This window comes from Embiotoca jacksoni, unplaced genomic scaffold, assembly GCF_022577435.1.
Source record: "Embiotoca jacksoni isolate LCO1_2020_lvr unplaced genomic scaffold, fEmbJac1.0.p SCAF_1, whole genome shotgun sequence".
Lineage (NCBI taxonomy): Eukaryota > Metazoa > Chordata > Actinopteri > Embiotocidae > Embiotoca > Embiotoca jacksoni.
The window spans coordinates 25,853,266-25,923,463 of record NW_027185229.1 but is presented as its reverse complement, the minus strand read 5'-3'; the positions used below and the strand labels follow the sequence as shown (position 1 = coordinate 25,923,463).

The 70,198-nt window shown below is 41.2% G+C and overlaps 4 protein-coding genes across 6 annotated transcripts in view; 2 read left to right on the top strand and 2 right to left on the bottom strand.

The window, feature by feature from the left end:
* Positions 1-13,825, top strand: part of fer1l4 (fer-1 like family member 4) — a 24,090-nt gene extending 10,265 nt beyond the window's left edge. The window contains exons 19-49 of the mRNA XM_069150154.1: positions 1-13; positions 434-683; positions 963-1,095; positions 1,181-1,281; positions 1,413-1,500; positions 1,594-1,710; positions 1,799-1,951; positions 3,065-3,263; positions 3,417-3,541; positions 4,001-4,135; positions 4,804-4,977; positions 5,623-5,733; positions 5,850-6,011; positions 6,146-6,320; positions 6,412-6,524; positions 6,661-6,777; positions 7,414-7,453; positions 8,196-8,296; positions 8,544-8,678; positions 8,751-8,870; positions 9,003-9,130; positions 9,228-9,398; positions 9,670-9,824; positions 10,105-10,286; positions 10,368-10,453; positions 10,539-10,637; positions 10,769-10,886; positions 11,187-11,310; positions 11,958-12,262; positions 12,732-12,832; positions 13,313-13,825. The exon at positions 1-13 is cut by the window's left edge and continues 96 nt beyond it. Coding sequence (XP_069006255.1) covers positions 1-13; positions 434-683; positions 963-1,095; positions 1,181-1,281; positions 1,413-1,500; positions 1,594-1,710; positions 1,799-1,951; positions 3,065-3,263; positions 3,417-3,541; positions 4,001-4,135; positions 4,804-4,977; positions 5,623-5,733; positions 5,850-6,011; positions 6,146-6,320; positions 6,412-6,524; positions 6,661-6,777; positions 7,414-7,453; positions 8,196-8,296; positions 8,544-8,678; positions 8,751-8,870; positions 9,003-9,130; positions 9,228-9,398; positions 9,670-9,824; positions 10,105-10,286; positions 10,368-10,453; positions 10,539-10,637; positions 10,769-10,886; positions 11,187-11,310; positions 11,958-12,262; positions 12,732-12,832; positions 13,313-13,493 — 4,212 coding nt within the window. The 3' untranslated portion in view covers positions 13,494-13,825. The remainder of the gene's footprint in view (positions 14-433; positions 684-962; positions 1,096-1,180; positions 1,282-1,412; positions 1,501-1,593; positions 1,711-1,798; positions 1,952-3,064; positions 3,264-3,416; positions 3,542-4,000; positions 4,136-4,803; positions 4,978-5,622; positions 5,734-5,849; positions 6,012-6,145; positions 6,321-6,411; positions 6,525-6,660; positions 6,778-7,413; positions 7,454-8,195; positions 8,297-8,543; positions 8,679-8,750; positions 8,871-9,002; positions 9,131-9,227; positions 9,399-9,669; positions 9,825-10,104; positions 10,287-10,367; positions 10,454-10,538; positions 10,638-10,768; positions 10,887-11,186; positions 11,311-11,957; positions 12,263-12,731; positions 12,833-13,312) is intronic.
* A 2,068-nt stretch (positions 13,826-15,893) lies between these two features.
* Positions 15,894-34,001, top strand: unm_sa1614 (un-named sa1614). Its single transcript, XM_069150072.1, has 28 exons — positions 15,894-16,740; positions 20,804-20,876; positions 21,015-21,160; positions 22,007-22,081; positions 22,315-22,364; positions 22,558-22,687; positions 22,804-22,889; positions 22,990-23,065; positions 23,891-23,971; positions 24,094-24,191; positions 24,411-24,480; positions 24,967-25,054; positions 25,334-25,382; positions 25,865-26,037; positions 26,212-26,345; positions 27,094-27,185; positions 27,297-27,483; positions 28,232-28,317; positions 28,431-28,546; positions 28,900-28,967; positions 29,361-29,468; positions 29,851-30,133; positions 30,437-30,607; positions 30,690-30,753; positions 31,307-31,350; positions 31,800-31,954; positions 32,043-32,168; positions 32,424-34,001. The coding sequence occupies exons 1-28, from the start codon at positions 16,615-16,617 to the stop codon at positions 32,496-32,498; spliced, it is 3,030 nt and encodes a 1,009-aa protein (XP_069006173.1). The 5' UTR covers positions 15,894-16,614; the 3' UTR covers positions 32,499-34,001.
* Positions 34,002-35,542: 1,541 nt separating this feature from the next.
* On the bottom strand, positions 35,543-54,905 carry st3gal8 (ST3 beta-galactoside alpha-2,3-sialyltransferase 8). 2 transcript variants are annotated; one of them, XM_069150084.1, is made up of 9 exons: positions 54,794-54,905; positions 43,133-43,468; positions 42,404-42,569; positions 42,180-42,318; positions 40,654-40,847; positions 40,362-40,541; positions 39,809-39,854; positions 39,388-39,507; positions 35,543-39,003 (listed from the first exon to the last, which is right to left on the bottom strand). In XM_069150084.1, the coding sequence occupies exons 2-9, from the start codon at positions 43,281-43,283 to the stop codon at positions 38,836-38,838; spliced, it is 1,164 nt and encodes a 387-aa protein (XP_069006185.1). In that variant the 5' UTR covers positions 43,284-43,468; positions 54,794-54,905; the 3' UTR covers positions 35,543-38,835. The 2 variants fall into 2 exon arrangements, with proteins under 2 accessions (XP_069006185.1, XP_069006193.1); XM_069150092.1 differs by lacking the exon at positions 54,794-54,905 and adding an exon at positions 48,117-48,198.
* A 3,027-nt stretch (positions 54,906-57,932) lies between these two features.
* Positions 57,933-69,586, bottom strand: LOC138200039 (protein SSUH2 homolog). Of its 2 annotated transcripts, XR_011178382.1 has the most exons (13): positions 69,528-69,586; positions 66,917-66,997; positions 66,759-66,834; positions 66,501-66,630; positions 65,817-65,877; positions 65,251-65,372; positions 63,929-63,991; positions 63,666-63,745; positions 62,941-63,033; positions 61,841-61,946; positions 61,379-61,486; positions 60,209-60,803; positions 57,933-59,069 (listed from the first exon to the last, which is right to left on the bottom strand). XR_011178382.1 is itself a non-coding variant. In XM_069152421.1 (12 exons), the coding sequence occupies exons 1-12, from the start codon at positions 69,538-69,540 to the stop codon at positions 60,666-60,668; spliced, it is 1,071 nt and encodes a 356-aa protein (XP_069008522.1). In that variant the 5' UTR covers positions 69,541-69,586; the 3' UTR covers positions 57,933-60,665. The 2 variants fall into 2 exon arrangements, 1 of the variants encoding a protein (XP_069008522.1); XM_069152421.1 differs by having other exon boundaries at positions 57,933-60,803.
* Between the last annotated feature and the right edge of the window lie 612 nt (positions 69,587-70,198).

Below are 70,198 nucleotides of genomic sequence, written 5' to 3'. Positions count from 1 at the left end.
GAACTCTCAATAGGTAAACAGTGAATTCTGGATATCAGAACTGTTTGCTCATAGACTGCAGGGCTGCTCTGCTCAATTTGTTCATATGAGAGATTAAACCAAGTCTTCTACATTGATAGCAACATAAACCTACTAATGTTGTGAGTAAGAATTCGAAGGTTGCCAGTATAACAAGGTATTACTTTTCTGACACCGGAGAACCAAATATAGGTGCCAAATGGGTTTTGGCTCAGGTTTGGAGGCATTTACTCGGTCTAATTTTGATTTAATATGAGTTCTAAATGATGGCATTTGGGCTTTGTACCCAGAGTCAGCATCCGACTTAGACCGTTCCTGAGCCCAACCTTTTTGATTTCCAGGGGCTCAGATGTAAATTTTATTTTATTTCCAACATAAAACCCCTGAGCTCCGTCAACTACTCTGTTTCTGGCAGGGAATCATGGGAAGGTGGTGAGTTGCGGGAGGTCCAAGAAGAGCCAGAGCAGGGAGGACCTGAGAAGGAGCCGGGAGGAGCTGAGAAGGAGCCGGGAGGAGCTGAGAAGGAGCCGGGAGCATCTGAACGAGGAGACGAAGGTTCTGCTGGAGTCCGAGGACGAGCTGGACAGAGAGGAGGTCCAGAATCCCGAACCTGAGAACAGATCTGTGTCCGCCGCCATGAGACCCCAGCCCACTGAGTACGACAGGTAAATAACCACCACATCCACACAGGACCCAGGAGGTGCTCCGGAGCGGTCTCTAAAGGCAACCCAGTGCTTGTGTAGTGGTCACAAAAACGTGTGTAACTCGGGTGTTGATCAAGTGACGAAACCATAGACTGAATATCGACTAAAAAATGAGGCTGATGCAGAAGTGCCTTAAGCTGCAATACTATATGAGAAGGTCTCGATTCTTGAAGGTGTAACCCGTTAGTTAAACAATCTACCGACTTCCTGCCTCTCTGTGTCTCTTTACCTGTTTTTAAGGTCTTTCCAGTGTCTTCAACTCCAGCCCCCCTCAGTGAAACTAAAGCCGTGTCTGTTTATCTGGAGTCAGTTTGAAAATCACAGCTTTCGTCTCTATCAGGCCAACTGTCTCAACAAGATGGCCGACAGGCTGGTGAGAGCCAATGGACTGTAAATATCAAAAATTAGATTATAGGTTTTGAGAAATCCCGACAACTTCATCTACGCTGCTCTTTCAGGAGATCGGTCTCAACGAAGTGGAAACTCTCTTGAGGAGGCCGAGGAGCAATGCGAAGGAGCGTTTGGTGGAGGTGCTGCTGGAGCTGGTGGCCTCCTGCAAGTGAGTGTCCTCCTTCTGAAAACTTGACTAGAATAGATTCAGTCTGACTTGATTCATCATCTTGTCTGTCTCTTTTTCTGGTGTCCTCTCTGTCTGTCCTTCTGTCTGTACTCCTTTCTCTCCCTCTGCAGACATTTCAGTCTTTTCTCAGACAGAAAGTCTCAGTCTCGTCCCAACAACCTGGACAAATGCAGGAAGGAGTTTATCAAGAAGAATTTGGTGAGTTTGTTCGAAGCTGTCTCTTTTTCTACCTGCCTGCCTCTCTGTCTTTCTGCCTTTTCTCTGACTGACTAAATGTCTGTCTGTCTCCAGGTCCTGCTGGCCAGACAGGCGGTGAAGGCGAGGCGGAGGATCACAAGACGGACCGCCAAACAGCGGTTGATGGACGGCAGGAAAATCCTTAACACGCTCCGCCTGCTCGCTGCAGAGGTCAGAGTTTATTTAAACGTCTCCACAAAGACGTCAGAAATCCTCGTACGTCCAGTTCGTCTGAGGTCTGACATTTTACTCTCTCCAGCCCCAGAATACCATCCCCGATGTTTTTATCTGGTTACTGAGTGGAAGCAAGCGATTGGCTTACGTTAGGATCCCCACGTACTCCATCTTTTTCTCATTGGTGGAGGAGCAGAGGGGGCGGGACTGTGGCAAAGTGACCACCCTCTACATGAAGGTAATCATCAGGGGGCATTTTGGGGAAAGTCTGAGGACATCTGGTGGGTTGATGAGGTGTAACAGAAGGCAGGAGTGAAAACATAGACTGTATGGAAAGATGGACGAAGCATTGGCGATCCCATTTGGGTTGTACTGCAGTTGAATTGAAGAAAGAAAATAAGTAAAATAAACATTTACAAGACATTAAAGTCCGTTGAAGGTGTGTTTGTTCAGTTTACCAAAGAGAAGTTATAATTATTAAGAGTCAAAGACTGATTAAAACATTATAATGAAGAGCAAAACTGTCTTTGGAAAAATCTTTTTACATCAACAAATGTTTATAATAGTTTATAAAAAAAAATATAAACTCAAATAATAGAGTTCACCAGTGAATCACCATCCTGGCATATCAATCAAACCAGGCACATACCACTCTTTGAGGCCTAACATCTAGTTAATTATGGGATTATTTTCAGTGACCACCAAGACACTGATCAGGAGTGAATTAAGCGAATGACATCATAAATTATTTATGATGTGCACCTCTCACTGCTCTGTGTCTAAAATCATTGAAAATGCTCCCTGCTCTGTTTTTGAAATCATCTGTGTGGCTGCATGTTTTAGCTCCTCGGTCCATAAAGACACGCTGCATTTATCTGCAGATTACCGATCTGTAGTTAATACAATAATTAATAACATTTTCCATTTTGCCTCTAAAATCAACCGTGATCCGTGTTTACATTCATCGACTGCCATCGCTGTTCTTTTTAAAGAATCCTTTTATGACATATTTTCATCCATTTTTCTCTAAAATCATTAGTGGTCAGTCTCTACATTCATTGACTATGATTACTGTTATTTTTATTAAATCATTGACCTTTTTGATAAAAACATCTTTTTTCTTCTGTCTATAAAATAATAATGCTCTCTGATAAAAATCCCTGACGATGCTCAGTGCGGATGACATTCTGTCTCTAAAACCACCGACGACACTCGATGCTTCGTCTCTCCAATCATCAATAATCTCTGACTCCTAAATCCTCAGTGACGCTCACCTCTCACTGTCCACTCCCTAAAATCATTGATACTGCTTGGCGTCGGGTCACCACATCATGTTTATCTTTCCTTCTAGTCTCCAGGAGGTGCAGCAAGTGAGATCTTTGCGAAGCTGGAGGTCTATTTGTGGCTCGGTCCTCTCAAGTACAGTAAAGAGGTCATCAACTGCCTGCCAGAGGAGTTTAAGCCGGTCTATGAGGAAGAGGATGACGAGAAGAAGAGGCTGGTTCCTGTCGGGGGGAGGAGGAAGCTTCCTGTCAGTTTGTCCTGCCAGGGTGAGTCAGCTGACCTCCTCCACTGGATAATTGCTCAGGACTCCAGGAGTTTGTACTTCAAAATAAAAGCCTAATAATTTCTTGTATTTTGACTTGTCAATCATGGATCTTCAGCTGTCCTGTTTAGACCTCTCTTTCTGTTGCTCTGTGCAGACAGCAGTTACTTCCAGCTGCGATGTCACTTGTACCAGGGCCGCGGCCTGATGGCTGCCGATGACAACGGCCTGTCGGACCCATTCGCAAGGGTGGTTTTCTCTACACAATGCCAGGTCACTAGGGTAGGTACCAACGTCCCAGTGGTTTGGCAAGTTATAATTGTTCATTTAAGGACTCAACACATTGATTTCTACTGTATCTAAAAAAAATTTTTTTTAAATCAACAAAACAGACAGCTCTTTCAAAATAAGAGTGATTAATGTTGAGGCTGAAATAATGAGGTAAATACTGTTAAGGATGGCATTAAACACACAAGATATTCATGATTTAGATCTCAATTTATATTTACATTTCACTAAAGTCTCTAGTGTTTGGTATTGCATCCAATTATATCACAATCATTGTTTTTACAATAGCTAGCTTTTTAATAAGCAGGCAGCCAATTAGAAAAAAAATAAATGATGTTCTGTAACCATGATATGAGTTTAATTTTATCCTACATTTCCCATCACAGCATAACATCTCTTATTAGACCGTCCCTGCCTGGTAAACACTCTGAACTGAACTGTGTTTGTGTTCAGGTGCTGTCAGAGACTCTCTCTCCCGCCTGGTGTGAATGTTTGCTGTTCGACAGAGTTCTTCTGGAGGGAGCGAGAGATCAGCTCCAACAGGATCCACCGCTCATCATCATCTACATCTACGACCACGACGCCGTGGTAAAGTCCAATTCTCTTTCCCACAGAAATAATATTATGTGACTCGCAAGCAACTTTTACACATCCATGGTAAATGTTTCACCATTATTCAACCTCGACTTTCTGTATGTAAGATAGAAAACATGGAACAGTTGGGCTTTGTTTTTCTAACGTCGAGCAGACGTAATGACGGCTCTATTTTACACAGCTGGTATGTTATGGGACCAGAAGGTTGCACTGATGTGTCATGTCATGACTCATATTTGTGGACTGTGAACAAAAATGGACTTTGTTTCTGGGCGTGAAAATAAAGCCAATGCGGAAGTGCGTTAAAGTGTAATACCGATAAGGGCCACTAGGGGCTGGCTAAAAAAAAACCCCAAAAAAACAACCTGTATAAAACGGGCAACTGATGGAGCTCTTCAGAGTCAAACATCAGTCCAAATGATTCTGTGATAAAAAAGTTGAAGATACATACAAAGAGGAAAAGTTCCAAATCCCAAAGTGCATTTTGTCAAGAATCACAGATGCTAACGGTGAGCTGCATCTAAAAACTGAAAACAGTGCAGTGCATTCAGGAGGTGATGTCACAACATTCGATGCTTGTGTTTGTGCTTGTGTGTGTGTGTGTGTGTGTGTGTGTGTGTGTGCGTGTGTGTGTGTGTGTGTGTGTTTGTGTGTGTGCACAGGGCAGTCCGAAGCTTCTGGGACGAGCTTTTGCCGAGCCTGAGTTTAAGCCTGTGGAGCTGTTCTACCAAAAGCCCCGCCTCCGTTTCTATGACGTCATCATGGGGAGGTTCCCCGCCGGAGAGCTGCTGGCCGCTTTTGAGCTCATCGAATTGGACTACTCTGGGTTTGGAGAGGTGACATCTGTCAATCAATCAATTATCCAAACAATCAGTGTCTGCTTTTTATTTTGGGAGTTGTCAGTCAGTGCGGACCAGTTTGTAGTCTGATTCTGGTTAAAGGATGGAGGTTAAAGGAAACTGGATGATGAGATGACAGGTTGAATGCAAAAAATCTGACATGGATTTATGTTACTTGGAAACAAACACAGAAATTCCAATGGAATTAAAGTATTTAGCTGCAAAGTCATGCAGGTTTACTGACTGGACCTTTAGTTGTTTTTTGGGATTCATGCACTTGTTTATCAATTTTTATTAAAAATGAATACAGTTGAAAGGATTTACTGTAAGTAAGTTATGTACTTCCTGCTTTAACTTTGAAAAACTGCACTTACGGGAATTGTTTAAATGCTGTTTTCTCAGCTGAGAAAGGTGCGTTTACTTCATGTTTGAAATAAAATAGTTTAAATGATCTGAATTCACTGTTGGTTCATTTCTAGCCTGTCAGATCATCTAGTTTCTTTAACTAGGTTGTTAAAAGTTGTTAAAAGAGATGGACCGAACTACAAAAATATAATCAGAGTTGTGATCTGTCAGATTTATCGAAAACAAACAGCGTGGATGAATTAATTGTGGTTAGTTAAAATCCTCTCCGTGCTGCAGCCCTGTCTGCCCAGCAGCGTGGATCCTCAGGAACTGACCTACTTGGACGAACAGAGATTTTACATCATCCCAGAAGGAGTCCGGCCGGCTCTGAAGACCTTCAGGATCGAGGTCACACGCACGCACACACGTACACACACGGTCTGCTGACATTTTGCAGATGTGTTTTGGGGGACTGCTGGCTCACGGGATGTTACCTGTCCGTGTGCGTCTGGGTGTGTGTTCAGGTGCTGTTCTGGGGTCTGCGGGATCTGAGGCGGGTGCAGCTGTTCGAGGTGGAGCGACCTCTGGTGAGGGTGGAGTGCGCAGGACGACAGCTGGAGTCTGAGGAGATCCAAAACTACAAGACTCACCCGAACTTTAAAGAGCTGGTCCGCTACATCGACGTGGTCAGTTTCAGAACAGCAGATCGGGCTCAAAGAGGCGCGGCTTCGTTTCACCTCCATCGCGTGAACACAGAACAGGACGGACACGACGAACATCCTCTCACCTGTTCTTCCTGTTTCCTGTCCGTCGTTTTCAGGAGCTGCCGGAGCAGTCGTACCTCCACCCTCCTCTGACCGTGTTCGTGGTGGAGCATCGGGCATTCGGGCAGCTCGCTCTGGTCGGTTCATACGTGGTCCAGAACCTCATGAACTACGCCCCGCGTGAGCTGGAGGAGGAGCCAGAGGAGGAAGAGGAGGAGCCAAAACCAAAAGGTAAGATCTTTAAAGAAATTTTGTGGGACTCAAAAGTTAACTTCTCCCCTCAAGTGTTTTACGAACAGAGTTTTGATGTGCGTCTCTCCAGCGAGTAAAAATACTGCGAAGTTCAACCCTCTGATAACAGTGAAGAACATCGGACTCAGCAGCCTGACAGTCACACAGACGAAGATTCCCATCAACCCCATCAAGCTGGTTAATGTACGCATGTTAATCTCCCCTTTAGAAAGTCAATACCAAAATTGTTTTAAAAATTTCAAAAAAGATTTCAACCATTTGTTAAAATATTTGTAGATTTGTTGAGACTTTGCTAATTGATGTGAATAAACCCCTTCAGGCACCCCTGAAGAAGTTGATAACGAAAGGGGAGGAGCTTGAGGAGGAGGTGCTTGAGAAAGAGGAGTTGGACTGGTGGTCAAAATACTACGCTTCACTGGAGGAGCTGGAGAAACAGGTGAGAAACCGGTTTACCTGTCCACCTGTCAGTTCACCTGTCTGATAAATTTAAAACAAATGCACCAATACATGACAAGGATAAACTAAAATGTTGATTAAAAGGTCAATTGGCAGATTTAACACACAAAGAACATGTTTGTTAGTACGCGATTAGAAAGAACAAATTACATAAAACAAAGAAATCAATTAATATTAGAAGGAAATAAATAAAAAGGATTCTTTATTCATATATTCTGTGTTTCTATTAAAAATAAAATCTCCACTGTAGAGGTGCATTGTGTTTACAAAAGAAAGGAAATTACAGGCATTTACATGGAGTTACAATATTTTGTTGAATTGATAATTAACAATTATGAGTAAGTATTATAAGTATTTAAGTAAACCATAATGTGGAAATATTTCTATTTTTTGCTTTCATGAATCCAGCATTAACCATCAACAAAATACAACTTAATTTAGAAAGTCTCTCAGACCCTATACTTGATATATATATATAAAGTTTTATTTCAAACATAAATGCACAAATGTACAAATATCAGTATTAAAGGCGCAGAAGAGAACTACTGCATTAATTAGGTAATACATATAATGATAAAGTCTTCCCTCAACATGTGTGATGTGTTGCTGTCTGCAGGCAGCTGAGAGGGAGGAGATGGAGGAACAAGCAGAGACAGGTACAGTTTAACTCCAACTATGACATTTCAATTATAATAATATATATATTCCCTTAATGCTTTATTGTTTACATTATTTCAAAACAATAACACATACAGCTGATTATTACAATAAGCTGCTGAGTTTTGAGGTTTATAGTTGAAGCGTGTGCCGCTGTAGTTCCTCTGATGTCCACTAGATGCTGCTGTATTAAATTGAATTGGAAAACTCCCAAATTATCTGTAACAATATACATTCAATCCAGTTTTTGCACAAGTTTAGCTTCCAGTAGATCATTTACCTTCATATCACGGCAGATTTTCAAAATAAATGTTCCACTAACACAATGAACCACGTGGCCATAAGTATGCAGACGTTGAAAAACATCGCAGCCACATGTGATAGTTGATGTGGGAGGAGCCTGAGGGGAGACTCTTACAAACCATTTTTTTACGGACCTTGTTTTGTGCATAAGAGTCACACATATCCAGGCATAGTTGGAAGCAAAATATTGTCCAAAAACATGATTGTACACGGTAGCATTTCTTATTCCAAAACAGGAAAATCCCACCCAGGTCAGACAAGACAGATAAAGTACATGTTATGTGCAAATATGGGAAATTACAACAATTAAAAAGAAAACATCACAAACATGAGGCACAATAAGTTAAACATACTCTAAAAACAATTAAAAATAGATTAAATGATATGTTAACAGAGTGGTGTTTTATTTTTGACAATAAAGTTATCTTCTTTGTACAGATGGAGCAAATCTGACCATGGCAAACATCGAAGAGGAGGAGGAGGAAGTGATGGTGGTGGAGATCGAGCCTCCCAAACGCAATAAGATTGCCACTCTGAAGGTGTGAGGTCACAGAAACACAACGCCCAACCTGAAGTAGACAGTCCACCATTTTCGACCGCATTGCATGCTGGAAATCTTAGATGGGCTTTAAGGTCGTGTCAGGAAAAAAAAAAAATCACAAATGGATTTGGTGAGAGTTGAAGCGGAACATGCGGGCCGTCCAAACCCAACATACAGAAATGAAAACAGTCGGTAAAATAACAGTCGATTTAACCTTCGTGTGTGTTTTTTTTTTGGGTGTTCAGCTGTATGAAGGCGATCTGGAGTCAGAGTTCAGTCAGTTTCAGGACTGGCTGAAGACCTTCCCGCTATACAAAGGCAGAGCGAACAGTGAGGATGACGAAGAGGATGAGGAAGAGAGGCTGATGGGAAAATACAAGGTAATGTCGACGTAGAGCTGTCGTTCTGTCCGTCTGATATTCATGATATGATTCCCTGCTCTCCGTCCTCAGGGCTCCTTCCTGCTTTATCCGATTGATCCGGAGGACAAAGAAGACACCATCTGCCAGATCACCAATGGGATCCCCAAAAACTCACCAATCAAAGTCTTAGTCCGCGTCTACATCGTCAAGGTACCTGTGTGTCCCTGTCTCTTACTTGGTTGAACTGTCCTCGATTTGAATTTGATTGAACCCAGTTGGTACAGTGTTTGTATTCTACCGTGAGTTCTAGTGTGTTCTGTTGTTTCTGTCTGTGTCCCGCAGGCCACCAGTCTGGCGCCCACAGACCCGAATGGTAAAGCTGACCCGTACCTCCAGGTCCAGGTGGGAGAGAAGAGTCTGGACAGCAAAGATCGATACATCCCCAAACAGCTCAACCCGATATTCGGAGAGTCCGTACCTGTCTGTCCAGTTGTCTGTCCACCCGCCCTCTTTGACTAGCTGTCTGCACAGTTTGTTTGACTGTCTGTCAATCTGTCTTTATTTCAGGGTGTTTGAGCTCACAGTGTCTTTCCCACTGGAGACAGAGCTTGTTGTCACAGTCATGGACCACGATCTTGTTGGGGCCGATGACGTAATTGGCGAGACACGGGTTGACCTGGAGAACCGGTTCTACAGCCGCCACAGAGCCTCCTGTGGTCTGGCTCTTTGCTACGACACGTCAGTACCTTGATATTACACCAGTCTCAGAACTATGACCCATTGGAACCAGTACTAGAACATGTTAGTACCAGAACTATGACATGTTAGAACCAGTACTACAACATGTTAGTACCAGAACTATGACCCATTAGAACCAGTACTAGAACATGTTAGTACCAGAAGAATTTCTATGTTTTCGGACCACATTGGTTCTAGAGGTACACACCGGTAAAGTCGGTTCTACTGTATGTCCCTGGATCTTCAAATGTTTCCGTGTCTCTGTCTCCAGTGACGGTTACAACATGTGGCGTGATGCAAAGAAGCCGTCGACCGTCTTGGCCGAGCTCTGCAGGAAAAACGGCATCCAGTCTCCAGAGTACCGACCGTCTGAGATCAAAGTCCTCAACAAGATCTTCAAAATCCCACTGGACGCAGTACCTGAAGGTAGGTCAGGTAGACGGGTCGACAGACCAGCAGGTGGACGGACAGGTCCACTCGGTTAGTCACGAAGGAAAAGGATTGTGTATCATCTACAAGCGATTTCATGTGCTCCTACTGCTCGTTTCACTACTGTAACCCTTCAATAACACTGAAACAGTGGTTTTACTGCCGCTCCCTTCTTCCAGCTCCACCAGATCTAATGAAACGAAGCAGTAACCGTTGATAGCAGCTCTAACTGCCGTGTTCTTGTTGTTGTTGTTGCTGCTGTTGTTGTTGTTGTCAGGTCTGCTGAAGAAGAACCAACGGTCTCAGGAGGAGGAGGCGGAGATGGAGGAGCATGCGGCCCTGAGCGTGCTGCAGCGCTGGAGGGAGATGAACGAGTTCCTCCCCGGAGCCGTTCCTCTGGTACCGGAGCACGTGGAGATCCGGTCTCTGCTGAACCGGGACAATCCCGGACTGCCGCAGGTACCCACGGCACACAGTTGAGGGCACCACGCTGCTGCTGGTCTACAGATAAATGTCCTCAACCGTGTGCGTATGTTGCAGGGTTACCTTCACATGTGGGTGGACATGTTCCCCACCGACGTCCCAGCTCCGCCCACTGTCGACATCAAGCCCCGCCTACCCGAACAGTACGTCAACACGACATCGCGTACGGTACGACAGAACAGCGAAGGACTCGTGATGATATCTTTGTTGTTGTTTCCACGGCGACAGGTATGAGCTCCGCGTGATCATCTGGAACACAGATGACGTGTTTTTGGACGATGTGAACCCGTTCACAGGCGACCCGTCCTCTGACATCTACGTCAAAGGGTCAGATTCACACATGCACATGGATTTCTTTACATTTTTGTAGGACTTTAACAGACTCGGTCCAAGTTAGTCTGATCGGTTGTCACAGCTGAAATCGTAACGATGATCAGCATCTTTTGTTCTGTGTGCAGCTGGATAAAAGGGCTGGAAGGAGACAAACAGGAGACGGACGTCCACTTCAATTCTCTGACTGGAGAAGGAAACTTCAACTGGAGATTTGTTTTCCGCTTCGACTACCTTCCTACTGAGGTACACATACACTACAAAAATGTCCATCTCATTATCCCAGCGTGAAGAGCGGCATCTTTAAAACTTCAGAGAACCAACAGACCCAAAATTTATTTTACATTTTTCACTATAATAAAACAAAAGCAAATCTTCCTATTGGAGAAACTTTTTTTTATTTTATTTCTAAATGATTCATCACTTAACAAAAAAAAAAATCTAATTGAATATCCTATCATTCAACTAATCATTTAATGAATCAAGTGTTGAGACATTTGATTACTGTTATTCTGGTTGATAGAAATACATCTTCCCCTCCTGCAGAAAGAAATAGTGTTTAAGAAGAAGGAATCCATCTTCTCTCTGGAGGAGTCGGAGTTTCGCCAGCCGGCTGTGATGACGCTGCAGGTCTGGGACTACGACCGCATCGCAGCCAACGACTTCCTGGGTGAGACAGACTGGACAAATATTTCAAATATTTATATTTACTCCAACATCCCAGGCCATATTTTTATTTCTGGTCTGCTCCACGAGGTCCACTGCGCTCAACCAGATACTGTTTTTTTTTACTAATTAATTCCAGTCACTTCTACTGCGTTACTTTTTTGATCACTGTTAAGCTACTGTCAATAAACTTTACACTTCCTGCCGATTTTTCTCATAATGCGTAACTCAAAGATCATAATTGCCTTGTTCTTGGTAGACTTTTAATGTGAAACATGTTTCTATGATTGCAAAAGGAAACAATCACCATAATAAATTGGTGAATGTCCTATTTAAGTGAGTATTTTAGATGAAGCCATTATTTAAAACCTATTTTCATTTGAAAATCGACATTATAATGCAAAATATCTCCATCGCCATCAGTTTGAATTGAACAATTTTCTGCCCTATACTGAAAAAAATTCGAATTGTTTATGAAAGAGTTTACAAACTGATTTTCATCCACACCAGAAACCTAAGATTTAGTTTTATAAAAAAAAAATATGTAAAAAAAAATTTGGGGGGTAATTTAGTTGAACTGACCCTTTAAATTAAAACAATTTCAACACTTGTAACATAATCCTGAGCTGTTTTTTTTTCCTCCTCTTTCAGGCTCCATAGAGTTTCGTCTTAGCGACATGGTGCGGCCGGCAAAGACGTCCGGTAAATGTACGATTGAGATGGCGAAGGATCGAGCCGGCCCTCGGTTCTCCATCTTTCGCGCCAAGAAGATGAAGGGCTGGTGGCCGTTGACCCGCCAGAAGACGGCCGAGGACTTCGAAAGGGAGGAGAAGGAGAAGGAGGAGGCCAAGAAGAAGGGAAGCAAGAAGAAAAAGAAGAGCAAGGACAAGAGGAGCAAGTTGAGACAGGAGGACATCCAGTTCATCGACAGCATGGGCAACACATTCCTGTTAATGGTACAAAAAAAAACAACAACAACATATCAGTCTCATGCTAATATTGTCTAACAAAAGCCAAACACGGTTACTACATATTTGAGTCTAACTTTTTGACTCCTGCTTTACCATAAAATAATATAATTTCTGTAAAAACAGGGTTTTAAATTTGCAGTAACTATAAAACAAAGGTAAAAAAAAAAAAACTGCAGTAGCAAACACTCTGGTTTCGTCAGCCGGCACTGCATTAGAAACAGACACAAATCCGTTGTGGAAATGACTGCATGGGCTCAGGAACACTTCTGAAAACACAGTTTGCCACTGCGTCCACGAATGCTGACTAAAACTCTGTCACGCAAAAATAAAATCATTGCATTCTTTAATTGTTTACATTTTACACAGCATCTCAACTTTATTGGAAATGCATTCATTATAAATCAAATTCAGGTTTTCATACTTGTGGTGACACTGAAACTGTGTTTGTGTGAAGGGAAAGGTGGAGGCGGAGCTTCAGCTGGTGATGTTGGAGCAGGCGGAGGCCAACCCTGCGGGGCGGGGACGCAAGGAGCCGGAGCCTCTGGACAAACCGAAGTACGATACACACACGCACACGCACACGCACACACACACACACACACACACACACACACACACACACACATTAACACACATACGGCTAAGAATAGGTCTCATAAGAAAGTGTCAGCAGAACTTGTTTTTTGTAAGCTTGCTATATTTTAGATAGTTTGCTTCTTAGCTTCTCAGCTGCTAATCGGACAATAAGTTTACATATTTGTCTGATGCATTCGCCTTATAAAATAAAAAATGCCAACACAGCAGGATAAATCAGACAGGTTCCTCCTTTTTGGACTCTTGAGCTATCAGTTCCCTCATAAGTCAGCGCGGTCATGATGGCTTTGAATTGGTCAATGGTGTAAATTTTCTGTAGAGATTTGTTCATATTCACCCCTTCAAACAAAGATTTTCCTCGAGATTTTCTTATTTATAATGTGATATGACCGGACCTGTAGCCTCAGTCGAAGTGTAAACTGTCTCCTGTCGTCTCTCCAGTCGTCCCACCACCAACTTCAACTGGTTCGTCAACCCACTGAAGACCTTCATCTTCCTCATCTGGAAGAAATACAAGAAGTACATCATTGCTCTGGCCATCCTCGTCCTCCTCATACTCTTCCTCGGCCTCCTCATCTACACGATGCCGCAGCAAATCACCGCCCTCCTCGTCAAAGGATGAAGAAACCTGCGGGGAGTCTTCATGCAAACCGTCTGAGGTTTCTGATCCAGAACTGATCATATCATATTTACTCCTTTGATTTCTGTGGAACTAAATCGATAAAAGTAGATTTAATATAATCACTCTGATTGCTCTACATTACCCAGCATCCTCAGCGATGTCAACTCAGGTAAGGATAGACAGGCATCTGTTTACTGTAGGATTTATCTGTCACCAGAGAAAATTATTGAAAATGTCTTACTTTATATTTAAGCCATATATCATTATTATGTAAATGTAACATTACAACTTACTAAACCTGATGTAACAAATCAGCACCTTTTCTTAATTAAATCAAAACTATCAATTGTAATGGGTTGAATTTTGTTGATTGAATATAGTTGTGCTTTTCTAAATGTTTTCAAAAGGATCAATCCTTTTATCTGCTTCAAAAAAATTCATAAATATTAATATTATTTAGCAACAATGATTCTGTCAGTCTGTCTGCAGGCAGGAAAAAAAACTATTTAATCACAATATTAATTTGAAAAACGTATTTTTCCTATTAGCTCTTCTCACTATATGTGGTAACCATGTGGTAACCATGTGGTAAACATGTGTCATACATGTGATCATGTGTCCCATGTGGGAAAACATGTTGAATTCATGTGTTTTATCTGCAAGGGGTGAAGCTGGCCTTCTTTTAATCAGCAGATTCAACATTTGTTCAACATTTAAAACATTTTATTATTATATTATATAATATTATAAATTCTGATTCACGATCGTCGCTTGTTCTGGGATTCCCTGTTACACTTTCTCCATCTCCTTCCGTCGTGTGTCATATTCTCCATTGTACTAAAGAACAGAAGTTTTTAATTAGGCAGAAAGCGAAGAATTCCCAAGGTGAGGAAGGGAACATGCAACCTCTCTTCCTACTGATGATTAAAACATTATATTTAGACCTTTGGTTGCTTCCTTTGTAAATAAATCATGAGATTTCCTTCTCCCATTCAAAATTAATTGGTTGGGATTTTAACTGGTGAGGACATAAATAAGCAGAGGACCAAGTAAAACATTTTAGTAGTCTCAGTTCTTGTATTGAAATTTATAAAAGATGCATCATTTTCTACCATAATAGCCAGTTGACTCCATTGTAAGAGCTTTGTTTAGGGTAGAGTATCTCAGGTCACATTGCTTTCCTCCCATACAGTGCACCCTATAGAGCACTTCACTCCAACTCATTACAACGACTACATTACATCTTCATTTAAAGACACTTTGTCATGTTTTCTTGCTTTTGGGGGAACTTTACTAGGACAGGCTGTGTGAGGGCAAGGAGAGTTTGATAAAAAAAAAAAACAATAAAAAAAAAAACAAGACCGAGCTGTCAGACTTCGTCCTCGTCTTCTGCATGAGCAGGAAGTTACAGAGTATTTGTTTACAGACGTTTGCTCTGATTGTTTCCTCCGTGATGACGTCAGATCACATTGAGATAAACTCAGGCTCGTTGCCTCGGACACTAGAAGGGAAATGATGTCAGAAGACGAGTATGAAGGGCAGTTTAATGCCAATAATTGGTTGACCGCTGTCAGAAAACACTATTGGTTGACTCTCAGGGTTTGTCCACTTTGATCTGGCCTCAAATAACCCAAGTTTTTATTTGACAGATCAGCTAGAAATGTCAGACGTTCATTGTCCCCAGAAGATAAAATCTACTGACCTTAGTGATCAACTTACTTTTCCTCAAGTGCCGCCATGCAGAAAGTTGGATAGTAAAATATCTCAACAATTATGATGAGGTGCTTTGAAATTTAATACGGACAATCAAGCTTTTGTCAGATTACTTTGGAAAACTCTTTTCTATTGGGTCATAATATCACATTTATTAATTTTAATAAATTGACCAACTATGAGAGCCTCTGTTGTACTTTGTGTTTTTCCTACTGGCAAATATCAGCATCTGAATATGTTAATGTATTATGGAGATAAACACGTGATGAAGTACATGCTGTGTAGTGTAATATATGCATTTTACCTGCTACTTGCATTAGACAGCAGTTATTGTGAACATGTTGGTGTTCCTGTTTATCTGTAGACTCTATGTAAAGGAATAAAATTAGTCAAATGTATTTTTTTGTTTCATAGAAAAAGAGTCTCTTAATTTACGAGAAACAGATTTTGCTTTTAGAGACTAGCCGTATTTTCATGTTTTTGTCCTTTCTTTGATCTTTTTTTTTAAAGAAAGAAAATTCTGGCCATTTTTTAATCCACTTGAATCATCTGTCAACTCCCTTTAATCGGTTTGACATTGATCAGAGTGGCGCTGATGTAATGGGGTTTTATTCGGAGGAGGCTGTGTCCCGGTCTACCCAGCGTACCTCTGTGCTCGGTCAGCAGTGCGCGCCGCTGCGGAAGAGGGCTCCGCCGCTGTGCCGCGTGAACGCGCCTGTCCATGCGGTTTGAATAAAGAAGCAAAAACAGGAGGAAAAAAAAAAAAGACAACAGCTGGTGATGGAAAGACATGAAGCAAAGAGCAAAGACCGATTTTATTCTCTCATCTGAACCCGGTCCCGGTGTCCGGTGGGTCCGGTTCTCCGCTCAGCTCCTCCGCTCTTTGTCAGACCCGGGCGCGTTTGTGGGTTTTTTTTTCCTCTGAATGAAGACGCTCCACCGGAGGAGGACTTGCTCGTTTCAGTCCGCCAGTGAACCGGCAGCGTTCAAATTTCTTTACATTTCTGAGGAGTCCGTGCAGTGAAGGTTTTTATTTCCTGCTGGATTTAATCATCTTTTGTTTGGAGAATCATTGCTGCGGTTTACACTGACGGAGGATTCACCCAGCAGCTTCTTTAATTACCTTTTTTTTTTATCAGCCGGTTAATACTCCTTCTTCTTCACGGGACTGTGAGGTGTGGACGCACCGCTGATGGGATTATTTCACATCTGTTTGGTGGATTTTTAAATTGATTTAATTTATTTATTATCACTGACTCTGCGTTGTGTCTGCAGTCTTTTGTGTGGAGCGGATCAGTCAGACTCTTGTTAGACTGTCCTGGTCCTGTCCTGATCCTTTCCCGGTCCCGGTCCCGTTCCCGGTCCCGGTCCCTGTCCCTGTCCAGTGTGCCCCGGATTGAGGAGCACCATGCCGGAGTGCGTGTCAGTGCCGGAGTTCGTGCACGAGGTTCAGGAGGACTGGAGCTCTCCCACCACCTCCTCCTTCGCCTCCAAGATGCTCAGCTGCAGGAACACCGTCTACCTGCTGGAGGAGGTCAGTACAGACGGAGGGGTGGTGGTGGTGGGGGGGGAGAGGTGGGAGGGGGGGGACGGACGTAGTAATAGTAGAAATAGTATCGTATTTAGATGTGTTGATCGGGAGAAACCTCACAACTGTAAAGTCATCGTTTTGCTTCAGGGGTGGATTTAACTGCCCCCCCCCCACGCCCTCCCCGCCCCCTCCCCGCCCGGCCCTCTCTGTCTGCTGTGTACGCCTATACAGTTTATTTTATGTAGGGGATCTGTGCTGTTGTCAGTATTTTTAACCCCATCTCCATAAAAATTACATTAAACGTCACACTGACATGTTTCAAGAAGGAGAACCTACACAGATGATGTCATTTGTTTTTAGAGGATTGGAGCTCTTTTCAGGACTGTGTTGCACCTGTCAGCGTGGGACAATTTACTCTTTATTCTCAGTCTTCATTGTAATCTATTGTTATCGGTGACATTACGTAATGCAGCTCACCTGTGAGGATGTGCAGAGCCTTCGATAAATATCCGCAAACACAACATGTTCAAACTGAACAACGTCTGCAAAACATTCACCGCTCATTATGAGCTCAGGTCTGCATCAATATTTATGGAGCGTCTCACAATCCCTTTAAGGAATCGCACTTGAAGTTAAGACTAAGTAAAACTGCAAGGTTGCAGTTTACAGCCATTTCTGTCCAGATAGATATTAATTCATGTGGTGAAGACTTTGATTTAAACATGAATGCTTCACAGCAGGTTAAAGATGGAATAACCCAATGACAGTGTCGCCAATTCAGTTTTTGACCAAATATGAAATGTTCCAGGTGTTGAACAATGGCCTGAAAAGTGCTTTTGGCATAACATCATGATGTCACAGTGATCTTTGACCTTTTGGATATAAAATGTCGTTACTTCATCATTTTATCCTATCAGACGTCTCTGTCAAACCAGGTCGTAATTAGTGGATGAATTCTTGAGTTATGGCTACACACACACACACACACACACACGCACACACACACACACGCACACACACACACACACACACACACACACATACGTGCTTTTAGAGGACACCTTTGAGCTTTGACCTTTGACCACCAAAACCTAATCAGTTCACCGTTGTGCCAGATTTAAAGGAATCCCCTCAGGACGTTTATGACCTATCACGAGAACGAGAACGGGACGGACATACGGCCGGACAGACGGACAAGCTGAAAACAAAACGCCCGCGGCCTTTTAAAACAAGTCTTCAGCTCATTTATTCATGAGACTTCCTGCCCCGCGACGTTCAGCAGAGGGACCGAGAGAGGTGTCACTGTTTTACCAAACACTCGGAAATATAGGACAGCGTTTAAAAATTTAATGGCAGAAAACGGCACAGCTTTGTACCTGTGCAGTCACACAGGGACGACTTTAAGAGCAGAGGAACTGAACAAACTACAACCTCTGGTGCCGACGTCATCGTCGTTGCTGCTGTTCCACTTTCTGGTTGCAGTTGAACAACTTCCACCGCGTTCGCTCCGTTCACTCGCGTGCTCGCCACTTTCTCCAGAGTCGAGACGTTTCGCTTAACAATTTTGCGTGGAGCTCACGGGAAGTGGTGTTTGTCAGAAGTCGCCAAAAAAAAAACAAAAAAACATAAATATTGAATGAACGACATAATTAAAACAACATCTACGGCTCATCGAGCTCGCTGTCGGAGGCCAACGCGTCACTGACGACAACCACAACAACACCCTGAATATTTTACCTTCACAGGATGCTGCTGCAACAGGAGCTTTTGGGGGGTAAATAAAAGATACCTCGGTACGCTGCCATGCGCAGTTGCTATAGCAACAGATCATTTAATGAAAAACACTGGGTTTTCACACAGATTTTTCACAAATTTCAATTAAATTTCAAGAAGGAAAAAAAACCAACCTATTTCTGCTTCTATTAAGTACAGTTAAGTGAATTTTAACAGCTGGTTCGTCGAGGTTAACAGCTGATAATTAAACCAGTCGCCACGGCAACATTGTTGAAGAGGCAAAGAAGTGACTTGGGCCAGATCAACTTCATAATGACGGAAAAAGAAAGTAGAAAAGCTTTATTTTTATGTATTATTTTGAGCAGAGCTACAGTTTCCTCTTTGCTCTGAACGCGTTGGTGTCAGCAGACATTTTGTAACTCAAGAAAGCTGATATGATGCTTTTATTTTAAATTCCAAAAGTAACAACAAATGATTTGTGTAACTGACGTTTTTTTCTGGCCTGTTAGAAGCGACTTATTTCATTTTTGCCTCGGGACAAAATTTATTTATTTTTCTAATCGATTCAATTAATGTAGTTGTGAAGTTGCTCGGCTGCTGTGTGAGGTCTGTGTGTTTGGACGGGGGGGGGACGATTTACACCAGCAGGCAGCACCCCCCCCAACACACACACACACACACACACACACACACACACACACACACACACACACGCGCGCGCGCGCACACACACACAACCACCACCTCAGTGGAGTCACTGACCCGAAGCCTGAAAAACAGACTCCAACTGCCCCCCTCCCCACACCATGTACCCCCGACAGAGTCAGCATATGTTACCACGGCAACAGGTTAATACTCATCTCCATTCATTTCTATTGTTATTTGATGGTAATGAGGAGGAGCCAGCGTTGTGATTATTAATACGGTTGTGAGTTAATCTGCAGCCGGCACACTGGTGCTGCATTCACAGGAGAGCCCGGAAAGTTGTAAATTATAGCTTTGATGAGAAATGTTTTATAGATAAAACACTTTGTTTGTGCTGTTTTTTTTTTTTGTTTTTTTTTTAAATGTCAGCAACACATCAATAAGCAGACGGTCCAACACACAACACAAGGGGGAGGTAAAAATAATATTACTGTTTCACAACAGAGACCGCTTACATGAGTATAATATATCCATGTTAATGTTATCAATAATAACCCTTTTTCTACTTTGACAAGTCACATTGTCTGCTGTGAAAAAGGCATATCGCCGCATTCACATCAGATGAGTTCACGTAATTATCCGTTTCCCCCAGTTTAAATAGAATTAAATCCATTATCCAGGTTGTAGTTCAGATGTCACATGTTCAAGTTAAAGTAAAACAGCCGTCATGGTTAATATACAAATTATAGTGGCTCAGTGCTCGATTTGTGCCGACTGCCGGATCCACTCCACTCAGGACTTTTAAAAAAAATCTTTTACTTCACGTTTGTCTCAATTAATGTGAGATTAAACTTTTTCTCATCTAAAGTTCTACGCAAGAAACCCGGAAATAACACCATTACTGAACCTTTTGGTGGCCTCATGTCATCATATTCTTTTAATTCCTGTCTTGATCACGTAATTTAAGTGAAACATCTTTTCACAATCAATGTTTATAAAACAGGAGCAGTCATGTAAAATCTTTTGTTTGGTTTTTTCACATTCGGATGACTTGTTGTCTGCTATTCAATGTTAGTATTCTTGGTTCAAAGTGTTTGCAGGTGCGCAAACGTGCAGAACAGTTTCGGTGGCCGTCAAAGATTTGGCAGTGGCAGTGTTTTTAACAATTTGCTCTCCGTGTCGAGTGACTTTCTGAGAAGGAATGCAGCTCATGTTTGTGTAGTTTTATTGGTGTTTTTTGGATGCACAGCAGGAATCATCTGTAATGAGTGAGAAGCGGCAGCATAAGAAACGCTCACAAGTTTTTTTTTTTTATAGATCACGTGGAAACTCTCCCATCATATCGACTCGCACATCCTGATATAATACGGACAGATCTCGGTATAAACGCACGTATATCTTCTTGTGATTTAATGCTGATGAACTCTGTTGGACTGAAGCTTCAGTTCCAACCGGCAGCATCCAGCTGGAGCTGCTTCATGTGGAGATTGTGACTGGTGATGGTTCACACACAGGAATGTAGCTGTCTGCTGCCAGAACAAAGCACGTCCTCTCTGTGTGTGTGTGTGTGTGTGTTGAGTCAGCAGGTGAATTACTGCCCCCCCCCATTCACACACAAACACACACACACACACACACACACACACACACACACTGACGGATCAATAATGTGTTTGTGTTTGTTCAGGCTCTGGACAGCGACCGGTTGGTCCTGCAGAAGATGAAGAAAGCTGCAAAAGCCAAATACACATCAGGACAAGGTACACACACTCTCTCTCTCACACACACACACACACACACACACACACACACACACACACACACACACACACACACACACACACATTAACACACCTTAACACACATTACTGCCTTTACTAACAGCGTTTCTCTGTCAGACCACGTGTCTTACCTGGAGCAGTACATCAACTCCATGGAGAAGCTGTCAGTTAACTGTCACTCAAACGGCGAGACGGAGGTCGGCTCCGCCTTCTGCCGCCTGGCCGACTTTTCCAAAGAGCTCCTCTCTCCCATGAAGAACCTGGTGAGTACAAGTAGCGTGATATCACAGAGGTCAAAGGTCACACACACCATCCGCACCTGATAAGGAGTTGCCATCTCCAATTACTTTAAAGCTGGTTTAACCCTCCTGTTGTCCTCGGGTCAAAATGACCCGCAGCTGTGTTCAACCAAGTTCTATTTTATTTCTATATTTTTTGGGATCATTGGTCATCATTCGTTAAAGAAACCCTCACAGCCTCCTTGTCACCAATGATCCCAAAAAATATGAAAATAAAATAGAACTTGGTTGAACACAGCTGCGGGTCATTTTGACCCGAGGACAACAGGAGGGTTAAAGTCTTCCATCTGGATCGTAATTGGTCGACTGGAAATACATAATGTGAACCCTGTGATTAGTGCTCAACTGATCATACCAAACTCCCATCGAAAAATTTTTAATTTATTAACCTCATTGAGAAAAGCTGTTTATTTCAAACTGGAAAACTTTTGATCAAAACCATAATGGGCCCTTAATTCTTTAATTAGCGAATCCAGTTTTCTTGAAATTAGTTTGCCCTAAACTCCACTAAGATCAGCTCGTGTTTATTTAGAAAGTGGTTCACTCCAGACTCCACTGGGAAAACCTTGAATTAAAAAAAACAACAACAATGTTTTGTTCTTAACTAGTTCAGCACAAACTTTTTGATTGTGGGAGTCTTCTCAGTTGTTTTTATAAAGTACTGCAGATGTGCAACAATTTTCTTTTATATTTTAGTACAAGAAATCATAATTTTCATGTTAAGCAAAATGTGAAGTATTACCCACGATGCTTTTCAGCAGTTAAGTTTTTCCACAGTAGATGACCTGTTGTTTGTTTATGTGTGTGCAGTTAAAGAGCATGCTCCACAACATCAACTTCTTCATGGACTCTCTGGTTAAAGGAGACCTGAGGGAGGTGAAGGGGGTGAGGACTCTGTTTTATTCACTGCTTTCATATCACCTGCATCATTCATATAAACTGTAACAGTGACAGGCTTCAGGTCAGTCCATCTCTAAAACCTGTTACAGTCATGTTATCTACACGTGGCCTCAACATGGTTCTGCTGGTCACTTTTTTCTCTTTTCCTCAGTAATGATAATTATCTGGTTCTGTGATTTTTAAATTTTTTTTTTTTATTGTCATCTGTCTTTTTGTAGGATCTGAAGAAGCCTTTTGAGAGATCATGGAGAGACTATGAGAGCAGATTGTAAGTGATGATCACCCTGAATTATAATGAGAGTGTTTACATGAATGCTGGTATGTCATATTATGCCTGTGAGGTGTCCTTGTTATATGTTTGTGCATGTAAATGTCACATCCTGGATAAATTAGACGCCTGGATGTGCACCTGTTAAAGTCTCCGTGTTTAGATAAGTAAAGTGTTTAAACTCTGTGTGCAGTAAGCAGGTGGAGAAGGAGAAGAGGGAGTTAGCTCGTCAATATGGGATGGTGAGGAGCGAGGTGAGCGGTGGGGAAATCGCAGAGGAGCTCGAGAAGGAGAGGAGATCCTTCCAACTAAGCATGTGCGAGGTCAGTGACTCCGCCTCCTGCTGCTCTGTCACCTTTACCCTCATCTTTTACTCCGCCTCTTCTCCCCAATCATCACATCTGTGTCGAATAAATTGACTCCCCTCTCTTTCTCTCAGTATCTAATTAAGGTCAATGAGATAAAGACGAAGAGGGGAGTCGACCTCCTGCAGAACCTCATCAAACACTACCACAGCCACAACAAGTAGGATCTCACAAACACGCACACTGACAGAGCTACATGCTGTAAACTGACATGGTTGTGTTGACTGTGTGTGTGTGTGCGTGTGCGTGTGCGTGTGCAGTTTCCTGCAGGAGTGTGTCTCCACCACTCAGAGGTTGAAGCAGTACATGGAGGAGCTGAACGGAGTCCTCACCACGGTACAAAAACAAATAACGGCAGCCATACTTGCAGCAGCCTGTAGGGGGCGCTGGCAGATTGTTGGTGTTGTGTATCAATAGAATTTGTCCTGTAGACTGTTTATGAAAAGGGAAGTAGTCTACGGGTCTGAAAAGTAAAACCAATGCAGAAGTGGCTGAAAGTGTAATACCACTGAGGGCCACTAGGGGGCTGGCTCTCAAACCTCTAGGTCCAGAGACTCCCATTAAAGAGAGCATCAGTTTCTCTCATGAAATACAAAGTCAATACATTTATTGCACAAGTCATTCTGGCGTCTTTAGATCAATTTGCTCCTTCTGATCGGTGTGCTGATGGTCCTTCTGAAAATGACTTCAGGATTAATTAGATATTAGGCCTCAGAGAGAGCTATGTTTGGGGGCTTGCCTGGTTTGATTGACATGGCTGAGGTGCAGTCAGGTTGCGGGTATAAGTGGGCGGGACATAGTGTCCTCAGGTTCTCGGTCAGATCCACCCCTCTGCTGGCTCCAAAATGCCAAACTCGAGGCTTCAAACTGCAGTTCACAAATCAGCGGGTGACTTGATCCAGTCAATAAAATGATCTATCATACCAAGAAGTACTCAAAACGGCTCAATTTAACTACAGTCAAATGATCAGAACATCATATGATTGTTGATCAGCATCAATCTTTACGCATCGTTTATTTCAAAATAAAAGTGCACTGTTAGTTCAAATAACTTAATCTGTGATTAACCAATGAAATCCCAGGTTGATGGGAGGAGCCAGGCGGCAGCATGTGAGCCTGGAGTCGTTCAGCTTTTCAGGTGAGCTGTTTGTGTGTCTGCAGGTGAAGCAGCGTCAGGAGGAGGAGAAGAAACAGTTGTGTTCTCTCAGAGATCAGCTGAGGCCGGTCGTCCACACAGAGCAGGTCAGACACACAAACACTTATAAACACTTACTTTATATTACTGCTCGACAGATGATTAACGTGTGTGTGTGTGTGTGTATGTGTGTGTGTGTGTGTGTGTGTGTGTGTGTGTGTGTGTGAAGGACACTTTACCTAAGCCGGTGTACAATATGCATCAGCTCCTTGGAGACAAACAGTACGGAACAGAGAGAGCAGGATTCCTCTACAAGAAGAGTGACGGGTAAACGATAAATAAATTCATTTAATTCCAAAAATAAATCTTAATCCTCAAACAACCCTTTGAAAGTCTGTCCTTCGGCGAGGACTGCTTGAACTGTTCTCACTCGCAAAGTGTAAAACTCAAATCGGTCCTCACAGAGACAGACGTACCAACAGACGGAAACACTCAACAATGACAGTCGGTGTTATCAGTGTGACTTAAACTGTGTTTGTGTTTCAGGTTGAGGAAAATGTGGCAGAAGAGGAAATGTTCAGTTCACAACTGTTACCTGACCATCGCGCACGCTACTGTGAGTGTGTGTGTGTGTGTGTGTGTGTAGCTGTAACCTTTGACCTTAAACATTAAAGCTATCATGTGTAACATTTGCATTAAATCCAACCACAACTTCACCTTCATCCAAGATGCATGGAAAAGTGTAAAGAGATTTAAAAAAAACAGACAATGTTTTGGTATTTCTAAAAGCTTTCTATAAAACATTTTTAAAGTAAAAACATATAAAAGATAAACAAAGATGAACAGATACACCAGCCGTACTGTTTAATTCATGTGATTTTATTTAATGTTCTGTATTTCTGACTCGCTGCTTGTTGAGACATTTATGATCGTTGTTTTGTCATATTTTATTCACCTTTTATTTTTGGCGTATGTTAATATTTCACAGACTTGCTATGTATTTATATTTTTCTTGTGTAGCCGTCTGACCTGAATGAAAGGTTTTCATACAAATAAAGATTTGATGAACTGAATCTTTTCAACCTCCTTCTCTCTCTCGCAGCCGAATAAACCTCCTACCAGACTCAACCTGCTCACCTGTCAGGTCAAACCCAGCGTGGAGGACAAGAAATGCTTCGACCTCATCTCTCGTAAGACACGCACGCACGCACACACACACACACACACACACACACACACACACACACACACACACACACAAATAAAGATGACCCAAGACCTGTGTGCATAAATAAAACGTATGTGCAGAACCAGCACTGCAATCTTTTGATATCCCAGATTAAAGTTCATTACTATATTTGAAATACATTATAAATGTAATGAAACACAATATGAAAACAATAGATTTACATTAAACATATAAATGAAAGTTAAACACACGTAATTCTAACGGACACTTTTTCTTCCAGATAACCGGACCTACCACTTCCTGGCTGAGGATGAAGCTGAGTGTGTCGCGTGAGTAAAAAAAAAAAAAAAAAAAAAATAGTCAGACTGTTCATTAAAGGGCCACTCCACCAATTTTACACATTTGAATCTGTTTGCAGGTCTTTAAGAGTACTGGTGCGTAGTGTAAAACATTTATGAAGATTTTTTTTTTCTTCAAAGAGAGCTGTAACAATCTACATGTCCTCAAGTGATGTGACTTGAGTCTGCGTTGGTTTGGTCTGAAGATTTAAAGTATGAAAAGGTAAAAAAAATCTGGAGGTTCGAAAGAAAGAAGTGCGTTTATCAAACCTCTGCTTTCTCTTCTCATCTCTGCTTGCGGCTACATTAGCTGCTAAACACTCCTGAATCTGACGGAGTTGTCAGAGTTGCATTGTGGGTAATGCAGGCACCAGGTTTTAACGAGGAAGAATTTGTGAAATATAAAAAAGTCTGCAAATGTTAAAAGTTTTAATTAAAACAAAGTATTAAAAATGTGTTTTTTGTGTGTTCAGCTGGATCTCGGTGCTCAGCAACAGCAAACAGGAGGCTCTGAGTATGGCCCTGGACGGGGGGAGGAAAGGGGGAGGAGGGCCCGAGAGCAGCGTGGAGGATCTGACCCGGGCCATCACGGACGACATCCGACGGATGCCAGGAAACAACAACTGCTGCGACTGCGGCGCTCCAGGTAACGTCCATCAATGAATCCGTCAATCAGTGAGTCCTGTCTGGTGTCTCCTCCCAGCTGATCTCCACCAGCGTCCACTTTGTTTCCTGGAGGGCCTTTAATGTGAAAAAACCTCCAGGAAGTGTTGAGGTGAGCTCACTCTCTCTCTCTCTCTCGCTCTCTCTCGCTCTGCAGATCCTGGATGGCTCTCGACCAACCTCGGCATCCTGACCTGTATCGAGTGTTCAGGGATCCACAGGGAGATGGGGGTCCACGTCTCCAGGATCCAGTCTCTGAGCCTGGACAGTCTGGGCACCTCGGACCTGCTGGTGGGTCGGACGAGTCGAATCCACCAGCAGTTCATCCAGTCGTCAGTCAGCTGGGTGGAACAATGAGATCACTGGACAGGACATTCACATAATGCAATTTATAAAGTTTGGGATAAACCATGAGTTTAATTATGAATCAGCTTCTACATCCAGGTAGCTTAGTGGTAACAGCTTCGTCCTCATCTCTTAACACTAACTGAATATAAAGGTTTGTTTGTGGATCTTTCTTATTTAAATGCACCGTGGGAGCTGTAGTTTATTCTCCCTTCACATCTTTATGTACACCGGGTTTTACGTTAGACTTTTAAATCAAATAACCACATATTTACCAGCACTGTTATTTATTGTTTTCAATTATTATTCAACCAGTCACCAAAACAAGCTACCTGAGAATATGATTGATGGGACTGTTACTATGGAAGAGGCAGATAAAATAATTGATCTCACTTTGCAACTCTACAATCCAGCTTCTCTATAAGGAAGCTCTATCAGCTGTCGACCTCTTTGCTCCACTTGATTAACACCCAGCGGACGACAGGACGGGTTCATAACGGATTAACTCGTCATCTAATAAGTTACATCACATAAATCACAGTTATGTAGCTGCAGGAGGGTGAATTTCTTCCCGTCACATGGAGGTAGCAGGACGACAGTTTTCCAGTCAGCTCTGACTCGGTCGTCACGGTTCTGAAGTTAGATTCAGACCTTTTGTTTTCTGTTAAATTCCTTGTTCTTCTTGCTCCTCCAGTTGGCCAGGAATGTCGGTAACTCTGGTTTTAACGAAATACTGGAGGCAAACCTTCTGAGTCCTTCACTGAAACCCTCCCAACTCAGCCACATGTAAGACACACACACACATATATATACATACATACATACATACATACATTTGCAATCTTAAATTTTAGTCAAATTTAAACAAATGTGATGTTGTGTGTTTATGCTGCGCAGGGCGGAGCGTAAAGACTTCATCCTGTCAAAGTATCAGGACGTTTACTTTGTGAGGCGGAGCCACAGCTCGACCGCAGCGCTGCGATTCGGCCTGCAGGAGGCGACCAAGAGCTGCGACATCTACACTCTGATCCAGCTGTACGCTCAGAGGGCGGAGCTGAGCCAGCCGCTGCACACACACATACAGGTACACACACGAACATCTTAAAGGTATACACACACATACAGGTATACGCACGAACATCTTAAAGGTATACACACATACAGGTACACACACGAACATCTTAAAGGTATATACACACATACAGGTATACACACTGACATCTTAAAGGTATACACACATACAGGTATACACACAAACATCTTAAAGGTATACACACATACAGGTACACACACGAACATCTTAAAGGTATATACACACATACAGGTATACACACTGACATCTTAAAGGTATACACACATACAGGTATACACACAAACATCTTAAAGGTATACACAGGTATACACATGAACATCTTAAAGGTATATACACACATACAGGTACACACACAAACATCTTAAAGGTATACACACACATACAGGTATACGCACAAACATCTTAAAGGTATACACACACATACAGGTATACACACGAACATCTTAAAGGTATACACACATACAGGTATACACACGGACATCTTAAAGGTATACACACATACAGGTATACACACAGACATCTTAAAGGTATATACACACACAGGTATACATATGAACATCTTAAAGGTATATACACACACACACAGGTATACATATGAACATCTTAAAGGTATATACACACATACACAGGTATACACACGTACATCTTAAAGGTATACAAACACACAGACACATACAGGTTCATGCACAGGTGCACACATCAGGTATAATCACACACTTTCATGTTTCCGTGACAACAGGAGAAAGGGGAGGCGGCGCTCCATTTAGCCGTCCTATTGGCCGACAGGACGTCGCTGCACATCCTGGACTTCCTGGCTCAGAACTGGTCAGTCTGCTGTGACGACGTTTGTTGAGTTGTGACACCTCAGTGTGTGCTAGTGTCGTACACCTGCATGTTAACCTACATGTGTGTGTATGTGTGTGTTTTTTTTTTGTCAGCTCCAATGTGGACGTGCAAACATCAGCAGGAAACACGCCGCTGCACTACAGCTGTCTGCACAACAAGAGTGACTGTGTGAAACTGCTGCTGAGAGCCCGAGCCAGCACACACATCAGTAATGCACACACACACACACACACACACACACACACACACACACACACACACACATCAATACATTGTACTTGTGAATTCCCTCCTTACCCCCATATTTTCACCGAGTGAACCTGAAATCAAGTCTTAACTCTCCAAAAAAAAAAGTGAGACATTTTTGAAGATTAAGACATTTTTCAAAAGTAATTTGTATTTTTTTTTTTAGTTTGGACATTTTTAGAGATGTGGGACATTTTTTGGAAGAATGTTTTACCTTCCATGTCTTCCTCAAATGTAGAAACACTCTTGTCAACGATAATGACGACAGAGGAGGTCTTTCAGTACATTAATATTTGAACTGTTTGTGTGTTTCAGAGAACGAGTTAGGAGAAACTGCTCTGGACATGAGCCGCAGGTTGAAGCACAGCCACTGTGAGGCGCTGGTGAGGTCATCACTCTGATTTTCGGTCCATTTCATCATCGATCAATGAATCAAACTTCATCTGTAAAAAAGAAAAGTAATTTGGGACCAAATCACACGAGAAATATAAGTAATGGGAAATTAATGATAAAACCAATAAAGTAAGAATAATTTTAATACTAAATAAATGAAATAAAACCAGATGAAAAAAAGTAAATTAGGGAATAGAACATTAAAACATAAATACAATGACATAAATGAATGAAATAATCAAAAGCAGGTAAAAATGTTATGTTGTGTTCTAAGTTCTGAAAGACATTTAAAAACAAAAGTGATTGTAACAGTTTATTTGCGTGTGTGTGTGTGTGTGTGTGTGTGTGTGTGTGTGTGTGTGTGTGTGTGTGTGTGTGTGCAGCTGCAGCAGGCCCAGTCCAACAAGTTTGACCATCATGTCCATGTAGAGTACGAGTGGAGGCTTCGTCATGACGATCTGTACGACAGTGATGACGACTTTGATGACAAGGTAACCATGGCAACTGACAGTATGATTATCCAAGAACAAAACTGCTAAAAAAAATTCTGCTCTTAAAATAAATATTACGTGATGTTGATATGCGGAGGTTCATGTGGCGTGGGGGACCGGACTTCTTGTATTTTGTGTTTTTATATATATATTTTGTGGGGGTTTTTTGTGTTTTTTTTTATACTTGAGAGAATAATCAATCATGGTGCATAAATTCTTGATAAAATAAAAGCTTAATCACAAAATGTTGTTAAATCACAATGCTTCCATGTAAGTTTAAACTTTTTATTGCAACAATAATACTCATAATTTTTTAGTGGTGTGACTGTTAGTGGTGCTAACAAGTCAAATATAATACCACTTTCCTCCTCCTCTGTTGCAGAACGGTCCAGTGAAGAAGGAGCGCTCCTCTTTCTCCTCGTCCTCCTCCTTCACCCCCTCCTTCTCCTTCTCCTCCCGTCCCTTCAGCTTCAATCAGTCCAACTCCTCCTCCATCACGCTGTCCTCCTCCGGAGCGCCGGGAGGAGCAGGCGGAGGTCTCCTCAGTGTGGGCAGGAGGCTGGCCATGGCCATGGAGCTCCACAGCCGCCCCTCTGGCTCCGTCCCCAGCCCTCCTCCTCCTCCCCCGTCCTCCCCCGCACCCCCGCTGCCTCCCAGGGTCAAAGGTGGGTACTCAAATAATGGCATGAACAAATAATGCTGGGTCTCTAATAAAAGCCTGTTAAAACAAACCCAGACAGCTGGGATTACCTTCTGTCTATAAAGTACCTGGTAAATCCAGGATGATGTATGAAGCCATTAATTCCATCAGTAATCATCACGCTGAAGTGAAGTGCAAATTAAAACATGAGAAACCCAGAAAACATGGAGGCTTTATATCAACATATGTTTAAGTTAAAACCTGATTCCTTCATTTAGTCTGAACATTAAAAATCATCCTTTCCTCTCTGCTCTCTTTTGCTCTCCAGCTCCCAACGTTCCTCCTCCTCCTCCTCCTCCTGCTGGAGGCGATGGAGCGGGGGAGGAAGAGGATGAAGAGGGTGAGGTCTTCTTCCCCCTGACGGGAAACAGAAAGACGACTCCGCCCCCTCCCATTGCCGTCCGACACCAGAGGAGCTGCTCCGAGTCCAGCAAGCACGGTACCGTCTGAGAGACACACTGCAATTAATCTGTCGGGGTGACAGTGTTATTAACTGTGTGTGTGTGTGTGCGTGTGCGTAGATTATGGGTTGCCAACCAGTCCGAGGATCTACAGCGGTCCAGACTCCTCCTTCAAGAAGTGTGTGTAAGTATCTGATACACAATCACACTGAACGTAAACACAACCACACGCACTTGGAATAACGCTTCTGATTGGTCAGTGGTGTAGTGATGTCAGGTCAACCAGGGTGTCAGTGTAGACGTGTCTTTTCTTTAAAAACAACATCCTTCTTTGCCAGTAGTTTTGTAGACTTAACTAACACAGTAATACAAAAATAAACTTGAATTCGTTTATTTATTTTATCATCATGACATCCATTTTGTCGGTTGAATTTCCTGTATCTACTTTACACATTCATGATGTCCAAACCGTGATCAAAACCCACGGAAAAATATACAATTAATCATAATTAAATACATTCTCTGAGAGATCCTAAAGATACATGTGATTAAGGTCGGAAGTTTGTTCTTATAAATGAAACATGAAGAAATTGAAGCGGCTCTTGTTTTTATCTGAACTATGAGACTGCACTGACCTCTGGTGGACAGAAGATGTATTACAGGTCAAAGTGTTCAGCTATAAAACACCACAGATCTTAAACTGCCCTCCCCTCTCCTCTCCCTCTCTGTCTCTCCAGTCCAGCTTCTCCTCTCAGCTCGCTGACTGAACGACCAGACAGAGGTACTTCCTGTCCAGAAACATCCTCTCACATCTGTTTAATCTCTCCGGAGTCTGTGAAACGCTCACATCTGCCTGTGATCACCGTTAGCTGATAGGGAACAGTGGAGGAGACGAAATACGATTATACATTTGACTTATTATTATACTTTTTGTTAATCCAGGAGTGTCAATCAAATATGTTTATAGCTATGTGACGATTGTTAATTAATTAGGAGAACAATTTATAAAGAAAAAAAAGTTACAATTTTGATAGTTCAAGATTCTCAGATGTGAGGATTTGCCAGCTTTTGAGCGAGTTACCAAACAAAAGGAAACGGCGATTAAAATTTTTGTAAGCGTTATCTGGCATTTTGTAGACCAAACAGTTACTTAATTGAGATGGTAATCTACATACATCTATATATAAATTCTAGAAAATAACCGGAAATATTGACATTAATCTCTCTGAGGTTTTCGGTGGGCAGAAAGTGACGGTAGCTCCTCCCACTTCCTACACCCTGCCAGTAAAGCTCCGCCCAACATGTCACCCACCAATCACCGATCTCAGAGCTTTGACTGTGACATCAGAGGCCCCGCCCCTCAGCCGCTTCCTCGCAGATCATTGGTGAGACCTTTAAAAACGCTTTCGCCCTCCAGGTTTATTAATACTATTAGTAGAAACATTTCTTGTGTGATTTGCTTCTGTCTGTCAGCCTCGGGGAACAAGCAGCCGGCGGGTTCAGGCGCTGTATGACTGCCAGGCCGACCACCACGACGAGCTGAGCTTCACTGAGGGTCAGGTGCTGGTGGTCCTGGCCCGGGAGGACAGTGATTGGTGGGTGCGTATCACCATCCTGCTCTCTGATTGGTTCTATGACTGATGGGACGAGAAACAGTCAGTGTGGCCTCAGCTGACCTCCTGACTGTACTGGAGCTGCAATGTTTACTCGATCGCAGAATATTTTGGTTGATTATAATTCATTAATAATTAGATTTATTTATTTCGCCTCTGACTTTGAACAGCCGTGTTTTAAGTTTCTCCACATGCACAGAAACTATGTATGTGTGTGTGTCTGTGTGTATTCATTGTGCAGCACGGTTACATAGAGGATGAACCGGACCGGAGAGGTTTGTTTCCGTCCTCCTTCGTGCAGCTGCTCTCCGACTGACATGAACCTGGACCAGACCAGGAACCAACCCGACCCCGGACCAGCACAAATCCAGATCACATCAGAGCCTGGAGAACCAGAACCAGCTGAAGCTCAGATCTGCGATGGACCGGGTCAGGCTTCCAGGTCTGGTCCTACTTCACCTCCCAGGATTAGACGGCGCCGCTCCAGCATCCTGCGAGTTCACAGGACAGCCACTGTTGTCACAGCAACCGCTGTTCCTCATGCCTTCCGTTACCATGGAAACATTATGGATGACCTTTCGGTGAAGACACTTTATTTTTCTGTGGCTCGGGTTAGGTCAGGATAATGTTTGCCAAGGAGACGGACTCACACAGACCGAACAGCGATAAATCGAGGCTTAGGCTGCCGATACGTTTATTTATTTTTTAAAAATTATTTAAAATGAAAAATATTTTATTAAGCACAGATAATGGAGGATCACTTTAAAATACAGCAATCAACGTGGCGTTTATTTTGAAGTTAATCTAAACTACTTTAATTCTAATTTATCTATTTTAATTTATTTCATGTGATTAAATCTGTGACGACAAAACAATACGAGCCACTTCTGCCACTTTTCAGGCTTCTCTTCCTTGTTGGTGCAGGACCTAAGACTTTTAATGGACCAGATAAGAAACCAGAGCAAAACAGGTTGTAGGAAACTGAAGACCAAAGCTCTAAATTCAGGTAAAATCAGTGTTTGGGACAGGATGGATATAAACACAGACACAGATGGGACCTCAGATGTTTACAGGTCTGTAAATGTGGTCTTCAGAGGAAGTGAAGCCTGAAACGGGAAACATCTGATGCTTCCAGCTGCCTTCGATGTCTGAAGATATCACAACACTTTGGTGAGTGAGTACAGCAGCGTTCTGCTGCCACTATTACAGTAATGACTTTACTCTGTGTCTTGTTAAACTGTCAAGATTTTCTTATTTGTCTTTTTATAACAAGATATTTTTCTCTGAACTAGATAACCCGAGTAATTCGGTTTCAACAAGAAACTTCTACAAAACATATCAGCGTTATAACCAGGAATAAATCAAAAAATTGTACTGAGTTAAAGTACTGTTACTTTAAATAGCTTACTAAGATAAAAGTAAGCCAGTTAAAATGTTCTGAGAAAGTTATATTGTATAAAAAGGTCTGGTCACAAAAGTCTAGGCCTCGACCTGCGATCACACCTCTCAGTCCCCGAATGTCAGTCAGTAAATGTGTAGAAAACACATCTTTTTCATAATATTTATATATTAATATATTACAATACACCAATTTTGTTTTGATAACAAGGAAAGTTTCCCGTTAAAACTAACTAAAAACATGTCATAACATGGAAAATATCTTGTTATAACGAGCTGATTTTTTTTTGTCACTGCCGTAAATAGGAACTTTTATTGACACAAAACTTCTCTGCTGAACTTTTGTCATCTGGGTTTAATTGTTATAACTTTTACCGCCAAAGTTTGTAAAATTTTTCCAATAGAAAAAACAAAACTCTTTGATTGTTTCAGATTGTTTCTTTTTGTCTGTGGTTTCAGTTGATCTCGTCTGTTTGGTTTCTATAAATGATGATCAGCAGGTTGTTGGTCAAGTGAGACTTACACTGCGACTCCGTTAAAAGACTCACATTTTAACAGCTAAATTAAAGCTATGGTAACTGGACGTACATCATACACATATTTGTTTGGTCAGCTGTTGGCACTCTGCTCTAAATCTACATTACACGTGCAGATGTTTAGAGATTACAAGCAGCTGATTGGCTGATTTAATTTGCAAAAACTTAGTTGTTAGGTGTGAGGATATAAATCTGTTTGCAACCACTGAGCCTGTCGACTTTGCAACTACAAAACTTTACATCCAGATGTTAAATCCAGCTCGGGACTCAGCAGGTCTGCTGCGCTGTCATTTAGTGGCTGAACTCAGGTTTTATGGCACGTTCAAGCGCTTCTCACCAGCTCGTGAAGTGGATAATTTCCTAGTTTACTGGAAGGAAGTTTTCCTGGTCAAGGCAACAAATGGTTAAATCTCAGCAGTGACTAAAAATGTGTAAAACAAGTGGCAGATGTTTCATATTAAATGTTCCATATTTTAACGTTTCTAGTGCTTTATTTATAGGCCTGACATCGTCATGAAGAAATGTTTGTGGTTTTCTGTGTTAAAACGCATTTTAATACCATTTTACACCACCTCGCTAAAGCCTCTGTGGACATGAGAAAAAGATGTCTTTAGTGGGTGTTCCTATGGCTCATTAATATTAATGAGCATCTCCTCTGATTGGCTGACTATTTTCTGAGAGACGCCTGACAAGGCCAACTCCAGGTGACAGAGTGTGGCTCCCTAAACTTACCGGCAAAAATGAGGAGTCTTTTTTCAGACAGTAAGTAACCGATACCTGAACAGGTAACAGCTCATTTGAAGAGGCAATAATAACCGACATATCAGCAAACTGTTAACACTGTGCAATGTACACTTTATAGACTTATAGCTAAGTTAGCTAACCAGGGCCTGCCTTGTTTTGCTGCTGACAGATTCAAAGTATAATTATAAGTGTCTGACAGTGTTATGGAAAAGATTCCTACAATGTTACACCCTTAGTATGACTTTTTGACCATATTTTGGACAGACAGATAGTATGATATATTTTTGAACGACATTCTATAGTAAGAATTCTGTTTGACATTTTGGACGACATACTATAGTATTACTTCATGGACGTCAAAAAGTGGTCAGCGTTTATAGTGGTGTTGCTAGTACTGCTAAAATCAATTACACGGTAGCCTTTTACTGTATTTGCAGTTCCTGCCACCGACCAAATAACGCAAATCCAGTAAGTTAACATTCAAAACGTTATTCTGTTTTACCAGCAGCTGCGAGATGATTAAAGCAACTGTACAGTATAAAAATGACTGAATCAATTTTTTTTCTGACATGCAGTGACAGCAGATGTTATTCATGTTTTTGTCGCTTTTTAGGCTTTTTGTCTTCTCCGTTCTGACACGGATACTGCAGCTGTACAAACTTACCAAAATAAACAGCAGCACTTATCAAACCACAAGTGTGTTTAATGAGTTTACTAATCGTTTTGACACTTTCACAGTGTTTATCTTGCACCCACACCCCCCTTTACTAAGTAAAAAGCAAAGTAAAGTTGAATTTATACAATATGGGGCCTTTAAAGAAAGCCTTCTGACAACTTAGCAATTTGATTGAAGAGGCCAAGTGACTTGTTCTGGACAAAATTAAACTCAAATGACAGTGAAACATGTAGCAGCACAAACGACAGAGCAACAGCTTCAAGATGATAATTCAGCATTTATGATTATTCCTCAGTTTGCGACAAACAAAGAAATCAACAAATGAAACCAACTTTTTCAACAACAGTTTTTGTAACTTTCTGAAACAGACAATCAGACAATCAAACCCACTTCGCAGTGCACAGTGATTGTCCTGGTATGTGGACCTCTGAAAGTAGGGTTTTGATTTTTTTCTCAAACTCTTTCTTTCCACTTCAGACAACAACTTCTGTCACTTTGTGAACGACAAAGAGCAACACCACGAATGTCCACAAGGAGAGACTGACACGAAGCGAGCGCTGTGGAGATCACAGAGAGATTTGTTTGACAAACATGTTGTACAAACAGGTTTATTGTAAGCAGACTGAGCATCAGCGACAGGGCGGTTTCACACTGGCAGGACGGAATGTTTGGAAAACGGCACATTTGTGGCATTTTCAGACAAAAAAAACAAACAAACAGCTAAAATAGGAAACCTACATCCCACCAATCAAAACTGATAACAAAAGCGAAACAGCAAGTTTTAGAGTGCTAATATACTCAATTTTACAGAGCGTACACTTGAACGAGCAACAGCAACACGGATGATGTAATCATCGGTGTTAATTTTGCGTTATGAGAACTATAAAATATTTGTTGACATTGTTCATAAGTCAACTTTTAAAAATAGGACGAAATGTCTTACATTTTTGTCATTAAAAAAAAAATCATCTGAAAGCTGGCCAAATGAGCTAATGATTATTTCAATGCAGGTTTAAGCTCAGATTGTAGTATCTGCATTACGTCATTTTTCCATGATGGTACACACTAATCATCCACGCGCAGCACAAGATTAACGAGCCCTCAGCCGATACACACCAAGAAGGTCTCTTTTGTTTTCTTATTCAAACTTCCCCGTCCTGTTTTTGTGTTTATTTTTAGTCAAATGATTTTGGCCTTTAAATATATTGAGTGGAAATGAAATGTTCAAGAAGGATGCGCACAGATGCACAATTAAAAAAGCAAGTATATTAGCGCTCGAGGGGGACGGAGGACTTCATGCTTTGACTTTAATTCAGTGTGAAAGCGCCCTGAAACTCCTCACAGTGTAATCGAAGCCACTGACATTCAGGTGACTTTGATTGACAATCAGCAACAGGTTTTTTTTGTACATTCACAGTACAGGCGTGACAACTGACTGACTGTTCTGCTACTTGCTGGACTGGTCAGCCTCTCCATTCATAGGGTTATTTTTGGTTGGACTTTAAATCTGCAGTGCGGAGCTTTTGTCTCCCCCTTCTGCCGTGAGAGTAATTACAAAAACACTGTCGACGTGCTTACATCGTAGACTCCTCTAGCATTTTAAATGGCTAGCGCTGTAGCTGGAAAAAGGAGGATAAATTGTTCTGAGCCTACAAACACCGGTGAAATTACTAATTTCACCATCAGTATTTGATGCTTAGAGTCAGATAGCATTTTGAAAGTCTACAAGAGCTTCATAATTCAATTATTTTCACAAGTTAACATAGCCGGAAGTTAGCAGGCTTGGCCAGCGTATGTCTCCGGTGCACATGCTCTACCCCATAGAGCAGCCCTGTATGGACATATCCGGCCAGGGCAGCAATGTCTCACCAGACACCAGATTTTTAAAACTTGATCTTGTGTTTATAGGCTGAATCCGCACTGTGTGGACTTGTTTGGCAACGGGCTTGAATGTAACAGACATTAATTTAAAAGTCCCGCACTCCACCATGATTTATTTAAGTAAAATTGCACTTCATCTTTCACTCATCCGTTCGCCGCACGCACTGATGTTACTGATTGTTTGACTTAATCCTCGTTAAAGTTTTATTTAATAAAGTCGTGCATGGTCCGCCACCTTTTTGTTACTCCCATCAGCCGAGCTGTGCTGAGTCACATCAGTTCTCCAGTCTGTAGATTCACTCACAGAGGTTTGGCTTTCCTTCTTACCAAGAATGTTGTTTGCTATCGGAGCCAGAAAAGCATGATTAGAAAACACATTTATGATTGAAACACGACACCGTCAAAACAAAAAACTTTTTTCCTCTTTTGGATGAAATCAGCTGAAAACCTGCAGACTCACAAGGCACACAGGCTGAGAACCGAACACAGGCTCCTCCCACTCTTGACCTCCCGGTCCAAGACAGGAAGTATCATTGGTTTAAGTTCCAGAAATGCTGAAGTGAAAAAAAACTTGAATAAAGTTACATTTCTGATTCCAGTTTCAGTCTGTCAGGATCCTCTAGATCAGGACGGTTTGTGTTAAGATTTATTTAAAATAAATGGATGGATTATAAATGATACAAATTACAAGAAGTCTTATGTGGCTGGACAGCGAAGCAACTATATGGCCTCTTCCCACTGACTCTTCTTCAGGACAAAAGTGCTTTTCTTAAAAGAGGTTATCCCCATATAATGTCTATAAAGTCTCATAAAAAAAAAAAAAAAAAAGATATAAAAGGTCTGTGGTTCTTTCCCGCTCAGAGCAAAGCTTGTTGTGGTCAATCCCAGCAGTCGCAGACGGCAGGACGGGTCGTCGAAGGTCCCGACAAAATTAGATTTTTCAAGTTGAGCTGGAAAATATTTAAAGCAGCAGGAGTCTGCACAGAGAAGGGATCTGAACCCTGCCCACCTGGAGGGTGGAGGTGGGTGTCCACAGGTAATCCAGGAATATAAAAATATCTCGGCCCAAAAGCATCCTCAATGCAGCGCGATAGGATGTCCAACTGAAGGCAGACGTGGTGATTGATAAAAATACAGGGGTCTGATTACCGTCCAAATCCCTCATAAACAAGACATGCAAGGTCCAGAGCTGGCTCAGATTTGGTTGATCAGTGCCAGAGGACCGTCGGGTGTGGCGACAGTCAGCCCAACTCGGCTGCAGGTCAGTCTGTTCGGTGGTCCGGGTGTCTGTCTGTAAGTCAGCCCATCGGTCGGCATGTTGGTAGGTCCGTAGGTTCGTCTGCAGGGATGCAGGTCAGCGTGAAAGTCCGTAGGCCCGGTCGGGAGACCGCCCATCAGTCGGCAGGTCAGTGTTTGCGTCACAGGTGTAGACTGATCTTGCCTTCTTTGGCGAGTTGGTGGATGACCTGCGTCTCGAAGTCAGCGCTGTGGACGCCGGTCTTCCTGAAGGCTCCGGCGTAGCGGTTTTCTTCCCAGTAGTGATGCCAGTTCCCCTGCTGGTCAGCGCCGTAACCGAACACCGACACCTTAAACACAGACGGGAAGGTGATGCTACGACGCACTACAGAACCAAGTATGACAAGCTCGACACCTACCAGGCATACTCATAGTCTGCATTTAGCCACCTGGCGATGACGTGTGATGTGTGTGTCCTTTCACATAATAATAATCGGTTACTTCCACATGTTGTAATAACAGCGGAGATTCCTTTATTTTCTTTCTCGTGGTGCATTCGAGGACACCAAATAATCAAGCATTGATTCAAAAGAAGTACGTGAATGTGGTCAATCAAATGTCCGAGCCTCCCCGACAAGACGGGTTTTGCTCTCAGCTGCATTATGAGTTTATATAAAGGCAGCTTAAGTTTGATGTGGATGAAGATACAGGCTCCGCCCCCTCCGTCCTCCTACCTGGTCACAGATGTGCAGAGCGAAGATAATGGCCAGCATGCCGGTGGACGGGTAGCGACCGTGACGTTCGGTCCAACGATCGTGAACGTACTTAAAGAACACCGGGTTCACCACCAGAACCTGCACAAACACAGACCGTGTTACCATGGTAACATGTTATATTTGCTGCTCTCTATAGTGGGGTCGGCGGCGGTAGGTGTTTGCAAAAGCACTCGCAAGAGCTAAACTGACAGATTTAACATAATTAAAACACTCCTTTGAAATCCTGTACAGAAGTTGAAGGAAACATAATAAACCAAGAACTACAACTATAGATAGACGGAAACTTGAGAGCAGAAGTTGAAACTTCCTCAAAACAGAAATAATGAGGAGGCAGTAACAACTGTGAAAAAAATGTAGAGGAAACATGAAGAAGTCTTACCTTGTCTTTATCCGCATCCACCCTCTCTTTAACCCTCATGTAGGTCCTGAAAACAAACACGCCGAGTTATACAACAATATTATATTATTCTAGTTTGTTCTGTCTATACACACGTATTCTGTTTCTGTATATGATCATGAACTTTCATTTCAGGTCTATATACAATATAATATGTGATTGCTAAGTTCAGATGTAAAGATCTGAGTACAGATTTAAAGCCGACTATTTTATCAACTCTATGTATGAGTATATAATTCAGTTTACAAAAGGTACATTTTTTTGTACTTTGTGGAATATTACTGTACATAATAAATGCAGATTATACTAAAACCCTGTACGTCAAAATGTTTCACACACAAATAGGTAATTCATATATGAGCTATGTATATGTATAATTAGCATTTTTTTTTTTGTACATTTTGTCCTGTTCAATGTTAATGTTTAATTTGTGTGTATATATAACTATATATTTTTGATTATTTTTACTGAATTTTGATGATATTTCTCTGAATATTCAGTACATTTGAATTATATTTGTGGTTATATGTCGTACATTTTGACCTGGCCGGTGGACAGCGCGCTGGTCAGCCACTCCAGGTCTCTCAGTTTGAACGGCAGCAGGACGAGGCTGACACCGCGATCAACGTCCACCGCGCTCTCCGGGTACAGGAAGTGATGCGTCGTCCGGTTCCCAACGTCGTTCTCAAATCCTCGAGTCACCGCCTTGTTCATCCTGAAGAGGAGAAAGATGAAGAATAGGGCGAGGCCTGTGTGTGTGTGTGTGTGTGTGTGTGTGTGTGTGTGTGTGTGTGTGTGTGTGTGTGTGTGTGAATGGACTTGCGTACCTGATCACAGAGCCATGAGAGTTAATCAGTTTGCCATGTCCAGACTTCCTCAGGTTGCCAGAGTTGCCGACCACCGCGCAGCTACGGCAACGGAAAGGGAGGGGGTTGAAGTCCACAGTGGGCGGGGAAATGACCCGGAACATCTCTGACATCACTTTCGCTAAAGTCTGGTCGTTACCGGACCGCTGAAGACTCTGTGGATAGGCGGAGCGTATCCCATTATTTTTATGAAGCTTTTTATATTTAAATTCTGCTGAATCACCATCCAAACTAAAAAAAAACACACAAAAAAACAGCTTTTTTAAAAGCTTTAATTCTTATTTTGTTTTATGCCATTTGTTTTTTGTGAATGTTTTAAGAGGTGAAAGTTGATGGTTATCTTCGTCTTTTATTTTTGTCTTCTATGAAAGTAAATTTAATACTTTTTAACAGTGATGAGATAAAACTAAATATTTGGGAATGTATAATGGACAATTTTCTGTATTTTCTTTTGGCCTACATGTTTTTACAGCGTAACTAAACAATTGCTCTTTATGTACGAACAGCCCACACCACATACACACACAGTATATACTGCATACTGTTTACTGTGGACCAGACTGATGATGTTAGCAGCATTACTGCCCCCCTCCTTTTAATCTACTAATGGTTTCTGCAGCAGGAATTAATCTATAAACGCCGGAAAAAGACTCAGACATTCGTCTCCCCGTGCAGACTGCTGACAGCTTCCACAAATCAGAGGCATTTTCAATTTTCTGAAAATCAAAATTTTCATTATTGGTCCTCGCTATTGACTGAAACGTTCTGCAGTATAATACAAACTCTCCTTTCGACTTTTCATACAAAAAAAAAAAAAAAAAATCTTTTCTCTGATTTACTGATAGTCAGCGTGGACACATCAATGCAGTGCTGTCAGGTCACTTTCAGTGAGCAGCCTGCAATTATTTCCTGAATGATGGCTCAGACTTTATCGCTCTTAAACCACATTCAATCACTGAAGAAAGAAAAACGGATGCCTGAAAATCGTGTTAATGTAAAATCTTTCCATGAACTTCCTTTGGTGATTTACTCAACTGTTAAAGTATCAGTACTGATATTATCTGTAGTTTAATCACTGATTGTGGTATAAGATGATAAGATATTATAGGATTTATGTGTAGAAAAATTTATTCCAATAGGGATTTGAGTTGCTTTTGGACACTGACAGTAAAACTGCTGTTCATGATATAATCTCTTACTTTAGATTATTGATTTATGCATATTAACAGATTAAACAGTATAAAAACTGATAAAAATAACATGTCAAGCTCAAACTAACACAATGGTTCAAAGGCTTTTATTTTGAAGGCAGAACTTTAGCTTGAGCAGGAACAAAACATTGATAATAATCCTGTTTATTCAAACTAAACTTTTTAATTTGGATGTCAAACCTTAGACTGATGAATCAACATGCAGATATGTATCTTTAAATCCTCTATAAGAAGAACAGAGGTAGAAACTGCACTATTTCTACTTTTCGTCCTTACCAGCCACCATGTGAGCGCATCGGGGTCAAAGTTGTCGTTTGTGTTTCGCAGGATGGGTTGCTGTTTTGGGTCGTAGCGTCGGCTGAACCAGTCCGAGCTGTCCAGGTCTGCAATGCAGGACTCAGAACAACTACACAGCCTGAAAAGAAGACAACATACTGGAGTCAGACAGGTTCAGATCAGGGAATCATGGGATACAGAGTCCATCAACGTCAGCGTGTTACCTCAGGTCGTTCTGGGACTCCTCTATAACCTCCTCTTCCTCCTCCTCCGCCTCCTCGTCTTCGTCATCGTCCTCATCCTCATCCTCGTCATCCTCCTCGCTCTCAGGCTGGTTGATGCTGGGAGGAGGAAGGGTCAGCTCCGCAGGAGGCGCTGTGGGTTTGACCACTGCAAACAAAAACCAACAGAGACTCAGAGAACAATGCATCATGGGAGCTCTATGCGATCACGACACTTCTCCAGCTAATTGTATAACGATAGACTGTAAATAAAAGTGGACGAGCTTCTGGGTCTGAAAAATGACACCAATGCGGAAGAACCTTAAAGTGCAATGCCACTGAGGGCCACTAGGGGTCGGCAACAAACAGGCTCCAGCTCCATAGACTCCCATTCAACTTCTCTCATGAAATACAAAGACAATACATTTTTTGCATGAGTCATTTTGGTATCTTTTGCTGCAATTCCTCCTTCTTATTCGTTTTCTGGCGGTCTTTACACTTACTTTGAGCCGTAATGCCTTCGGCAGTGCTTCTATTAATCACATATAAAAACTACAGGGATTTGGCTAAATTGCTGAAGGCCGCTTATGGTAGCACACCACAATAAGGTCTCGCAGTTATAGATTTAATTTCATATTTAGTCCAAATACGACAAATGTAATGATATTGTGGAAAACGTTCAAACTGTTAAAAGCGCTATCATCAGACTGTCTATTCATCACACCGCCTCACCTGTCTCCCTGCTGATGGGCGTGGCCCGGCTGTTGAGCGGGGCTAATGACAAAACCAGGAAATGTCTCTTCTGGATGCGCTGGCTAGCGAGCATGAGGATGAGGATGGTGGCGATCACCAAGGCAACACACAGCTTCCTCCTCGACAACATAGCTGGTCGGACTAGAGGCGGGCGGCGGCAGGAGGGAGGATGTGTTGTTGAGCTGTCAATCGACCGGCTATGTCAGCATAGTTGGACGGTGTCATCTGCCGTCATCTGGGCATTTTGCTCTCGTCCTTCCACTCGTCTCCATGAAGCCTGACCCGTCGCTACTTTCCGATTGGTGGAGACGGGATCTGTGGTCACAGACAGAAACACATAGTGCCATCAGGATAGAAAAAGTAGACATTGTATTTTCATTTGCTGTATTAATGACAACTAATTTCTCTCCGTATAGTTGGACACGAGTGAATGTTTAGCCGACAGATAACAAGAGATGAACCATGTGAGACATCATGCTCTGAGGCACGTTTAGTTAAGTTGGCGAGATGACCGAACAGATGTCTCTTTGTTTGTATATTTATAAAGAATCAACATACAAATAAGATTTGGGGATTTTTCTGTTTTACTCCGAACGGCTATCCACATACTCCCATAGCTCCATAATTCAGATCAGTTATCCATAAACAAAATGATAATCTAACATCATATGTATAAAACAATTATACTAAATATAACTTTTTTTTAAACATTTGATAAAATCCCAACAACTAACATACACTTATAATGTTTAATAAAGTAATTATCCACAATAAACAAACAACTTTCACATTTTCTAACATTCATTAGGTAATTGTAACAAAATAAGTGAATGCCTATAGAGTAATTGTGTTTGACAAAAATCGGACAAATTATCCATAACAAACTTATTACCGTGTTCATTTTATCTATTGACAACAAACTCATCATCACTTGAAAACAAGTCATATTCTCCAACAAAATAATTATCAATAAAATGCTAATTATGGACATAAATATACCGATAAGATCGATACGAAAACACACGATCTATCACAAAATAAAATCCTGTAATCCAAAATGCTAATTTCCTACAACAAACTAATTATTCATAACAAAATAGCAATGTATTTATATACTATTATATCAATAATTACAAACAAACTGCAGGAAATTATCTCAAACAATTCATTAAAAAATTATCCACAACAAACAATTTAAAGCAAACCATGTACACCACAATGACAACAACAACAACAACAACAACAAATACCAAAGCTCAACTTCTCTGTGAACAAACTTATATCAGATCCAGAATATTACAAAAGAGGAAAAGGAGGTGCTCTTCAAAACAAAGAACATGATGGCTATGTTTCAGCCCAGCGGTTGTTGATTACGTCATCACTGCTGCTGATGGTTAGGAAGGTTGCATGAGGACATCATCATCAACAACGAACACAAACACCCTGCCCACTACCTTGAGAAACACTAAAGGACAAACAGAGGCCCTGAACTGGATTTTGGCCTCCTCCTCCTCCTCCCACCTCCCTCACCTCCCCTCTGCTCCTGCAGGAATGTCTCCCTGCAGACAAACTCGGTCTCTGAATACCAATCAGATCTGGATTCGGTTCAGCTTCTCCTGTTTCAGCGCTTGCTCCCCCTGTCCGCTTCAATGTCCCCCTCTCTCTCTCACTCACTGTGTCTGTGTGTGTGTGTGTGTGTGTGTGTGTGTGTGTGTGTGCGTGTGTGTGTGTATGTGTGTGTGTGTGTGTGTGTGTGTGTGTGTGTGCGAGTGTGTCTGTGAAGTCAAACCTGTCAGCTAACCTGTGTGTGTGTGTGTCTTTCTTCACTACTCTGTGCTGTGTAACTGATAGCTATAACAGTTTATTCCACAGTATTTGTTCCAACTGCTATAAAACACGTACACACTCTCTCTCTCTCTCTCTCTCTCTCTCACACACACACACACACACACACACACACACACACACACACACACACACACACACACACACACTCATGTTTCCATCACTTTAAATGATGCTACTTTAAGTTACATGAATTTCCTGGAAACTGACTTTAACCATAATAACCATAACCATTAATTGCCTAATCTTTACCCTTGAACTGAGCCTAGAATCCACTCATTTACAATATAGGGACTTGCTTTGTGTCCCCAAACAGGCAGGCGGGTCCCCACAATGAGAATGTGTCAACAGATTTATGTCCCCCATGACAGTAATATAAGTAACACACACACACACACACACACACACACACACACACACACACACACACACACACACACACACTGCTAATACTATTAGTCCACCAGCAGCACTAAAGCTCCTTTAATATCCGACACCATGTTGGGTACACATTGGTAGAAAGTAGTAGAAAGAAAGAAAAGTACATTTCATTGGGTGCTACATTTACAGACAATTCTCAGACACCTTTCAACTGACAGCTACAACTCCTTATAAGCTTTTACATAAAAGGTATGTTCACCCAAAAAAGTTCAATACATTTAAAAGTGGTTTCCAACTTTTCCGCTTTGACTCTTTGCAAAGCAGCAGTGTCAGGTCAGGTCAGGCACTATGATTGTTGTTAACATTTCCAACAAAGAGAGATTTCTCAAAGGGTTTCATTTAAACTGTTTGAAGTGCAGAGAGGGTAAATAATTCAATAACTTACAAAGAAGGCGACCCCTCATATTTATCTTCTGACCCTTCGTAGGGGCCGGCTTCAATGCTGGGAACTAAACTAGCTCCCCCTCCACCAGCTGCAACAATAAAATGCTGCATGTGCAAACATGCATCAGCACAAAAAAATCTGACAATGTTTTACTTCACAATGTCTCATTAACAGGGATCGTTTTTCTGTAGAGCCAGTTATTTGGATTTTTCACTCAAGTATGATCTTTAGTGCTGAACTTTTATTTGCAATAGAGTATTTTTAGATGGATATTTGGTATGTTCAACATCAATCTGAGTTTTTTTTGTTTGTTTTTTCTTTCTTTTGGGTTTTGGGAGGCAGGAAAAAAACACCCGGATTCATTTTAATCCATGACACAATATCAACATAAATTCATCACATAAAAACGGCATATTTATCATTCCATGAACATAATAAGTGCATCTGGGTGTGCATTTCCTTCTGTTTTGTGTGTTTTTTAGGAGGAACCTTGTTCTGCCTCGGCATTTTTGACAGGAGCTGAGTTAGTGGGCCGATTCATTTAGCATCTAACTGGCCTGCCTGCACAGACAGCAGCTGCAAATACACCTCATGGATCAGGTTCTGGGTTGCGATGACAGATGGGCTGAAACAGTAAGTAATGTGTGGACTCTTTGTGTTTCATAGACGATATAACAACTTGAGCAATGTGAGATTAACAATTATTGATAATAAAGTTTTCCCAGGAGAAACATCAAAAGATTAAATATGGAAGATCCCGGGAAAAAGTCTTGGCAGGTATGCAATACACATTTTTAACCTTATTAGATTGACCGAATTAAAACGAAGAGCTGAAGAACTGACGTCACGTCTGGCTTGACTCAGTTCAACATACTTCTGTAACTTAATAATTGGAATTGCTCATGATTTTCAAATATTTAAAGAGTTATTAAAATATAAAAAAAAAACTAATATTGTTCTTCCTTATCTCCCCTGTTTTTAATCGCCGCCTGGATGCAATGCGTTGCTCTCGTCAAAAGGTGGCGGTAATGCACCTGAAAGCTGTTTGTCTACCCAAATTAAACAAAATAAGGATAAGACCATGTTGCCACAAACGTTCGGTGGGTTCGAGGGTGTTGAATGGTTGAATAATAGTCACACAGTCACGAGCCAAACTTGAATAGTATTGTTGCTTGAAAATGCCCAATCCTATTTAATCATGCGATCACTTGTTCAGACGAGACTTTATCAGTAATCAACATGAAAAAAAACCAAAACATTTTGAAAGCTAGGAAGCAGGAAACGAGGAGGCGAGTCACAACAGATACTAATTGCCACACAACCACAGTCACGCATTTTTGTTAGTTGCTCATATCTTTCCTGCCAAGCTCCTGGATTAGCATCTGCATTGGGGTGGTAGCTCACGGTGTGACTGTGTGCGGTGTTGACTGTGCAAACTTGTCCCGGTACAAAGGGCTTTCATACAGAAGCAGCTCAGACCGAACCGTTCAGCTGGATATTTGGTCTGAACCTGAGAGTTCAGAGAAAGTGCAGCGATACGTCGATTAATAGCTGTTAAACATGAACTCGAAAAATGAAGAAGTTCATAACGAATCAAACACTTTTAACTAAACTCAATATTGAAGTGCGACGAAATATTTTTGGTGTACACTCCAGTGTGTTATCTACATACTTATCTATTCAATGTTTATTCATACAGGGACAAGTATGTAGTATGAAACATATTTGCAAAGAGGCACGTAAAATACACAGAACTCAAGAATAAATACAAACGTTAAACTCTCCGTGTTAAATCATCACAACAAACAGTGAACTACTCGAAGACATCAAGTTGTTTTGAGTGCAAATGATTTAAAAAAAAAAACAACAACATCTACTTTAAACTCAGACCGTGTGCACGAGCGTATTCAAATGGTAAAAGTTAAAGTGATCGTTAGAGGTATGATGCGATATTACCATCTGTAGACTGTGGTTACTCAAGCACTTTAAAACAAGTCACTTTCTGATTTTGGACCCATTTGTGATCAATTCAGTAACCGTGGCAACGCGTTTAGGTGTAGTGAATCTGTTCTCTTATAAATTCAGGTCCGACAGCCCAAGTTTCGCCCAAAACACTGTCAGTGCGAACGGGCTCAGGGACAAACAATTTTGAAGGCACTAAAAGTAAAGTGAGGATGCTTTTAAATATAATAGTGAACATAGTTATCATTATTATTCAACCTTAATCTAAGATGCAGTAAAATAAAAACCCAAATGAAAACAGCCTCAGTTCTCCTCTGCCCCCTTACTCACGTGTTTTAAAAGGACTTGGCAGCTCCTGGAAAACTTTCCACAGTTTTTAAGTGGACAGTGTTTTCTGTTTCTTTATGTAACCCCAGACTAACTCTTGATTTTGCCCTCGTTCTTGTTGGTCCATATGTCTGTTAAAGAATAACTTTGTGATTATCGGACCGAGACAGATAAGAGTTTTTAAACTCTAAAGACCCCAAACTTTTGCTCAATACTGCACGGGCAGCATGCCAGTGATCACACTTCTCTAACTTTATTACCTTGAAAGAACTGCTTTCTGATTTAACCTTCCTGTTGTCCTCGGGTCTTTAGTGACCCATTTTCAAAACCGTTTTGGGTCACGAAAGACGCGAGGGCAACAGGAAGGTATTAGTGATCATTTCCTTAAAAGTCATTAAACCAAGCTTACTTGGTGCAAAAATGACTGAAAATTGGTTCAACGCTGAGATCAAAAAGTTGTTCTCCCTTCATGACGAAGATGAGATAAAGGAGGCAGATGAACAGGCCCAAACAGGTCACACTGCGTATTATGCATAACTTCCTGCGCACTGTCTAGTGCCTAAAATAAAGCTGCGAGGAACATAACCGTAAAAGTCACAAGACTGCCGTCACTTATACGGCTTGACGAAACCAGAAACGGTACGTTCAAAATGAATGGAAAAGCGCTTAAGTGAGTATGAGTACTATTCAGGCTTCCAAAGACTGCTTTGTGTAAGTATCAGTTTTAATTTGATTTTGAATTCAATTATGATTCACAAAAACTACTGTCTTTTGGTTCTCCAGTTACTCTCCCTGCCCAAAGACTGTGTCACCAACGTCTGAAAAGCGAGTTCGAAACCCCAGCTGAGAAAACGTCTATTTAAATGCTCGTAAACACGCAGTCGAAGAGATGAAAGGACAGGGGAGGGTAAATGACTCAGCTGAGTCACAGTCTGTATGTTATTTTAGGGGTTTACAGGGTGAGGAATGAGGAGGGGGGGGGGGGGCAGGAGGGTGGTGACAATGTTAAAGGTCACATGGTTTCCTGTGCGGAGGAAACTTTGCGACAGCCCTCCTTCCTGTCCCACTCGCTCGCTCTCGCTCTCTCTTTCTCGGTGACCTCTGACCTCAGCGTTGACACCAAGATGGAAACCAGCTGCAGTGCTGATGGGAATATATCGGCGAGCTGGAAAATAACGACACCACAGAAGAAGAACGGTGCCGGATCTCACGCAGACTGCCTGAGCGGCGAGGATTAAAACTTTAATGTCCGTACTGTTTCCACAGAGCGACCGTCCTCAGGGAGGAGACTCCGCCAACTGTTTCATTGTGGGTATTTTTTTTTTTTTTGCCTTTATTTGGTCACAGACAGCGACGGGAGACGAGCCAGGACGACATGAAACAAAGGTCCCTGTTGTAGCTGAAGCTCTGTAAAGATTGTTCTTGTGGGAGCGGTTGACATGAATGAAGTTTAAAATATTTAGCAATTAATGACCTGGAAGAAAAAGGTTTTGTGATTTCACAGAATACTAGAAAAAAACAAACATCATATATTTCTATATGTAGAAATAGTCTCTCCTGATTAGAGGAGACATGTCTCCCCAATACTCATTATGTTTAGTAAAACTATTTTAAGGGTCAGTTACATGAAATGAAGCATGTGCTGTCAACTCTGTTGCGCAACATCAAAATCAGTTTTGCGAAATATCAGAAGCCACAAAAACCCCAAGAACTGATGTTCAGGAACTCTCCGAGAAACTAAAGAAGCCTTCAGCTCTTTTATCCGTTTCAAATGTCGTCTAAAGCCCGGAGAAAATCCGGCAAAGTGGTCAACTTTTCACAAAAGAAACCGTTTAGTGAAAATAAAAACTTTTGTGTGGACATGTATGACGTTTATTTATATAGTGAGGTTTTCTGCAACAGCTGCAGCCTCCTAGGCCGCTTCAGTTTAAAAAAAATAGGTCAATGGTTCCTTTATTTCCACGACGTAACCATGACGGAGAGAGAAGTGCTCAGAGTTTTATGCTCAATTGGTCTAATAGTACGAGTAGTACTTGTGCACTCAAAATAGCAAGTCTTAATACTTAAGTACACAATTTGGCCCGTCAATCAGAGGATTTTTTTTTTCCGTAGCAACATGTTGTTGTGTCGAAGCACAATAGACAAAAGCAAAATAGAGTTGATCCTGGTCCCTCGATGGAAACTCAGGTGGAGGAAGCGAGTTTCTCTCTTCAGTTTCTGAGTTTCTGAGTTTCATCCTGCGGGGAAACGTTCCTGCTCACGAATACAGTGTGGTCTCATTTCTTGTCGTTTTGTCTCAGACTTTACGAGCGTGGTCGACGGTGAGGACGGTGAGCGTAGCGGACGACAACGTTAGCAGAACAGTGCGTGTTCAGTTAAACCTTATTTGTCAGTGAATAAAAGCTGCAGGTCCTCAACAGCCGAGCCAAGTCTCTACCTGCTGGATAAAGTGAAAGGGTTTGCCTGATGTTTGTGACACCTGAGCAGGCTCACTTTAGGTGGACTGACCTTTTACGGTGGGCCGTCTTTTCTCATTTTATTGTCAATGTCAGCCACTTCCAAACAGAGAACAAAGAGACGTCTGGCTTTATTGGCAGTTTCAGATTTTCTTTCCTGTGAGATGTTTTAGGGTTTATAGTAACTTTGCTGTTGTAAACTTTACTGTTGCTGCTGTAGAAACATATTTGGTCATATTTCAAAATCATTCTCTGAGTATTTACCTTCTTTAAATGATTATTTCAACCGAATTATGAGTTTCGATGAATAAATGGTAATTGATAAAGTTACACAAAATGTGGACGGTGCACGTCAGGAACAAGCCCAAACTTTTCCTGTACCAACACTGAGACTTTCGACTTTGAAGGTGAGATCATAGGCTGAATGTTTAATTTCTTCTCTAGTTAAAAGAATAATTTCAGTTTCAAAAAAACAAAGTAAACCTTTGATGGAAGAGAGAGCCAGAAAGCCAGAGAGCCAAAGGGAGGCAGCCATTAGCTTATTAGTTTTGGAGCACTATCCAGTTTTGTTTAACCTCTCATGTCTGAATAAATACTGCTCCATGGCACCCGAACTGTGTCCCAAATCAAAATCCAAACGACACTGATTCACTGAAGTTTTTTGTTGTTGTATGTTTACACATCATGCTCGTGTTCATATTTGAAGTGTGAACTTGTAGCACAATATTCTTCCACGATGCACAGAAGGATAAAACAAACCAAAACAAAAAGCAAAATCCTAAATCCTTTGCTTGATCCCAGCACTTCATGAGTGCAGTGTTTCCACGGACAGTGTTATTTCTGTTAAGTATGGCTGACCTGAAACAGGGTGGAAAATGTGTCGAGCTCTAAAAGGTTCAGGGAGGCTAGAGAGTCTTTCTATCCTAGTGAGGACACTAATTGACGTAATGCAATCCTAAACCCTTTGATCTTAACCTAAGTCTAACCATAACCCTGAAATCAAGTCTAAAACCTCAAACAGCCCTTTGAAGAGGTAATGCAGAAATGTCTTCCTTAAGAAGGTTTCAAACCGCACACGCACTTGAACTCATTGACATTACGTATTCCCCCGGCCCCTTCTTAATAACATAATCCCAATTTTGAAACCATATTAACCATTAACCATAACCACCTTAACCCGAAAACAGTCCTCTCGAGGTCAGGGCAGGCCATAACGTTCCTTCTCCTCAAACTCAAACTGGTCCTTACAAAGATAGATGTACATGAATGTTCAACTCACACACACACGTAAACATGCTTTACTCAGAGTGACTCAGACAAACGCGAAGATTGAAATAAAAACACTGCTCAGTCACTTCCTGTTCCTCCACTCACTCAGACAGACAGACGTTTACACTCACTTTGAAATTCTGCAATTTAACAGTATAACATATTGCAGGGTGCCAATGTGTTTCTTTGAGTAATAAATGTCCTTGTGGTCCATCTGTCTGCTCCGTAAAGACAACACCTACACCCTGTCTGCCTAAGCTTTTCCTTACTTGGGTCAAGGCTCATATTGTGCACATTTCTAAAACTAATCTCAATGTAATTCAAGGCTGTAGATATGAAACGGACTTGAAGCACGCAGACAAGACGGTGAGCCTGTAACAATCAGTTTCTGTAGTTCAGATTTAGAACCGGGCCTCTATACTTACATCGGCCCAAATACTGTCTCTCAGACCACACACACCCTGCCTCTCTGTCTATAATTATGTTAAGTGTTTTCAGTATCCTGTTTCAGCATAAATACTACCAGGTCACCATAAGGCAAGAGTCCTTTACGGGAATATTATGTAGACCAAAAGAGGTCGATACAGTAAAATAAAGCACATAACGCAGTCGAGAAAATTCATCATCATGGAACAAAACAGCCCCAGTAATACTAGAAAAACTAGGAATACCATAAAAGATGATGGTCATCCAACTACTATAGGAGTATTATGATAAAGTACAGCAACTGATTACGACAGCCTCCTCCTGAGGATCAGTTAAGTTTTTTTCTGATCAGGAAATCACTACATTTTATCCTAAATTTTTTTTTTTTTTTTTTTTTTAAATGTAGGGGATTATATAAATTTGGTGTATTACAAAATTAAAACATAGCAAACAGACAAGCTATCAATTAAGAGGTGGCAACACAGTAGAATATAGTAATGCAAAAATTAGACCAATTATGTTTTACTGACATATTATTTAGATATTTCTGGAAAAGTACAGAAAGAAAATTGACTGAACTAATATTATTGGAGTATTTACATAATAGTGCATCGACCGGCTGTGGAATATTATGGAAACACTGATGAAATATCATAGAAATACCTGCAAGTGTTTACCACAACTGCTCTGTCTCTTGTGCTGCTGTAATGCTAAATTACCCTCACGAAGATCAATAGTTTGATCTCATCTCAAGCATACCTCTGGAAAAGTGTAGGAAATCAAATGACTAATTGTTTGCGGTAAAACAAAATGTGCAGAACGAACATGAAGCGTGTCTGGAAACTGCCGATGTTATAATGAGGGAGAGCTACATGAAGATAACTACAAAACACCTGCAGACAAATATTAGAGAGATAGCAACATAGTGGAGTAAACAGACCAAACAGGGATATTATAGGAGTGTATAATCTATAAAAACACCATCTGAATATGAAATAACAGGGCCTGTCAGTAAATATTTACATTATTTATATAACATTTCATCAGTATTCTGTTTACTGGGCCGCGTCTATTTTGCCTTAACTGCACTCTACTGTATTATTTTCTCATGTTGTTCCTGTAATATGCTTTTGGTGATAGTCTGTAATTATCCCACTAAGAGTCAACATAATTTACAGTTTGCTTTTTGTTTTCTTAGATAAATTGTTTGTGGAACACTTTTATGTGTTTCACTGCATTTTTGTCTCCCAGTAGTTCGATATTATAACATGTTACTGTCGAATTTAGTAGAAACCAAACTGATATCCGGGGGTAAAATAAATTCTGATATGTCGGCTGATATTCTTTATTTATCTCTCTCTCCACCCATAACAGATTTTTTATCTAATAACAGATAGCATACAATCACATCAACTTACAGCAAACTGATAGAGGAAGTTATAGTAAAGGTCATCAAGCTTCATCAATAACATGCCTGCTTTATTGCTCTTCACATGTTAGACCACAAACATTTGATTAAAGATGGCCATTATCCCCCCCCCAAAAAAAACCTATGATTCAATGATGGGAGTTGCAGTAACAGCACCGCAGTAGACACGCTGCTGGTGTAGACTATAGTAAAATGCAGAGCACTAAATTATAGTAAAAAAAAAAACAACAACAATTAAATCAATATAGACACTATTTAAGAAGAATTGAATTGAAGTGTATGGCATTTATAAAAGAAAAATACTTTTAACGACCCAAAAGACCCACAAAGTACACAAATGTTATAGGAATACACAACTCCAAAAGACACACCGAGTATAATAGAAATACTGTAGTGCTAGAGGAGATATTATCAGCCATATGCTCCCCACACACAAAACCTACACATTATAATACTATAGAAAAAAAAAAACTAATGTTAAAGAGGTCAAGTAACAAACTAGAGCCAACGTTATAACGGTATACTGTCAGGGACGCCAACAACTAACGGGTCTGAAGGGAATATAGTCAAAACAGACCCGGCAGAAGTTTACCAAGAGTACTGCACAGGACAGTAGGTGTTGGATACTACAGGACCATGAAGTACAATAAGGTCCACCAACAGACCAACTGCTGAGGCAATTAGGAGTCCTGCAGAAATAACAGAGAAAGTTGTTGAGAAAGTCTAAAGTTTGTGTGTCCCCCCCCCCCCCCACCACCACCACCACCTCCCCTCCCTCCCTACCACCTCACCCCTCTTCGGCCCCCCGTTTCTCATCGATCTCGCGCTCCTTCCCCTCTCCAACTGACAACACAAAACTGCAAAACAAATAAACAAACAATGCAAACAACAAACCGCCGTAAAATCGGGGGGAAAACCGCAGAAAGTTTGGTGGAAACTTTGCGAACTTTGCAGTACTCGGGTCTCGGTCTCCCCCCCACCACCAACGCCGTCACACACAAGCGGGGAACCGTACCCGGGTCCAGACATGGCAATGACTCGGTTATCAGCCGGTAAAACCTGCCCAGGGCTCCGTGAAGCAGACGCAGAGGACAACTTACGTGGAGGAGCGGCGGCGACGGCGGCAGCAGCGGCGGCGGCCGGTTGGTTTTTCTTCTTCTCCTTCTTCTTCTCTCTTTGTGAATCTACAGCATCATGCAGAGCGGAGCCCTTCCTACCGACGGAAGGAAGGGGGGGCACGATAAGGGGCGTGGCAAAAGAGGGGGGGGCGGGGTTCACTTTTTTATTTTTTTACTATTTAGTGCGTTTTTTTTTTTTTTTTGGATGTGTCAGATGTGTTTCGTCAGATGTGTTTCGCAATAGTGTGTGTGCGCTTTTAAAACTTAAATTATGGGGGAAATGAATCTGTTTACAATTTCACTATGGAGAACTTCCCCCTCTTCCTTTTAGGGACATGATTTTAAGTACACATAACATGACAGGCAGGTTTACATTAGTGTGAGGTTTAAATTGGTTTGGGTCAGGCAGGAAGTCATTATGGTCATTTTTCAAGAACAAGGAAGTCTTCAGGAAATCAATACACTCCTCCTCGGATGTGATGCAGAGATGAGTGGTGTAACTCCACCGAGGTGGTTGGATATCATCAGCAAGTTTAAAGCCACAAAACCTTCACTTCTGAAAAATCTCAGTTCCTCAAAAGTGAAACTCACCTTTGGCTGCATTTTTACGTCACAGTTTCACTTCTGTGGTTTTGGTTTTTCATGTTTTGAGTTGTTGGGCTTTTTTTTTTCTTTTTTTTTGATAAACTGAAGATTAAAACAAGTTGGAAACACAACTGTGTATCTCATAAACAACACCATTAAGCATATATATATATAGTCAAACAATATACTCAATGTGAGAAACATGGGATTCTGGTAGATGACGACCAACAGTTTAATTAGCCTTCTACTCAATTACTGTGAAATCATGTTTTGCTCATTATTTTTGATACGGCGAGCTACGATAAATACTAAAATACAAATGTGGCTAAGCTGCCATCACCATGAAAAAGAAGCCAGTTGAAAATTGTTTAAATGCTGCTGATGTTTTCATATTTTCAGCTGGACGGCTAAATTCAAGACATAAATATGAAGTTAATGATCCAGTTAATGAGCCTCATGGCTGGATTACCAGTCGGGCTCCAGATTTATCATGTGGTCCACATATTTTGATTAATCTCAGGTCTTTTGGGAAATTTGTGCTTATGATGAGGAATGCTTACTCGACGATCCTCAATCCTCATCGCTGTTTGAATGATTCTTTAAGGCTTTTATTATAGTTATTGAGCTCATCTGTTGTAAAGTTTGTTTAATCAAAGTTTTTCCAGTGTTTCAAGACATAAAAACCAACAGCAAAAATTGGGTCAATCCATCAAAACCGCACTTTAAATCTAAAACCGACAACTACATTTATTTGACTAGTATTCTCAGTTTTTTTTGAGCGTATAAATACCATAAATCTTTCTTTTTTTTTCATTATTAGCCAATTCGTGAAGTTCAAAGTCCACGTTTTGTCATTTTTCCTTTAAAAAGCTAAATCGTGCAACTAATCAACTCGTGAATTTAGCTGGGAAGTGCTGGTGGATTTCTGGCGACCCCGACAATGAAGCCGACTGTATTTTGAAGGTCAGAAGGGACTCGACAGTAAATGTTTGACGCCGGAGGCCCCTCAGGAGACTAATCCGCCCGCACGGGAGACATAAGAGACATGGCAACAGAGAAAGAGCGCTTTTCTTTTCTCTTTTATTTATTTATAGAACTGTAAAAAGCTAAACATTTATGTTGTTTTGTCTGTTTGGTTGCTTAACAGTTTGTTTTTTCACATAACAAAACACGAGGCTTTGAGGATGCGAGCTATCTGAAGTGTTTGGAAAATGTAACGCTATCATGGGCTGGCTAAACTATTCAACTTCTTCAAATCTCAGAGCTGCGTTACACCCTTCCTCTCTTATTCTCAACTTTGTAATTATAAGAAAAATAGATTTCTGAAAACAGCTCAGTCACACGCAACTTAACTTTTTAAATTGAAAAAAAAAATGCAATTAAAAATGAAATCATGACTACATGTGGGAGGAAATCAAATAATAATTTAAAACTGAAGTAAACCCATCAGTAATCAACAGATGTCCACAGTTCTCATGTCGCTGCGTCTCATTATGTTTGACTTTCTGCTGATAGATGGAAATCAGTTTTTTTTAATTTTTTTTTTTAAATTTTTTAAAATCAAATCTGAGCAGGTTAAAAGCCTGAGAAAGACTTGTCCTCTTCATATAAAAGGGAGTTTTTTTTTATCCTACCGGAGGTGAGACAGGAAGTGAAACCGGCTCCAACATTTGCCTACAAGCAGCAAGAGAACGCTTCAAACAGATTAGACCGTTTAGTTAGTGCATGTTTCTTTGGTTGCAGTTCTGCAGTGCATCAGGGGATGGGCTCCAGACAGGAAGGGCATCTTACAGTTGATCTGATAGTGACGTCTGCACAATGCCAGAGCGCACGCAGAGACGTGATAGGTGGCTTTGGTCTAAGCGAATTACTGTAAGTGATAGTAACAGATGACAGAGACACAGTTCAGCTTTCAGCCTTCTGCGCCACACTTTCTGTATTTTTCCCTTTAAAACAACTCCTCCCCCCCGAGAATAGACACCAAAAAGCAGAATTCACTAAAAGAAAACCAGAAGAAAAACAAAAGCAGTTCACAAACAACTGAAAATGTGCGAGCTGCATTAGAAGCTAACTGGCTACCGACTGTATTACATTTCTTTATTATATTCCCCACTTTAAATAAATTTAAAAAAAAAAATAGACAAATAACTATAAAATTCACAAATAAATTAATCCCACTTCACTGAACATTTAAATACAGTCTTAGATCATATGCATGTATTTTTTTCAATACATTATGTGTGAACATTTTCTTAAATATAATATTTGTTTCACATTTTAAATTTGTCTTGCTTGTTTATTTAGCATAAACTATATAATAGTTCCAATAAAACAAGACGAACCCTTCTGCATGTATTGTGCTTTACTAGAGTCAGAAATGCTTAAATATATATCTTTTATAACTTTTCTCTCTGAAATCACTCCATTTGATGTCTCTGCAGCTCGCTTTGGATCATAAGCTCAAACATTTTTATTTTTTTTTCGATATTAAGCTCTGTAGATGTGGATCCAAAAAAAAAAATCTAACAGAAGCAGATGAGTCTCAGAGTTTATTTTTCAGTTTTAACAGTAACATATGATTAATAATTGACTGTAAGAGCGTCATTTTACAGAGTCTGACAGTAGTAACATCCGGTCCATCAGGTTAGTAGCAGAAATGTTTGTTAACCAGTGTTGTTTTAAGGCATATACACTTAATAAAAGTTCCAGCAGTATCATATTTCAGATGTTAAACGCCTACAATCACATTAACGTTGTGTTAAAAAAAACATTTAGGCTTGAATACGAATGATAAACAATTATCAACATGGATAATTATGAAAATAAGAAGGCTAGTTTGGTTATTTGTTCCATTAAAAAGGTCACTGTTCACCATGCATCTGAAAAACCTTGAGTTTTTTTTAAATGCGGAAATGGATAGAGTACATCATATTCAGCAAATGCCCAAAAATAATAATACAAAAAACATGCATAGTTGGTTAAAAATTAACAGTACAGAACCATAAAACTGAAGTGGATTTGTCCTGGTTGTAATAAAAGCAGCCAGAAGCGGGGAGCAGAGGCTGTTTAACCTGAGTGGACAAAGTCGCCCCCTCCAGGAGCTCCGCTGTACTGCAGGAAGGTGGGTTAAAGGAACTAGTTGCTTTTCCCTCAAACTCATAATTTATTAAGCAGGAATGGATTTAAATCGGCAAAACATCTCTGTAAAGTTTCAGAAGCAATTTGACAACTTCAACATCAAAGATTTAACTTTCTGCTTTATGTTGCCTTTTTCTTTTTGAAGATGTTTCTGTCAGCTGCTGGTCAGTATCGTTCAAGCAGCTCCAAAACTCCCAGATACAAACGTCAATACACATCACTGAAAAAAATGAAGCATTAGCTCTTTAGCTATGGAAAATCCATGAAAACATTCACAGAAAACCCCCTCCAACAAATCCATTTTATTTAGGCATCAAAGAGCTTTTAAAGTTTAAAAATGGTTTGATGTAATTCTTGAACTTTGACAACCAACATCATCAAAAATATCACACTGGTGATACAAGGTTTTCAGTTTCCAGCTGCAGTCTGTTTTTGTCACCAACTCCTTCAGGCTACAACCATTGTTCCTTTTTCTTTCCTTCTTTCCTTCCTTCCTTCTACCCAGAATGCCTTTCAGTATCTGGCAGCTGATTGGCTGAGCGTTAAAGCGAGAGCGAAGCAAGCAGAGATGTTTTAATAGAGTTCATTCAGACCAGGGAACATGAAGCACTTCGAGCTTTGCAATAGCTGATGTTTACATTTATCATAATGTTATGAAGATGTCATCTCTGAACGAAAAATAAAAAAAGACACTTTGGTGATCAGGCACCATGAGAAATGTTTCTGTATTGAAAATTATGAAATAATTACTCTTAATGTTTACTAAACTTTAAACATGCAAACATAAAAAAAGAAGACAACATTTTTTGGTGCCTTCAGAATTTAAAGGGCGAATTTCCACTCCAAATTATCTGATTTCATTGGCATCGCTACAAACTGTGATTTACTCACAAAAGAGTTGAAAATTTGCTTGATTTTTTTTTTTTGTGTGTGTCAAATTTAACTTTAACACACCAAATTATGGCACCTATGAGAAAACATGCATCAGTGCTGTTCTTTGAGGGAACAGTGAGCCGGAGAGTCCAAAAAGTCAGAAGCTATCATATAATTTTGATTAACAGTGTGACGACATCCAGTTTTATTCAACCTTCCCTGTTACAAACAGAAGGAAGACGGGAGCTGATGGTACAACGACAGACGGTAAGCAACCTAGCTAGCATGCTGACTGAGGGTTCCACTATATTTAATAACTATTCATTGAAATAATTATGTACAGTCCGGAGAAGAAAATGGCAGGCGGCAGTAAATGGCACAAAACATGAATAAACTAAGAGATATTAGTAGTAGTAACAGTAATAGTTTAGTTGACCAACTCGTCCTCTGAGCTGTTAATCCACAAGAAGGAAAAACACAGGCAGAAATATCCTGATGTTATTATATAGAGAAGACGGCACTTCACCTCCTCCATCATCCGACTACCCTATGCTTTTATTTACATTTTACCTCGTATTAAACACGTTTCATCTATTTGCTCTGGTCCTATACTGGAAAGAGTTTCATGACATGCTTTGGGTTAAAAGTGAGGTCAGATGTCAGGAAGACTTGAAACGTGCAGAAAAAGCAGCACTTCGTTCTTGAAATAGCAAAATTGTAGGTTTCCTTGCAACACTGAGGATATCAAGAGGCACATACTGGCACAAGTTTACAGAAAACGGTGTTGTAACAGAAAAATACCTTTGGTAAGTGGCACAGGTGTCCAACGGGCAGACAAAACCTTAAATTTGGATGTAAACAAGTCAGCACTTCATGTCCAAGATTGAAAATATTGTCTTGGTGTAAATAAAGTATAAACCATAAGAGCAGCACCGCAGTTAACATCCATTAATTTTCTCTCATCTAGACACCTGGTGAAGCATCACAGTGTCGGAGGTTGCACGTTTTTATGAACATGTTCTGCGTGGCAGAAGAATATTGGAACAGCTGGATTAACACGCTTGTTGATGGTAATATATATAACAAATCTTCCACAAACAGTTGTGTGGAAGAAGAGAGATGAGTGTTTAAGAAAAAAAAAGGTAAGAGAATAATGAGAATAACAACTGTCTGTGTGTGTGTGTGTGTGTGTGTGTGTGTGTGTGTGTGTGTGTGTGTGTGTGTGTGTGTGTGTGTGTGTGTGTGTGTGTGTGTGTGTCTACTGGATGACGCAGCAGCAGGTTGCTGGGTAGTCGGCGCTGACTTGGCGCTCGTTGCCGTAAACGAAGTAGACGTGAGTGCCGCTTTTCCACTTGTAGTTCACTTTAGTGATGGGGATCAACTCGACTGTCTGCCTCTGAGAAAGTGGCACACGGAAAGTTGTGTTAAAGGACAGTTTCCGTTCTTCATCTCTTATCACTGCCACAACAGCTGTCCCTTCACGGATTTCCTTTTAGACCACAAAAACTGCTTTTTACCACTGTGAAGTGACATTTCCAGATGCTAAAACTATATCAAATCTGATACACACTTCAACTTCCTGTATTGCTTCAACTTACATTCCCGATTTGATCTCTTATCCTTGAACACAGCACTTCAGTTCCTTCCAGAGTTTAAACTTGAGCTCATATTTCAAACAGAACCACAGTTCAACTTTAAATGACTCTTCAGCTTCTTTAACTGCAAGTCCCAAACAGTATTTCACATACAAACTACAAAGATTTTAACTTGATCGCAGTATCGACCTGCAGTTTTCAATGTCAGGATAGTTCAAATTTCATCAGAAAATGTTTCCTTTTCAAATTTTAACCACCGTCTGTACCCAGCTGCTTTTCATCAGTTTCATTTTTCAATGACACCGGGATAGCAGTTTCCTCTAACACCAGATTCTAGAGAAAATGTCTTTTATTGCTTTGGTTTTCCACATCCTACCTGCTGCAGGATCCTGGAGTTTTCGGCGTAAGTGGATTGGTGCTCTTGGATCAGACGCTGAGAGGCCTCGGCGATGGCGGGGTTTGGGAACCCGACCAGCGGGTAGAGCTGAGAAGAGACAGACAGGGAGTCCAACACACAGTACTGACGATATAACAGACAGCCAACATCAACATCGTCCTTAAATTACCCCACAACCGTTCCTAAAGCGCCACCTGCAGATACGATACAGTAATACAAAGCATAACAACATTGTACAGTGTCTTCATTTGGTACAGTTTTCATGCGTGTAGGTTTTATATAAGAAACATGATAGAGGGAGAAGAGAATTATTGCACGTTTATATTATACAGAACCGGGCTAGTCGGGATTCAGGGAAATGAGCAGGGAAGCTAGAATACCAAACAAAAAGTGTGTTTATGGGTGTGTGTGTGTGTGTGTGTGTGTGTGTGTGTAGTGTACCAGGTACTGGTTGTTCTTGAACAGCTCCTTCCCGCTCACTGATTGCAGATCATTGATCTGCAGACCAGAGTTCTGCTCCACCACGTGGTCCTCTACACGGTTTGTCCTAAACAGAGATACAGAGACATACTCTGTGTACATGTACATGTAATACACACCACACATGTCAAGTAATTTTATCTTTATGTCACTAGAGGGCGTGATCTGACAGTGTCTGTTTATACTGTATATTTACTGACAGAACTGAGCAGTGATTCTCTAAACAAAGTCTGTACAGCAAATCGACCGATCAATAATGAACACGAGCAACTAATGCAGTCGTACAAAAGTAGTACTGGTGATATTATCAGTTGCAGAAACACTCTGAAGGACCTTTTAAGCATCTTAAAGGACTCCTGGAACTATTTAAGTCTTCTCAAGGATCCTTAGAAACTTCAACCACAACTCCTAGAAACTCTTCATTCACCACTGGAACATGCTCCTAGATGAAGGGAACCTCAAGAGAGACTCGGGACTCACACAAACCTCCTCAAGAACCTTTGGCATCCAAAACAACACTTTGTCATGGGACGTATGTGTGACATCTCCCAGAACCAGTGAAACATCCTCAAATTCTCAGGTAAAGTCTTCAAGGACCATTGGAACATAAATAAGGACCCTCAGCAAACCCCCCCCAGCATTCCCAGGGACATCCTCAACGACCCCTGGTACACGGTCAAAGACCTTTGGAGCCCCTAAAAGACCGATGGAAACGTTTAAAGGCCCTTCGTTACATTTGTAACACTGTGCTTGTAAATTATTTCACCAGTTTGCAAACATGTATTTTTAGGGGCAAATGTGAGTGAAACACGTGTTGTGATGCCCTGTCTATAGAAACACCATGGAAACATCGTCAAGGACTCAGGGAACATCTGTAACTCCCTCAAAAACCACTGAGCCTTCTAAAACGACCTCTAGGACCATTTGGCCCTACAGTGACTCCTGGAAACACCTGAAGAACCCAATGCAACATTGTCAAGGACCCAGATAGAGCCACTATCATCTTGTCCCGGGACCCCAAAACGCCCTGAAACCCTTGTGTTATCAGTACGACTACTCACCACTCCACTTTGAGCTGGATGTAGGTCAGCAGTTGTTTCTTTCCTTTACAAGTTTGACACTCCTTTGTTCCGCGAGCATCACACTCTTTACATCTACACGCGCACACACACACACACACACACACACACACACACATATATATATATAGGGTCAAACATGTGACACACATCAGACATTCTTCAATGGCCTGATCCAAGTCTGCACAGTGAAATTTAAAAGGACCATACCGCTGTTTTTATTTTTTTATTTCTTAATGTCACTTCTTTCTGGTTTTACGTGATTAGCTTATATCGCCCCGTCTCTGCTGGTGCATTCAAGGACAGTCTGATTTTCAGTCATTTCTTGCTCGGCTGCTGAACAGACCACATTTAGAAATCCCTTTCACCTGATTACTGCACACTATGCAATAATCAATAACCAGAATATTTATAATATATACAGGCATATTCATAATTAGGTTCCTCCGAGTTCCATGTAAAAGTTTTATCTTGAATATAATATCAGGACAGCGATAAGCTTTATAAACAAAAGACTCTTGTCGATGAAGTTTTCTCACTTTTGGAACAAAATCAGAAAGTTTCGGTTTCACTTCGCGTCTCAATTTGAATAATGAAACTCTCAGGAGGAAAACAACACCTGTGGAAGTAAGCAGACTTTGATTTTAAGGTTACAACTCAACCATGATGTCCTTTCATACCAGAATTGCCAGACACCCCTGCAGTACCTGTCTTTTCCCGTAGCATCACAGTCATTACAATTTGTATCCTTATTTGTCCCAGAGCCGTGACACACCCAGCACGGTTTCTACAGAGAAAATATAAACAAATTTTTTTTAATTGTAAATCCACTTTACATCAGTTCAAATCTGATTGTATCTGTTTATTGTCAACAGCTTAATCAAGAACTTGTCCTTTTCCAGTCAAAAATTATGTAGTTTGGTATAACTGATTCATTAAATGACTTATTGCTTATTGACAGTCTTCTTACATATCCATTTCCTTGGCACTCGTCACATGACATCGTCCCTGTGCCATGGCAGCTATGGCAGTCCTGCACATGCACGCACACACGCACACACACACACACACACACACACACACACACACACACACACACACACACACACACACAAGTTAAAAATAACATTATTATCTGTTGGCGTCACACTGACAGAATTAGCCAGAACATGTTGTAATTATGATCTCGGTCAGAAATGGCTGTCAGCTGTGTGTTAAAATTGAAACATAGTTTGAGTCGACAGTTTAATATCTGAGCAGAACTCGAGCACGTAACACAATGTGAGGAACTAACCCTTAACCCTCCCCAACATTTACCCTTATCTCGACCTTAACCGGACTTTATTTAGACCATATCTAGACCTCATGATTAAAACCTATGAATAACCCAAAGAACCTCCTCAAGAACGACTGTAACATCTTCCAGGACCGCTGGAACGTTGTCAGTGATCAAGAGAACATCCTCAACGCCCCTTGGAATCTCTCCAAGGCCCTATGAAAGATCTTCAAGCATGACTGGAACAACATTGTTATTTACTTAGGTCCTAAGTATAGAAACGTTTTAAAGAACTCCAGAAACCAAACACTTCTGCAGTGACCTCAGGGACTTCTTAAATGAGTTCTTGAACGTTGTTGACCTCTGGAAGCGTCTAAAACGTCTTTATAAAACCTCCTTAAGGAACATTGAAACTTTCGTCAGGAGACCTCAAAACTCTTAAAACAACCCTTGAAAAACATCTTCAAGATTGTAAACAAATCATTGAGATTTTGGGACCAACCCAGGACTACTGAAATCTCTTCAAAGACTTCTAACACATGTACAAGAACCGCCTCAAGGACCTTTGGAAAACATTGAAAGGTCACTAAAACTAGGCTCCAAAATGTTTTCAGCACCTGATTGAATCTCCTCAAAGACCATTTCGACCTTCTCACTTATCTGCGGTTGCTCTTCATGACCTCATGCATCTTTCCTCAGGACCATTTCAAACTGTTCCAGGACCCATGGTATTTCCTCAGTAACTTCTGGCACCCAGTCGAAGGCCTGTAAAACCCCTTCAGTGACACATTGGTCATCCAACACCTGTAGTTACCTCTAGAACTTTCTTAATGACCTCTCCAACCTCCGAAAATATTTAGGCTTTATACTAAATTCATCATGGCAACCATCAATCCTGCTTTCTGACTGGCTGTCAGCTGACTGACCTTTAAAACTAAGTCAGAGCTCAAGATAAACTGGGCTGCAGGTAACCATAGCAACAAGGCCGACTTAGACAGCTTCTTTTATCTAATCACCTTGGTGGAGGAGGTGTAAGGCACACGGATCTCCTCTGTGTGATCGTTGAAGAGTTCGGGAGGCGTGGCCTGGATCTCCCAGGGCCGGGGGGCAGTCTGGGTGTAGAAGTCTGCCGGCTCACCTGTCAATCACACAGGAGATCAAAGACAGCTGTCAATCAAAAACCTGCTGTCAGAGTGATGTCACTAAAATGTCACGAGGGTCTGCGTTGGAAAAAAAAAAGACAGAAATGTGTTTATTCCAGGTGAGGACGCTCTAATGTAAGACGCTGTCCAGTTGTTTTATGGGAAATGTAGGACTGTGGGATTCTGGAGAAAACTAGTCAGAATAATCTGGACTCTGTTTTTAATCTCACACAAGCCCAACAACTTTATGTAAGACTGAATCACTGGCAGACGGCTGATGTGTGTTCAAGGAAATTTATTAAATTACCAGAGGGCCAATCAACAAAATCACCACATACTGTTCAACCACCTTTCTGCCTTCAGAAAACATTGTAACCTGCTGGCTTACACTTAACATCGGGGTGGAATTAGGTTGAAGAAACTTCCAAGTCTTTGTTTACCTTCATGAGGTTTGTGGGCCCACTCAGTTGACCTGGACTCAGTGAACGTCTCCAGGCGGTACTACAGAAGAGAAAACACAATATTAAGAGAAACTTTGGTATTTTTTCAACCTGTACCCGATTTTAATAACATTAAGGATCAAAGTGACTAATTGGGACGACAGTGTTTGAAACTGGACCACTACTGGGAGAGATTGCAAAACAGGCTGCAATGTAATATTTTGTGGCAAATGCAGCCTGTCAATATAAGTTTACTAAAAGGGCTGTTTTTGCCATTGCCAGGCTCAGGTTGATAACATGATAACATCATGGAAAGGAGTTTGAAAAGAGATTAGTTGCTAATTATTCCTGTTCAAAACAAATGGTGCTCCAGAGTTCCTCTAATTTATAAAAACAGAATAAACAGATGGCTGAGCTGGAGCTCGCTTTAATTTAGGAATTGGTAAACGGTTGTGTACAATTTGTTGGTAATCAAAGTAAAAAGTGGTCTCTAAATGGGAAGTTAAGGATAAATTAAATAAATTAAATAAATTAAGATAAGTTGAGGGAATAGATCAAGCTGACAAGCAAATTCCATGTAATGGTGCTTCTCACGTCTTCAGCTCCACAGAAGACAACCGGAGCGTCCTTAAGTAACAGACACGGCAGTAAACAGCATCATAAAGAGTGTGAACATCCAGTCACCCTGTACGTGTTGTACGGCTCCATGTTGGTGATGACTCCATCCTGGGCCGGGGAGTCACTGTAGCAGCAATGAGACGACGCGTAGCTCTTGAACGCCTCACGGGCCGCATCCTCCGACAGAGAGGGGATGCTGCAACACACGCGCACACATTAAACCAGGATATTCGCTGAACAAAGCCTCAACACCCAGCAGACACAGAAGGCCGCAGCGTGATTGGCTGGCTGTCGCAGGTGATGTCAGATGATGTCAGGTCTTACCTCCAGTCGTCAGGTGCGGGGCCGGGTTGGGGCGGGGCTACAGGCTGCGCGGGCATGGGAGGGGGCAGGTAACCTCCTGCAGCAGTGACCACAGATGTTTAAGCAGCTGCAACAACACTATTGTTCTGCGAAGAGTTTGCGAGTCGGACTCCTCTTACCTCCTCCGACCACGGTGCCTTCATAGCCGGGCACGTTGCCGAACATGTTGGCCGGGGGGGCGGTGGGAGGGGGGTACGTAGCTGGAATAAATAACAAACAAACAAACAAACAGCTCTCACAGCGGACTATGATAGAAACAGACAAATAGTGTGGCTTTGTTTTGCCAGGAGATAAACAAGCGCACTAATTGCTTTTGTAAGGTCAACAAATACGTAGCTCGTTAGCTTAGCATAAAGACTGAAAGCAGAGGGAAACGGCTACGGGCTCCGTCCAAAAGGTAAACAATATACCAGCAGCTCCAAAGCTCATTAATTAACACATGATATCATTGTTTGTTTACTCTGTATAAAACTCCAGACTCCAATTGGCTGTTTTATTTGGAGTCACGCGTTGGAATCAATTCTTCACCAGAGACATCCTGGAGTCTCGGTTTGTTTGTTTCCACACTGGCTTTTGTACAGAACTTACAAATGGGATTCGTCACGTTAATCAGCACACTTAACATGTGCTCGGCAGATTTTATGAGCCTCGAACACAGCCAGGCTAGCGGTTTCCAGTCTTTATGCTAAGCTAACTGGTTGCTGGCATACAGACGTGAGTGGTATCGATCTTCTCATCAGCACACAGAAAACACACAAAATTACAAACTCAAAATCATTTAAGGGATTTTTTTTTTTTTTTTTTAGACCTTTTTTTTTCCTGGTTTACACAATTATTGAGAGGTAATTAATCTCCATAAAATGGGAAATCTCTTAATAAAGAACGTATAAGTGAAATAAGAGAAGTTTAGTTTTTTATTGGTTCACTATAACTAATAGAAAGCTGTCAAAAAAAAAACTACTCTCCACTGATTGAGGAGAAAGTATGTTTAAATGAGGTTAATGGCAGCGTGCTACATGTGACCAAATGCAAAAGACAAACTGAAATGCACTGAATTTACATCCATCATAGAAGTACCATTTTATGATTTTTTTTTTTTTTTTAAATTAACCTGAGAATTTATATCGTGTCTGAACACCTCTGAAACAGTGATGAAAGGCGACATCACGCTTTTCCATAGAACTCCCGTTTACATAAAACTGAATGATGGCTGCAGCTGAACAAGAGTCAGCCTGACTGTTTGTAATTCTCTGTAATTTTGCCGCCCCTCCAATCGCCCCCGCAGCTGTTCCAGTAAGTCAAGTTTAAATACGGGAGGTTTAACATGACACCAGAGGAATTACTGAGAAAGAGGCCAAGAGCTTTCACTCTGCTTTGTTTTGTTTTTAGGGAAACTTGGACTTTTTCCACTCCGTGATTAAAGGATTTGCAAACAGCTGCAACTCACTGACTTTTCCTTGATGCCCTAAACACAGCCAAATTTCTGATATGATAAAAACATCACGTGTGTAGACCCTGAATAATTAGTGAATCCTGAAAATACTATTTGGTTTATTTGGGTAAAATATAGAGGTGTACATCCCATCTCTCTAATATCTGTCTGAGGACTCATAAATTCACCATTTTCATTTTATTCGTTGCTTTTCTACGGTTCCATTCATTTCCGTACATGAAAATAGATGAAAAATGGAAGCAGCTGAAAACAATCTGATTTGCAGCTCTCTTTACTTTTTATTGTTATAAACTGATTATCTTAAGGATTTTGGGATTAGGCTGTAACTGATGACTTTATTTCATTATCAATCAATCTTATGATTACCATTTGATTTATTTTTTTTGTATGTAATGTCAGAAAATGCCCCAAAGCTCAAAGCGTTGTAATGTTCGTTTTAGTCCATCAGTCCAAAATCCAAATATATATTTAGTGTATGGACACATGACAAAAACAAACCATCACTTTGGTTCATGAATCTTTCCTGACTGGACAACAGTATGTGGGATTTTAATTTTCTTCTTTCACAGCCAAAATAGATCAGAAAACTGTAAAGTTTACACCAATTACACCACTTGCATTATGGGAAATGTAAGAAGCAGCATTTTTAGAGCTGGAGCCACAGTAGGGATTGAAAATCTGGACATCTCAGTGTCTGCCTGCAGGGATATTGATTATTGGAGGTGGGGATGAAGTGGGAGAAAGCATAAAAGGAAATAGAGTTAGAGGAAATAGAGTTAAAGGAAAAGAGGAAGTGAAAATGTCTAATTACTGGCAATTTAATCAACAAATTTCTTAATCCTGATTTTGTGGTTGAGGGGCTCCGACATTTTGAGTAAAGATGTTGAATGGAGAAGAGATTTAAGCGCCACATTAGTCAATTTGGTAAATGACCATGCTGGTATTTATTCCCGTTTAATTAGTTAGTCACATGATTAGGATTTCTTGATCCTGCAGTAACTGTTTGTCAGTTTAAAAGCAGCTCCAACTTTATTTTTGTCTCTGTCCTGACCAGCTCTAAATCAAAAACGGCTCCACTGACACAAATTAAACCTAGACTAAATTTGAATTAAGAAATTTAAAGACCCTTTAATCCGTGCTGCGCTACATACGTTTGCGGACAGCCGGGGGGCGTGTAGTCTGCAGTGGCCTGCAGCAGCTGGGTGGACGCTGTTGTGTTCACCTGGGTGACTCGTGTAATGTCGTGTGTGTGTGTGTGCGTGTGTGTGTGTTCCTACCTGCGCTGGTCATCCTGCTGCAGTTTGACCACTCTGAGGCTCCACAGAAACTCTAAATTAACTGCACACCGCTGCTGCACGTCTCCTCACGGGTCCAAACACCGGTAATAAAACCCTCAACTTCTGGGCAATCCTTCAAAATAAAACAGAAGGAGGGTACATCTAGAGGGTAGGGTGGGTAGCAAGGTGGGCCTTCATCTTTGCTCACATGATAAGTTTAGGCTGATGAAATAATGAAATTCCTTAAAAACATGATGATTGGTTATAATATTACAAGAAATGTAAAAAAAATATATATATACAGAAAGGGTCTGTTACAAATTACGTACATGGAAATTAAATAATATGAATGGGGACAAAAGTTTGAATGGGTAATATTTGAGTTTAAATCCCACAGTTTAAATTGTTTCACACTGAAATCTGAGCAGATAAAAACATTTCTAATGTAATTTTTGATTTAAAAGACAGAGTGTGCAAACTATCTATTCCGTGATATCAAACACTTGGCCCAAACATGAGATTATGAGACACTAATGTCATAAAACAAAAAAAAAAACATTAAAGTTAATTGTGCACTGATGACTAGAAGAAGATTTAACTTTGGTTCTTGGTCCTCTTCACAAACTGTACAGGTAAAATTTGGGAGTTACAGATTTGTTTTACTTCCTGTT

Excerpts from the sequence above, each read along its gene's own strand:
- LOC138200039 (XM_069152421.1), bottom strand. Across the intron at positions 66,835-66,916 it reads AGGCACCGTGGTCGGAGGAG|GAGGTTACCTGCCCCCTCCC; the intron begins GTAAGAGGAGTC and ends TCACTGCTGCAG. Across the intron at positions 66,631-66,758 it reads CCCGCACCTGACGACTGGAG|CATCCCCTCTCTGTCGGAGG; the intron begins GTAAGACCTGAC and ends CGTGTGTTGCAG.
- unm_sa1614 (XM_069150072.1), top strand. The coding sequence starts at position 16,615 with ATGCCGGAGTGCGTGTCAGTGCCGGAGTTCGTGCACGAGGTTCAGGAG. Across the intron at positions 24,481-24,966 it reads TGACCATCGCGCACGCTACT|CCGAATAAACCTCCTACCAG; the intron begins GTGAGTGTGTGT and ends TCTCTCTCGCAG. Across the intron at positions 26,346-27,093 it reads TGGGCACCTCGGACCTGCTG|TTGGCCAGGAATGTCGGTAA; the intron begins GTGGGTCGGACG and ends TTGCTCCTCCAG.
- st3gal8 (XM_069150084.1), bottom strand. The coding sequence starts at position 43,283 with ATGTTGTCGAGGAGGAAGCTGTGTGTTGCCTTGGTGATCGCCACCATC. Across the intron at positions 40,848-42,179 it reads ATGCGCTCACATGGTGGCTG|AGTCTTCAGCGGTCCGGTAA; the intron begins GTAAGGACGAAA and ends GCCTATCCACAG. Across the intron at positions 39,855-40,361 it reads TCCACCGGCCAGGTCAAAAT|GACCTACATGAGGGTTAAAG; the intron begins GTACGACATATA and ends GTTTGTTTTCAG.